General features: G+C 46.9%; 2 protein-coding genes and 1 long non-coding RNA gene across 3 annotated transcripts; 2 read left to right on the forward strand and 1 right to left on the reverse strand.

Annotated features, from left to right (window-relative positions):
- Positions 1–5832: 5832 nt before the first annotated feature.
- Positions 5833–7563, forward strand: LOC116970187 (NACHT, LRR and PYD domains-containing protein 3-like). Its single transcript, XM_033016893.1, has 4 exons — positions 5833–6253; positions 6661–6750; positions 6906–7073; positions 7254–7563. Exons 1-4 carry the CDS (start codon positions 6024–6026, stop codon positions 7339–7341), a joined length of 576 nt encoding a protein of 191 aa, XP_032872784.1. The 5' UTR covers positions 5833–6023; the 3' UTR covers positions 7342–7563.
- A 7121-nt stretch (positions 7564–14684) lies between these two features.
- On the reverse strand, positions 14685–32110 carry LOC116970186. The gene is made up of 3 exons (XR_004411047.1): positions 32078–32110; positions 23250–23253; positions 14685–14697 (listed from the first exon to the last, which is right to left on the reverse strand). It is a non-coding gene; the product is annotated as an uncharacterized LOC116970186 (long non-coding RNA).
- A 20309-nt stretch (positions 32111–52419) lies between these two features.
- Positions 52420–54098, forward strand: LOC116970185 (NACHT, LRR and PYD domains-containing protein 12-like). Its single transcript, XM_033016892.1, has 4 exons — positions 52420–52791; positions 53182–53268; positions 53424–53591; positions 53772–54098. Exons 1-4 carry the CDS (start codon positions 52562–52564, stop codon positions 53857–53859), a joined length of 573 nt encoding a protein of 190 aa, XP_032872783.1. The 5' UTR covers positions 52420–52561; the 3' UTR covers positions 53860–54098.
- Positions 54099–71535: the final 17437 nt, after the last annotated feature.

A 71535-nucleotide genomic window follows, 5' to 3' on the forward strand; every position in this document is an offset into this window, starting at 1 on the left:
GCTCCGTGATAGACCGTGTCCAAAGACTGTAGGCATTTTGAAGATGCATTCATATATAAAACATCGCCATAGTCCAACACAGACATAAACGTTGCAGCAACAAGTCTTTTTTGGCTTCAAAAGAAAAACAAGATTTGTTTCTAAAGTAAAAACCTAATTTTATCTTTAGTTTTTTCATGTTGCTGGATATGAGGTTTAAAAGAGAGAGAATCGTCAATTATAATTCCCAGATATTTATATTGAGGCACAGATTCAATCACAGAGCCCTGCAAAGTGGTGATAGGAGGGAGGTCCGAGGGCTTTGATTTAACTTTAGTGAACAGCATGAGCTTTGTCTTGTCAGCATTTAAAACAAGTTTTAAATCACACAGGTTACGTTGCACAGTGTTAAAAGCAGTTTGGAGCTGACAGAGAGCCTGATTTGGGGTAGACGCAGAGCAATATATCACTGTGTCGTCAGCATAAAAGTGAAAATTTGCGTTCGGAGCTTTATGATCTAGACCATTAATATAAATAGTAAATAAAAGGTCCTAGAACCGATCCCTGTGGCACACCCTTGGATACATTAAGAGAGCTAGAAGTAATACCTTCTGCTCGCACACACTGGGATCTGCCTGATAGATAGTTTTTAAACCAACAGACAGCTTGATCAGACAAACCGATGCTGCATAGTCTTTGTAACAATAAGGCATGATCCACAGTATCGAAAGCCTTTGATAGGTCAACGAAAAGGGCTGCAGTGTTGCTTATTGTCTAAAAATTCAATAAAATCATTTACTACTTTTAAAGCAGCTGTTGACGTACTATATTTTTTCCTAAAACCAGATTGAAATTCAGATAAAATACTGTTAGTTGATAAAAAGTCCTTCAGTTGTTGGTTTACAATGGATTCCAGCACCTTAATTAAAACAGACAGTTTGGAGATGGGCCTATAGTTGTTTAGCACAATGGGTGGGGTCCCCCCCTTTTAACAGTGGGAGAACAAAGGCAGATTTCCAAATAAGGGGAATTTCGTTTGTCTCCAGGGATAGATTAAAAAGATAAGTCAGAGGCAATGCAATAAAATCAGCGGCTAACTTTAGGAAGTAAGGCTCAAGGTTGTCTGGACCTGCCGATTTTTTTGTGTCTAAACATCTCAGGGCCTTATGCACCTCTGAAAGTGTAACAGCGTCAAAAATAAAGGCTTGTCCCTCAAAAAAACAACTACTATCAGAGCAAGCAGAGGAAGCAGAGGAGCCTTGAGCTGTGTTTTGAGAGTTGAAAAGTGAACCAGAGGCAATGAAATGCTCATTAAAACAACCAAGCATGTCAGCCTTTTCATAAATTTGGGTAGAGTCTTTGACAATGCATGGAGGTAGCTCAATAACATTTTTATTTCCAGTTATTGATTTAATGGTTTTCCAGAATTTCAACGGATTGTTTAGGATATTTGAAGTTTCAGTAAGGAAATGATCAGCTTTGGCTTTTCTAATTGCAACTGTGCTTGCATTTCGCAGCTGCCTAAAGAGCAACCAGTCTGATCCAAGACCAGTACTCCTGGCTTTAGACCATGCCACATTGCGCTCATGGAGTAAAATGGATAACTCTGACGTGAACCATGCATTATCCCTGCCCCTTACTCTATACTTCCTAAAAGGAGCGTGCTTGTTAACAATTTCAATAAAACCATCATAAAAGAATTTCCAGGCATTTTCAACATCAGGAATTACATTAATTTTCTCCCAGCCAAAGAGAAACAGGTCATGAAAAAATGCTTGCTCCACAAAATGTGATGTTACCTGGAGTATTGCATACAGTTTTGGTCTCCAAATCTAAGGAAAGACATTCTTGCCATAGAGGGAGTACAGAGAAGGTTCACCAGACTGATTCCTGGGATGGCAGGACTTTCATATGAAGAAAGACTGGATAGACTCGGTTTGTACTCGCTAGAATTTAGAGGATTGAGGGGGGATCTTATAGAAACTTACACAATTCTTAAGGGGTTCGACAGGCTAGATGCAGGAAGATTCTTCTTGATGTTGGGGAAGTCCAGAACAAGGGGCCACACACACAGTTTAAGGATAAGGGGGAAGTCTTTTAGGACCGAGATGAGAAAAACATTTTTTTTCACACACAGAGAGTGGTGAATCTGTGGAATTCTCTGCCACAGAAGGTAGTTGAGGCCATTGGCTATATTTAAGAGGGAGTTAGATGTGGCCCTTGTGGCTAAAGGGATCAGGGGGTATGGAGAGAAGGCAGGTACAGGATACTGAGTTGGATGATCAGCCATGATCATATTGAATGGCGAATGGTGCAGCTGGAAGGGCCGAATGGCCTCTACTCCTGCACCTATTTTCCATGTTTCTATGCAATCAAGGACAGTCAGACTGGTCGGGGAACTGTGAAGGGAGAGGGATGGAGAGAGAGGGAAACAAGGGTCATTTGAAGTTAGAGAAGTCAATATTCATACCGCTGGGGTGTAAGCTCATGTTAACACGTTATTCTGTTTAAACAGGTAAAGACCAGCTCGCCTACATGGACACGGTGGGGCAGGGTTTATCTGAAGTGCCCACTCACCTGAAAGGTAAGTGATGGGATGGGATTCCCATAGCTGCCTCCCTTTCATTCTGAAACTGAATGTCTGTCTTTAGCTGCCTGAGTGAGTGGCAGAGAGAGAGACAGGAGGGGAGGGTGTGCGTGTGTATGTGTATGTGAGTGTGTGTGAGACAGGCAGCCAGGGAGAGGGAGGGACATATAGAGTCACAGGGAGAGAGAGAGACAGAGACAGAGGGGACAGAGAGAGACAGAGACAGAGAGAGAGAGAGACAGAGAGAGGGGACAGAGAGAGAGACTCAGAGAGAGACAGAGGGGACAGAGAGAGAGAGACAGAGACACAGACAGAGGGGGAAACTCCATGAAAAGTCCCATAGCCGCCTTCCTTTCACTCTGAAACTGAATGTCTGTCTTTAATAAATGGTATTGTATTGTCTTTAGCTGCCTGATGAGAATGTGTCACAACTTGGGTGTTGGGCCTTCCTTGCTGGCTCTGGAGGATGGACAGGGAACTATGTGTTAGTGTCACATTCCTCGGTCATTTTGAGTAGTCAGACTCCTCTACGGGGATTCCAGTGGCCAGCTGCTCTCTGTCAGTAGAGTCTGCCATTCTCACCCAGAGAGTTGTGTGAATCTGTGGGATTCCCTGCCTCAGAGGGCGGTGGAGGCCGGTTCTCTGGAGAGAATTCTTTCAAGAGAGAGCTAGATAGGGCCCTTAAAGATAGCGAGAGTCAGGGGATATGGGGAGAAGGCAGGAACGGGGTACTGATTGGGGATGATCAGCCATGATCATAGAAACATAGAAAATAGGTGCAGGAGTAGGCCATTCGGCCCTCCGAGCGTGCACCGCCATTCAATATGATCATGGCTGATCATCCAACTCAGTATCCTGTACCTGCCTTCTCTCCACACCCCCTGATCCATTTTGCCACAAGGGCCACATCTAACTCCCTCTTAATATAGCCAATGAACTGTGGCCTCAACTACCTTCTGTGGCAGAGAATTCCACAGATTCACCACTCTCTGTGTGTGAAAAAAAAGTTTTTCTCATCTCGGCGATAAAAGATTTCCCCCTTATCCTTAAACTGTGTGTGTGGCCACTTGTCCTGGACTTGTAATTGATCCCATCGACTGTTACCATCCGCAATGTTTCCTCCTCTCCTCCCCTCTCCTCCCCTCTCCTCTCGTCTCCTCACCCTCCTCCACCCTCAATTTCCTCCCCTCCTCTCTTATAGAAACATAGAAAATAGGTGCAGGAGGAGGCCATTCGGCCCCTCGAGCCAGCACCACCATTCATTGTGATCATGGCTGATTATCCCCTATCAATAACCCGTGCCTGCCTTCTCCCCATATCCCTTGACTCCACTAGCCCCTACAGCTCTATCTAACTCTCTCTTAAATCCATCCAGTGACTTGGCATCCACTGCCCTCTGTGGCAGGGAATTCCACAAATTCACACAACTCTCTGGGTGGAAAGGTTTCTCCTCATCTCAGTCCCAAATGGCCACAAATTCACAACTCTCTGGGTGGAAAGGTTTCTCCTCATCTCAGTCCCAAATGGCCACAAATTCACAATTCTCTGGGTGGAAAGATTTTTTCTCACCTCTGTCTTAAATGGCCTACCCTTTATTCTAAGACTGTGTGTGGCCCCTGGTTCTGGACTCGCCCAACATTGGGAAATTTTTTCCTGCATCTAGCTTGTCCAGTCCTTTTATAATTTTACATGTTTCTATAAGACCCTCCTACCCTCATCCTTCTAAACTCCAGTGAATACAAGCCTAGTCTTTTCAATCTTTCCTCATAGGACAGTCCCGCCATCCCAGGGATCAATCTCGTGAACCTACGCTGGGCTCCCTCAGTAGCAAGAATGTCCTTCCTCAAATTAGGAGACCAAAAACTGCAGTAGAACCTGCCTGCTCCTAGACTCAATACATGCTGTCTCTATGTCCACAGATGTTCAACGGAAACACAAGGAGACTCTGCGAGCACAGACTGAAACACTGAGTGTGAACACTATCCTGATGAACGAGAAGGTTAAGAATTTCCTGCTGCTTGATCGATACGCTGAGCTCACAATCATCTCCACTGTTCGAGATCGGACACTGATGGAACATGAGCTGCTGGCAAGAGGCCGGGACCATGAGGAATGGCAAGAGAAACATCTCCGGGGAGAACTGGAAAAAATCAGGACTGATCAATTGTTCCACAGTAGCTTTTCCCGGAGTAAATCCCGATCTGGGAGTTCAGCATCAGTAGCGGGAGTCGCGGGGAGTTCAGCATCAGTGTCCGGAGTCGCGGGGATCGGAAAAACAACAATGGTGCAGAAGATTGTTCATGACTGGGCCACAGGGAAAATATTCCAACAATTCCAGTTTGTCTTCAGTTTCAAATTCCGGGATTTGAACATGATCAAACACAGAATAAACCTGAGGGAACTGATTCTGGATCAGTATCCTTACTTTGGGAATATACTGCGGGAGGTCTGGAAGAACCCAGAGGGATTGCTGTTTATATTCGACGGACTGGATGAATTCAAGGGCAGAATCGATTTTGCTGACAGTCGGAGAGACACAGAACCTAAGTACCAGTGTCCAGATCCCGAGTGGTGGTGTGAAGTGTCTGACATTGTGTACAGTTTAATCCAGCACAAGCTGCTCCCAGGGTGTTCACTGCTAGTGACCACCCGCCCCACTGCGTTACATTTACTGGAAAAGGCAGAGATCAGTGTCTGGGCTGAAATCCTGGGATTTGTTGGTAGGGAACGGAAGGAATATTTCACCAGGTATTTTGAAGATCAGACGGTGGCAGCAGCTGTTTTCAAACATGTCAAGGAGAACGAGATCCTGTACACCATGAGCTACAACCCCGCCTACTGCTGGATCCTTGTCCTGACACTGGGCCCCTTCTTCACACAAACACACCGGGACCCGCAGCGAGTTCCCAAGACCATCACACAACTATATTGCTACTTTATTTACAACATCCTGAAAAACCACGGCCGTGAGATTGAGAACCTCCGTGAGGTGTTACTGAGGGTTGGTCAGATGGCCTTCACTGGAGTGGCTGAGAAGAACATTGTGTTCACAGATGGAGATTTGATCAAATACAATCTGCAGCCTTCCCAGTTCCTGTCCGGGTTCCTAATGGAACTTTTGGAGAGGGAGGATTCAGCCCGGAGCGTGGTGTACACCTTCCCACACCTCACCATCCAAGAGTTTGTAGCCGCACTCGCACAATTCCTGACTGTAGGTCGCGGGGATATCACGACACTCCTCATTGAAGCCCATGGCAATTCAGACGGGCGATTTGAAGTATTTCTCCGTTTTGTCGCTGGTCTCTCCTCCACGCGGACAGCTTGGATCCTGGAGGAGTTTCTGGGTAAATTCCCTCATCAAACAATCTGCCGAGTGAGTGACTGGGTGAAGGGGGAGGTTAAACGCCGGGCTAGAAACACAGGGAGTGACGCTGGTAAACGGAGGCTCCTGAACACGATGCACTACCTGTTTGAGTCGCAGAATCCAGCACTGGCTCAGCAGACACTGGGATCCGTGGAAACACTTTCATTCAGTGGACTGGGACTGACCCCGATTGACTGTGCAGTCCTGTCTCATACCATCAGGCTCTGTGATACAATCAAACGCCTCGATCTGGAGAGCTGCCGCATTCAGTGTGAAGGTGTCCAGCGGCTGGGACCGGCTCTGCACAAGTGTCAGGTCTTGAGGTAACTGTCCGTTTGACGCTAACACTGAACTGTAAAATTGTTCCACTATTTTGTTATTCCGTCCGTCCAGCACCCCTTCTATGGGGCCGAGCGGCCGTCACTGTGCACGGGGTGGTTGGGCTCCCCCGGGTCACGGTGATCGACCCCTTCCCCCGGGACACGCCTGTTGCCTGCCCTGCCCTGCCCTGCCGCCGTTCACTGCACGGGGAATGAGAAAAAATCTTGTCCCGGTTGTCGGGGAATGAGAATAAATGGTGAAAGTCACCAAACACCCACATCCACACAGATTTGTTCAATAATGTGCTGAGGTGTTTCCAGAAATATCCCTTTGGGAGAAGTTGTCTATCTCAGCCTCACCGGGCGGGGTTTGTATCCGTTTGTTTCTTACTCTGTCTGTTTGTGTTTAGACTGGGAGGCAACAAAGACCTGGGAGATACCGGAGTGAAACTGGTGTTTGCGGCTCTGAGGAACCCGGACTGTAAAATACAGACACTGTGGTAAGTCCCAGACTGTGAGAGATTGTGTTTACACTCACTGGGTGTGTGACACTGAACATTAATATGATCAGTAATTGTGTCACTGATAAACACTGGGGATTTGCACCGTCTCCTGTCTCTGTGTGTCCCTCACCCTCACTCTCTCTCATCTCCAGGCTGCAACATGTCGGTCTCATAGATTCTGGAGCCGAGGATCTCGTCTCCGCTCTCAGTACAAACACCTCACTGACGAGGCTGAACCTGACAGGCAACTCCCTCACAGACCGATGTGTCCCCGCTCTCCGCAACCTCATACTGACCCTCCCGAGACTGATGTGGATTGGGTGAGTGTTTGTGTTAATGTTTAATGTGATCAAATATCAGGGGATCCATCCATCCAGCCGCGGGCTTCCTTCTCCTGTGATTTTGTTCTGTAAGTGTTGTTGAAATATTAACCCCAGTCCCTGTTATTGACACTGTTGTTTCATCTGTTTATTTCCTCTTTATTCCTCCACATGTTTCAGGCTGAGGGGGAATGAGTTCGGTCGAACCGGGAAGAAGGAACTGAGGTCGCTGCAGGAACCCAGACCTGGACTGACAGTGGACGTGTGAACATCTCGTGGTGTAAACGTCACCGCCCTGGGGACTGGAATATTGTTGGCCGATTCCCCGCACTCCCTCCCCTTTAAACGGCCGCCCTCCCTCCCCTTTAAACCCCGACGCTTCCCGGGCGGTGACGTCAGAGGAGGCCCTGCCCGCTGTCACGTGACCCGGGTACTCAGCGCTGCTGATGCTGATGATGATGCCAGATATCCGGTGCTGCCTGCCTGCCATCCAAACATAGAAAATAGGTGCAGGAGTAGAGGCCATTCGGCCCTTCGAGCCTGCACCGCCATTCAATATGATCATGGCTGATCATCCAACTCAGTATCCCGTACCTGCCTTCTCTCCATACCCCCTGATCCCTTTAGCCACAAGGGCCACATCTAACTCCCTCTTAAATATAGCCAATGAACTGTGGCCTCAAACACCTTCTGTGGCAGAGAATTCCATAGATTCACCACTCTCTGTGTGAAAAATGCTTTCCTCATCTCGGTCCTAAAGGATTTCCCCCTTATCTTTAAACTGTGACCCCTTGTTCTGGATTTCCACAACATCGGGAACAATCTTCCTGCATCTAGCCTGTCCAACCTCTTACGATTCTATAAGATCCCCCCTCAATCTTCTAAATTCTAGCGAGTCCAAGCCGAGTCTATCCAGTCTTTCTTCATATGAATGTCCTGACATCCCAGGAATCAGTCTGGTGAACCTTCTCTGTACTCCCTCTATTGCAAGAATGTCTTTCCTCAGATTAGGAGATCAAAACTGTACGCAATACTCCAGGTGTGGTCTCACCAAGACCCTGTACAACTGCAGTAGAACCTCCCTGCTCCTATACTCACATCCTTTTGCGATGAACACTATGTCATATTATGTTTATTGGTCATTTGAGTAGCTGCTAGTTACTGTAACACCATGCAGATGAATTGTGTGAGTGAGTGGACTTTAATAAACATGTATTGTACCTTGACGTGTATATGACTCGACTCATTACAACGAGGACAGCACAAGAATGGATTCTTAGGCCCACAATATTTGTGCATGAAAACATTTGAGTATCGGCTAAAGTTACACACACATCCATTCCTCTCCCTACCTTGTACTCTTGTTCACTGAAATATCTCTCGTACGCTAGAACGAAGACGACATTCTCCACCGCCTCTTGAGTCGCCGCTTCCAGCCTCTTGCGGTAATGATTTGTCAAATCCAGTAGCTGTGAATCATCACACCTTTCCAGGAGTTCCGTCATCGAAGACATTGGACGAGCTGTGATGAATCAAAATAATGGAATTGTCTGTTTTCCTCCACCGATAGCTGTCACCACCCCACTCTGCTAAACGGCAGACCACATAGAAACATAATAATAATAATAATAATAAATTTTATTTATGGGCGCCTTTCAAGAGTCTCAAGGACACCTTACAAAAATTGAGCAGGTAGAGGAAAAACATGTAAGGGGAATGAAATAAATAGTAGAGACATGACTAGTACACAAAGTAAAGACAGAATTCAATACAAAACACAGCATGAGGCAATTAATGCACAGATGAAAAGGGACGGGGACGTGGGGCTAAGGATAGGCAGAGGTGAAGAGATGGGTCTTGAGGCGGGACTGGAAGATGGGGAGGGACACGGAATTGCGGATCAGTTGGGGGAGGGAGTTCCAGAGCCTGGGATCTGCCCTGGAGAAGGCTCTGTCCACAAAACTGCAGAGGTTGGACTTGTGGATGGAGAGGAGACCGGCTGATGTGGATCTGAGGGACCGTGAGGGTTGGTAGGGGGAGAGGAGGTCAGTGAGATATGTGGGGGCCAGATGGTGGAGGGCTTTGTAGGTGAGGACCAGGATTTTGTAGGTGATCCGGTGGGAGATGAGAAGCCAGTGAAGTTTTTTGAGGACTGGAGTGATGTGATGCCAGGATTTGGTGTGTGTGATGAGTCGGGCGGCTGCGTTCTGGACCAGTTGGAGTCGGTTGATGTAGGTGGAGCTGATGCCAAGGAGAAGTGAGTTGCAATAGTCCAGTCGGGAGGAGATGAAGGCATGGATGAGTCTTTCAGCAGCAGGCGGTGTGAGAGAGGGTCTGAGTTTGGCGATGTTGCGGAGATGAAAGAAGGAGGTTTTAATGACATGGCGGATGTGAGACTCAAGGGAGAGGGTGGAATCAAAGATCACGCCAAGGTTGCGGGCCTGGGGAGATGGGGAGACAGTGGTGCCGTCGATGGTGAGAGTGGGGTTATTGATTTTGCTGAGTGTGGCTTTGGAGCCTATGAGGAGGAATTCTGTCTTATCGCTGTTGAGTTTGAGGAAATTATGTTGCATCCAGGTTTTTATAGCTGACAAACAGGAGTTGATATGGGAGAGGGGGGGGGGGGGGGTTGTGGGGGGATTTGGTGCCAAGGTAAATCTGGGTGTCATTAGCGTAACAGTGGAAGTCCAGATTGAAGTGGCGGAGTATCTGACCAAGGGGGAGGATGTAGATGATGAAGAGGAGGGGGCCGAGTACGGAGCCTTGGGGAACGCCTTGAGTGACTGCGGCTGTAGCAGAGGTGTGGTTGTGGAGAGAGATGAAGTGGGATCTGTTGGAAAGGTAGGAACGGAGCCAGCTGAGTGCAGAGCCTTCAATGCCGAGGTCATAGAATCATAGAATCATAGAAAGTAGGTGCGAGAGTAGACCATCAGGTCCGTCGAGCCCGCACCGCCATTCACTCATGGCTGAACACTAAACAGACACACTTACCCACAAACAGTAGACACAAGACACAGAACACAAGACACTACCCTCCCCTCTATACCGCTATCACCCCTCTCCACCCCAAGAACCGCGTGATCTCCTGGGGTAGGCAAAAAACCGGATAAAAACCCAGGTCCAATTCGGGAAAAAAATCCGGGAAATTCCTCTCCGACCCCAATCCAGGCGATCGACACTTGTCCAGGAGATCACTCAGGTCTACTATACTAACCATACCTAGGTCCATATCCCTGCCCTCTCCCCGTAGCCCCTTATCCCCTTGGCAGCTAAAAAAACATCTATTTTTGACTTAAATAAATTTAACGTTTCTGCTTCCACTGCTCCCTGGGGCAGTGAATTCCACAAACTAACCACCCTCTGGGTGAAGAAGTTCTTCCTCATCTCAGTTTTAAAAGAGCCCCCCCTCACTCTGCAACTATGTCCCCTAGTTCTAGCCTCCCCGATCATTGGGAACATCCTCGGTGCATCCACCCGATCAAGGCCCCTCACGATCTTATACGTTTCAATGAGATCGCCTCTCATTCTTCTAAACTCCAAAGAGTAGAGTCCCAGCTTACTTAACCTTTCCTCATATGTCTATCCCCTCATTGCAGGAATTAATCTTGTAAACCTTCGCTGCACTGCCTCTAGGGCTAGTACATCCTTTCTTAGGTCCTTGAGTCTGGTGAGCAGGATGTTATGGTTCACTGTATCGAAGGCTGCGCTCAGGTCGAGGAGGATGAGGATGTTGAGGGAACCAGTGTCAGCAGAGGTGAGGAGGTCGTTGAGGACTTTGAGGAGAGCAGTTTCTGTGCTATGGAGGGGGCGAAAGCCAGATTGGAGGGGTTCAAGTAGGTTACACGCAAGGAGGTGGGAATGAAGTTGCGACGCAACGATACGCTCCAGGGTTTTTGAAAGGAAGGGGAGGTTTGAGATTGGGCGGTAGTTAATGAGAGAGGAGGGATCAAGACCAGGTTTCTTTAAGATTGGTGTAACGGCAGCAGTTTTGAAAGCGGAGGGGACAATTCCTTGGGACAATGAGGAGTTGAAGAGATTAGTGAGGTAGGGGCAGAGAACGGGGAGGCAGGACTTCAACAGGGGAGTGGGGAGAGGGTCGAGGGAGCAGGTAGTGGGTTTGGAAGAGCTGATGAGTTTGGAGATTTCAATAGGGGTGACCAGGTCAAACTGGGAGAGGAAGCAGTGTGGAGGAGGGGTAAGGAGGTCAGTGGAGATGTTGAAAGAAGGGGCCTTGGTAGGTGGTGGAGTAGATGCTGGGGAGTCGGGTACAGGGGATAAAGATTGATAGATGGTGCTGATTTTATCAGCGAAAAAGTGGAGGAATGAGTTGCAGAGAACCGGAGTAGAGGTAGGGAGAGTGTTGGCTCGAGGCTTGAGGAGGTTGCCCACTGTGGAGAAGAAGGTTCTGTGGTTTAGGCAGGGATCGGTGAATATGGAGGAGAGGTAGGCAGATTTTGCAGCAATGAGGGCATCTTTGTAGTCAGTGAGGTGGAGTTTGTAAGCTTCAAGGTGGACTGTGAGAGATGATTTCTTTATAAGTCGTTCGAGTTGGCGACCAGTCTGTTTCAGTTTACGAAGTGCAGGTGTGTACCAGGGTGAGGATGTGTTGAAAGTTACGGTTCTTGTTTTGAGGGGGGCCAGAGTGTTGAGGGAGGTAGACAAGGTGGAGTTGAGATGGTTTGTGAGATCATCAGGTGAGATGGGGGTTGAGTCCAGGGGGAGAGTGGTGGAGAGCAGGTCAGAGAGATGGTGGGGATTAATGGATTTTAGATTACGGAAGGTGATTTCTCGGAGGAAGCGGGGGCGAGGTGTCGGAGAAGGGATGGTGAACCGTATAAGCTTATGATTAGAGAGGGGGAAGAGGCAAGGATGGAGGTCGAGTACCGGTTGATTTGTGGAGCAGACCAGGTCAAGGATGTGACCTTTGTCATGGGTGGGAAAGGTGACGTGCTGAGAGAGAGAGAAGTTGTCCAGTAAAAAGGCGAATTCAGATGCGAGCTTGCAGGTGGGGGAGTCCATGTGAATATTTAAGTCACCAAGTAGCAGCAGACGTGAGGAGAGGGATGAGGCAAGTGTGAGGAGTTCAGTGAAGTCAGATAGGAAGGAGGGGTTTGGTTTAGGTGGCCGGTAAATGAGGATGACTGTCATGGAGGAAAGGGCTTTGAAGGCGAGGAATTCAAATGATGCTACTGGGGGAAAGGTGAGTTAAGTGATACGAAAATTCTGGTTAAAAATAACAGCGAGGCCACCTCCATGGCGGGAGGGGCGGGGCTTGGAAATGTAATTAAATCCAGGTGGGGATGCTTGATTGAGGGAGAAGAAACATAGAAACATAGAAACATAGAAATTAGGTGCAGGAGTAGGCCATTCGGCCCTTCGAGCCTGCACCGCCATTCAATATGATCATGGCTGATCATCCAACTCAGTATCCCGTACCTGCCTTCTCTCCATACCCTCTGATCCCCTTAGCCACAAGGGCCACATCTAACGCCCTCTTAAATATAGCCAATGAACTGGCCTCGACTACCCTCTGTGGCAGGGAGTTCCAGAGATTCACCACTCTCTGTGTGAAAAAAGTTCTTCTCATCTCGGTTTTAAAGGATTTCCCCTTATCTTAAGCTGTGACCCCTTGTCCTGGACTTCCCCAACATCGGGAGCAATCTTCCTGCATCTAGCCTGTCCAACCCCTTAAGAATTTTGTAAGTTTCTATAAGATCCCCTCTCAATCTCCTAAATTCTAGAGAGTATAAACCAAGGCTATCCAGTCTTTCTTCATAAGACAGTCCTGACATCGCAGGAATCAGTCTGGTGAACCTTCTCTGCACTCCCTCTATGGCAATAATGTCCTTCCTCAGATTTGGAGACCAAAACTGTACACAATACTCCAGGTGTGGTCTCACCAAGACCCTGTACAACTGCAGTAGAACCTCCCTGCTCCTATACTCAAATCCTTTTGCTATAAAAGCTAACATACCATTCGCTTTCTTCACTGCCTGCTGCACCTGCATGCCCACTTTCAATGACCGGTGTACCATGACACCCAGGTCTCGCTGCATCTCCCCTTTTCCTAGTCAGCCACCATTTAGATAATAGTCTGCTTTCCTGTTTTTGCCACCAAAATGGATAACCTCACATTTATCCACATTGAAGACATTGGGTTGTTGCCAGGTCTCAGTGAGCAGAAGGAAGTCCAGAGTGTTGTCAAGGATTAGTTCATGGAGGGCAAGGGCTTTGTTGTTGAGCGACCTGGTGTTGAGGAGAGCAAAGTTGGCATTGTGAGAGGGTGGAGGGATGGGGGCAGGCTGGAGAGATCTGAGGTTGTCCCGGTTGACAGTGCGTGCGGTCAGCTGGGATGGGGGGTGACGCGGGTGAGGGGGGGCAGAGCGTGGTCGTGAGCAGACGGATGGAATGGAATGTCCGAGGTTGAAGCAAACACGCCTGCGCCGAGAGCCTCTGTGGATGTAACGGGGTCGACGCAGAAGTCCAAGCTGTTTAACGACCTGGATGCAGGATGGGATGTGGTTGTTGCAGAAACCAGCCATCTGCAGAGTTGAGTATTTGAGCATGATGGTGAGGGTGCAGAGAGGTGTCCAGCGGTGCAGGTGCAGGTGGAGAGAGTATCCAGCGGTGAGGGAGCAGAGAGGTTGTCCAGCAGAGCGGGTGCAGCGAGGTGTCGAGCAGTGAGGGAGCAAAGAGGTTGACCAGCAATGCAGATGCAGCGAGGTGTCCAGCAATTGAGGGTGCAAATAGGTTGTCCAGCAGAGCAGGTGTAGAGGTAGTCCAGTGATGAGGGTGCAGAGGTAGTCCAGTGATGAGGGTGCAGAGAGTATCCAGCAGTGCAGGTGCAGAGAGGTTGTCCAGCAGTGCAGGTGTAGAGAGGTTGTCCAGCGGTGCGGGTGTAGAGAGGTTGTCCAGCGGTGCGGGTGCAGAGATGGTCCAGCTGGTGCAGGGAGGTGTCCAGCGTCGATGATGCACAGGCACAGGCACAGGTACAGGCAGGTAGGTAACAGTTAACAGGTAGGTAACAGACGGCGGGGGGGGAGGGGACAGCGGGCGGAGAAGCGGCGAACAGTCAACGCCAGCGTCCTCTCCGGGCAGCGTGCAGGGATTCTAGCGGTTCTGGCGGCTAGCTGTATAGGCCGCAGGGGGACGATCGTTCAACGGCCGAAAACGGCCAAAAAAGACCACAGACCACCTCAACTGGAGTGACCCTCCAGTGGTCCCACGACAGGTGGTAGATCAAGATTAAGATCCCCCCTCAATCTTCTAAATTCTAGCGAGTACAAGCCGAGTCTATCCAGTCTTTCTTCCTCTCACCCCCTCCCATCTCCTACCCCCCTCTATCTCCTCTCCCCCACCCCTCTCTCCTCCCCCTCTCCATCTCCCTGCTCCCCTCCCTCCCCCTCCCCACACCTCCCTCCTCACTCCACACTCTTCTCCCCCATCCCCTACCCCATCTCCCTCCTCCCCTCCCTCCGCCCCCTTCCTCCTACCCCTCTGTCCCTATTCCCCCTCCCTCCCCTACCCCATCTCCCACTCCGCCGTCTCCTCTCCCCCCTATCTCATCTCCTCCCCCCCATCTCCTCTCCCCTCCCCCATCTTCTCCCCACCATCTCCTCCTCCCCTTCTTCTCCCCCCATCTCCTCTCCCCCCATCTCCTCCCCCCATCTCCTCTCCCCCATCTCCTCTCCCTCCATCTCCTCTCCCTCCATCTCCTCTCCCTCCATCTCCTCTCCCCCATCTCCTCTCCCCCATCTCCTCTCCCCCCATGTCCTCCCCCCCATGTCCTCTCTCTCCATCTCCTCTCCCTCCATCTCCTCTCCCCCCATCTCCTCCCCTCCATCTCCTCTCCCTCCATCTCCTCTCCCTCCATCTCCTCTCCCTCCATCTCCTCTCCCTCCATCTCCTCTCCCTCCATCTCCTCTCCCTCCATCTCCTCCCCCTCCATCTCCTCCCCCCCATGTCCTCTCCCTCCATCTCCTCTTCCTCCATCTCCTCTCCCTCCATCTCCTCTCCCTCCATCTCCTCTCCCCCCATCTCCCCCCCCATCTCCCCTCCCCCATCTCCTCTCCCCCCATCTCCTCTCCCCCCCATCTCCTCCCCCCCATCTCCTCTCCCCCCATCTCCCCCCCCCTTCTCCTCTCCCCCCATGTCCTCCCCCCCCATGTCCTCTCCCTCCATCTCCTCTCCCTCCATCTCCTCCCCCCCATCTCATCTCCCCCCCATCTCCCCCCCATCTCCTCTCCCTCCATCTCCTCTCCCTCCATCTCCTCCCCCCCATCTCCTCTCCCCCCCATCTCCTCCCCCCTTCTCCCCTCCCTGCCTCTTCTCCCCCTCCACACTCTTCCCCCTCTCTCCCATACCCCCCTGTCCATCTTCCACCACTCTCCCCTACCCTTCTCCTCCCCACCCCTCTCCCTCTCTCCCCCATCTCCTCTCCCCCTCCACACTCTCCCCTCCCCCCACCACCATATTCCCGGACAGACAGACAGACGGACAGAATAATGTGGCCATTAAACAATAATATTTCCTCACCTTCCTCTGGACTTTAAACCTTGTTCCCGCCGCCAACTGTCGACGCCCGTTAAACCCGCGCGGTCCGTGCAGTCGCCGCTCGTTCCCGCCCCGAGCAACTGTCGACGCTGCTCCCCCCCCCCCCCCTCTCCACCCCGGCAGCTGTATAACGCTCGCTCCCCCACCACAACCGGGCGGCACAACTGTATTACACTCGATCCCGGGCGGCCCCATTGTCGATGCTCGATCCACCCCAGCAAATGTATAACGCTCGCTCCCCCACCACAACCGGGCGGCCCGACTGTATTACACTCGATCCCGGGCGGCCCCATTGTCGATGCTCCACCCCCGCAACAGTATAACGCTCGCTCCCCCACCACAACCGGGCGGCACGACTGTGTTACACTCGATCCAGGGCGGCCCAGTCGCTCCACCACCCCCACCCCGGCAACTGTATAACGCTCGCTCCCCCACCACAACCGGGCGGCCCGACTGTATTACACTCGATCCCGGGAGGCCCCATTGTATTACGCCCCTCCACCCCGGCAACTGTATAACGCTCGCTCCCCACCACAACCGGGCGGCCTGACTGTATTACACTCGATCCCGGGCGGCCCAGTCGCTCCACCCTCCCTTCCCCCACCCCGGCAAATATATAACGCTCGCTCTCCCACTACAACCGGGCGGCACAACTGTATTACACTCGATCCCGGGCGGCTCAATCGCTCCACCCCCACCGCGGCAACTGTATAACGCTCGCTCCCCCACTACAACCGGGCGGCCCGACTGCATTACACACGATCCCGGGCGGCCCCAATGTCGATGCTCCTCCACCCCGGCAGCTGTATAACGCTCGCTCCCCCACCACAACCGGGCGGCACAACTGTATTACACTCGATCCCGGGCGGCCCAACTTGGGACTTGCTTTCTCCACAAGTTTTTAATCTCTTGTTTGTTTTGAGAATCTTTTTATTTTTGATGATTGCATTTCATTATTTAATTATTTCCATTTACACCATTTTTTGCAAAAGGTCAATATCAACGCTTTTTTTTTGGACGTTTTTCTTCAATGTTTATTAAGAATTAAATTAAATAATAATAATAATAAATGAATAAATAATGATACTTGGCTTCTGGGTCGAAGCTAGTTGAAGGTGGTTGCCGGAGGTTGCAGGTGGTTGCCGGAGGTTGCAGGTGATTGCAGGAGGTTGCCAGAGGTTGCAGGTGGTTGCCGGAGGTTGCAGGTGGTTGCCGGAGGTTGCAGGTGGTTGCAGGAGGTTGCAGGTGGTTGTAGGTGGTTGCAGGAGGTTGCAGGAGGTTGCAGGAGGTTGCAGGTGGTTGCAGGTGGTTGCAGGTGGTTGCAGGTGGTTGCAGGAGGTTGCAGGAGGTTGCAGGAGGTTGCAGGTGGTTGCAGGAGGTTGTAGGTGGTTGCAGGTGGTTGCAGGAGGTTGCAGGTGGTTGCAGGAGGTTGCAGGTGGTTGCAGGTGGTTGCAGGAGGTTGCAGGAGGTTGCAGGAGGTTGCAGGTGGTTGCAGGAGGTTGCAGGTGGTTGCCGGAGGTTGCAGGTGGTTGCCGGAGGTTGCAGGTATTTGCCAGAGGTTGAAGGTGGTTGCAGGAGGTTGCAGGTGGTTGCCGGAGGTTGCATGTGTCACAGTTACACTTCCATGAAAACATTGTGTTTCAATATTTATTAATATTTATTAAGAATTAAATTAAAAAATATTAATAAATGAATAAATAATGATAATTGGCTTCTGGGAATTGTAAATTGTCGCTAGTATTTAGGACGGAGGGGCCAAAGGGCCTGTTTCCAGGCTGTATCACTGTTGCACTAATGCTAGCAATGTTGCAAAATGTTGAGATTTTAAAACTCAAGTCAGCAATTTATCCCATCAGGTAAAGCATAAAAGGAAGTTTAATTTGACACCTAATTCACTTTCATATCTTCAGTATTAAAAAAGTTATGGCCATTTTCATACTCGCAAATTAGCATCTTGTTCCCTATTGCTTTTAGAAACATAGACATAGAAACATAGACATAGAAACATAGATAATAGGTGCAGGAGTAGAGGCCATTCGGCCCTTCGAGCCTGCACCATTCGCCATTCAATATGATCACGGCTGATCATCCAACAGTATCCTGTACCTGCCTTCTCTCCATACCCCCTGATCCCTTTAGCCACAAGGGCCACATCTAACTTCCTCTTAAATATAGCCAACGAACTGTGGCCTCAACTACCTTCTGTGGCAGAGAATTCCACAGATTCACCACTCTTTGTGTGGGAAAAAAAATGTTTTTCTCATCTCGGTCCTTAAAGATTTCCCCATTCTCCTCTCCGACTCTCCCCTCCCCTCCCCTCTCCTCTCCTCTCCTCCCCTCCTCTCCTTCCCTCTCCCCTCCTCTCCTCTCCTCCCCATCTGTAAGTTTCTATAAGATCCTCCCTCAATCTTCTAAATTCTAGCGAGTAAAAGCCGAGTCTATCCAGTCTTTCTTCATATGAAAGTCCCGCCATCCCAGGAATCAGTCTGGTGAACCTTCTCTGTACTCCCTCTATGGCAAGAATGTATTTCCTCAGATTAAGAGACCAAAACTGTACGCAATACTCCAGGTGTGGTCTCACCAAGACCCTGTACAACTGCAGTAGAACCTCCCTGCTCCTAGACTCAAATCCTCTATGGCAAGAATGTCTTTCCTCAGATTAGGAGACCAAAACTACACACAATACTCCAGGTGTGGTCTCACCAAGACCCTGTACAACTGCAGTAGAACCTCCCTGCTCCTAGACTCAAATCCTCTATGGCAAGAATGTCTTTCCTCAGATTAGGAGACCAAAACTGTACGCAATACTCCAGGTGTGGTCTCACCAAGACCCTGTACAACTGCAGTAGAACCTCCCTGCTCCTACACTCAAATCCTCTATGGCAAGAATGTCTTTCCTCAGATTAGGAGACCAAAACTGTACGCAATACTCCAGGTGTGGTCTCACCAAGACCCTGTACAACTGCAGTAGAACCTCCCTGCTCCTAGACTCAAATCCTCTATGGCAAGAATGTCTTTCCTCAGATTAGGAGACCAAAACTGTACGCAATACTCCAGGTGTGGTCTCACCAAGACCCTGTACAACTGCAGTAGAACCTCCCTGCTCCTAGACTCAAATCCTCTATGGCAAGAATGTCTTTCCTCAGATTAGGAGACCAAAACTGTACGCAATACTCCAGGTGTGGTCTCACCAAGACCCTGTACAACTGCAGTAGAACCTCCCTGCTCCTAGATCATATCCTCTACGGCAAGAATGTCTTTCCTCAGATTAGGAGACCAAAACTGTACGCAATACTCCAGGTGTGGGCTCACCAAGACCCTGTACAACTGCAGTAGAACCTCCCTGCTCCTAGACTCAAATCCTCTATGGCAAGAATGTCTTTCCTCAGATTAGGAGACCAAAACTGTACGCGCTGTTATTTATTATATTTATTAATATTTATACTAATTATATTTATATTTTTCACATTATTTATTATATTTATATTTATTATAATATATATATTGTGATGTATTGTATTTATATATAATATAATACATATATATATATTATTATCTATAGGGAGGTTTCACGGCAGTGGGGTCACGACCCATGACCTGTACTGTTGCTACGTTACGCCAAGTGGAGTACAGGTGATGTACTGCAGGTAGGCACTTACGATTGTTTCCAGCGTAGACGGCGGAGAGCGACGGGGACGAGCTGGGCCACAGTTGCTTTGCTGACCACTGTTGTGATCACACGTGTTTGCCGAGGAGCTATTGTCTTAATAAATACATTCGCAAAACATGGTTGTCATCTTTGCATCCGCCAAAATATCATATTGATATATGACATAATACATATCTATAATATTATAAATGTTATATTATATCATTATATATAATGTTATATTATATCATTATTTATAATATAATACATATTTGTAATATAACATTTTATTTTATATTATTATTATATTATTTATATTTATCTATATTGATATGAAGTATATTTATTAATATTTATATTTATCTATATTGATATGAAGTATATTTATTAATATTTATATTATTTATATTTATCTATATTGATATGAAGTATATTTATTAATATTTATATTATTTATATTTATCTATATTGATATGAATTATATTTATTAATATTTATATTACTTATATTTATATTAATTAATATTTATTTATATTTTCACATTATGTATTATATTTATAATGATATATATATTATGATGTATTATATTTATATTTAATATAATAGATGTATAACATTATTAGTTATAGGTGTCTATTATTATATATTAAGTATTGTTATTATATCATTTTTAGTTTTATATAATTATATAATGATATATGATGATATATAATGATATATTATATTTATACATATAATAATAATAATAATAATAATAATAATAATAATAATAATAATAATAATAATAATAATAATAATAATAATAATAATAATAATAATAATACATTTTATTTATGGGCACCTTTCAAGAGTCTCAAGGACACAAACATTTAGCAGGTAGAGGAAAAACATGTAAGTGGAATTAAATAAATAGTAGAGACATGACTAGTACACAAAGTAAAGACAGAATTCAATACAAAACACAATATGAGGCAATTAATGCACAGATGAAAAGGGAGGGGGACGTGGGGCTAAGGATAGGCAGAGGTGAAGAGATGGGTCTTGAGGCGGGACTGGAAGATGGGGAGGGACACGGAATTGCGGATCAGTTGGGGGAGGGAGTTCCAGAGCCTGGGAGCTGCCCTGGAGAAGGCTCTATCCCCAAAACTGCGGAGGTTGGACTTGTGGATGGAGAGGAGACCGGCTGATGTGGATCTGAGGGACCGTGAGGGTCGGTAGGGGGAGAGGAGGCCAGGGGGAGGGGGGCAGATGGTGGAGGGCTTTGTAGGTGAGGACCAGGATTTTGTAGGTGATCCGGTGGGAGATGGGAAGCCAGTGAAGTTGTTTGAGGACTGGAGTGATGTGATGCCAGGATTTGGTGTGGGTGATGAGTCGGGCGGCTGCGTTCTGGACCAGTTGGAGTCGGTTGATGTAGGTGGAGCTGATGCCAAGGAGATATATATATATACAATATAAAATGTTATAGTCCACTATTATTATATATTAAGTATCGTTATTATGTCATTTTTAGTTTTATATAATCCTGTGCACGGCTGCCCAGCCAGCAGCTGTCTGTCTCTTCATCTTTTATTTTAATTTTAGTTAGTTAAGTGTTTTGTTTGGAGGTCTAGACTTTTTTACGTGGGGGGGAAACTACCTTTCAGGCTCCCTAACTGGTCGGAGAGGCAGCTTTTCTCCGGGCTGCAGCTTCGACCCGTCCTCGCGGCCTACCAGCGGGCCTGGAGCGGCGTTTCCTGTCGGGGGCCGCCCAGAACCACGGCTTTCGGCGGCGGCACAGCGCTGGAGCGCTATCGCGGAGCGGGCGCCGCGCTGGAGCTCCGGTGAGCTGAGACCGCCGGGTAAAACATCGCGGAGCTGCGGGACTGTGGAGCGGCCAGCTGCGGGCGGCGGCGCTGAACTTTACACCGGGAGCCTGGGATCTCGCGATGAGATCGCCAGTTGTGGAGCTCCAACCGGCGCGGCCTTGTCGGCTTCGGAAGCCGCGGCCTCCAGTGCGGAAGCGGCCGTTGCAGGGTTCCCAGGCCGCTGTGGGTGTTCCCCCGACGCCGGAGCAACATCACCCGGCAAGAGCGGCCATGAACATCGGGCCTCCGTGGAGGCAACTGTGGAGGCCTCAATGAGCCCGACTATGGGTGAACTGGGGTTGGGGACTGGACTTTGTGCCTTCCCTCATGGTGGGAGCCATTGTGGGGGGATGTTCTATGTGTTTAAGACTCTCATTGGTATTATGTCTGTATTCCTTCTTTATGTGCTGCAAAATGGCAAAAAGCATTTCACTTCACTTAGGTATGTTGCAAAACGTACCTGAAGCGTCGCTGAAAATCTGTCCCAGCCCGTGTGCGCGATTTTGGCGCCGTTTAGAGGGGGGCGGGTTTAAAACACGATTTTCCCTAGGCTGTTCAAATCGAGGATGTTCAGCCTAGTTAATTATTAACGAAAAATCGCTGGAAGATTCCGTCGCTTGAGCTATTATTACTTTAAAGGGCTTTATCTAATTGTTATAGTAGTTTAAAAATTAACCTCTAAACCCGCGACCGCCGGCATCCGGCCGGATCTCATACAGGGGACAACAGGAGGTAGGCTGTTTATTTTTACATTAAAAAGGGCTTCTTAAGATCCCTTTATACAAAGTTTAATGTTGCGAGTAGCTAATTTGGGCCCATTATATCCCGCAGTATTTTTCTGGGCATTTGAGGGCACAAATCTACCGCAATGTGAACGTTCTAAACCAGCGCGTTCACAGGATCCCACTAGAAAGCTGATTTAAATGGACTTTAATTTACAGCAATTGAACACTAAATTCCTTCCATTTGGCCTATAAATTAATGTAAATGAGATTTAAAAATCATGTTTTATTGTGAATTATTTGTGAATATTATTTGGACACTTAGGCTATTTAAAAATGTTAATCATTTATTAAGAAATGGATAGATGTTTAGATCTAGTAATTGAAGTTTGAAATTAGCTACAATTGGGTAAGATTATTTTATATTTGTTTCAGAATGCTTCAATCTATGATAACTGAACATTTCATTCAGTTCTCTTAATTTTTAAGAAAGTTATGGGCTTTTGACTGTCCAACATCACAGCTTTTTTGTTATGTCCATAGAAAATCAACAGGGAACAAGTTGCTAATTCCCGAGTATGTAAATGGCCATAACGTTTTAAATACTTGAGCTATGAAAGTGAATTAGGTGTCAAATTAAACTTCTTTTTATGCTTTATCTGATGGGATAAATTGCAGACTTGATTTTTAAAATCTCAAAATTTTGTAACATTGCTAGAAGGAGAGAGGAGAGAGGGAAGGAGGAGAAGAGAGTGGGGGAGAGAGAGGGAAGGAGGGGGGAAAGAGCGAAGGAAGAGAGGAGAGGAAGGAGTGATAGAGGGAAGGAGGAGGGGGAGAGGGGGAAGAAGGAGAAGAAGAAGAAGGGGAGAGGAGAGAGGGAAGGAGGAGGGGGAGAGGGGGAAGGGGGAAGCGAGGGATGAAAGTGAAGGTGGATGTGGGGAAGTGAATGAATGAATGGAACGAGCGACCGTTGGTGGAGAATGTTCTGGAATCTTCTGCCCGGCGGGAAACGCGCGACGGCGACGGTTGAGGGGACGTGGATCGGGCGGGAAATAACGCGCAGGCGCGTGAGTGAGCGGGCGCCGACAGTTGGTCCGGGCCGGGAATGTTGTGGAATGTTGTGTGTTGACGTCACTGCGCCTCGCTCACTCGCTCGCTCGCGCCGTTGCCCGGGAGCGGCCGCTGGTGACGACAGCTTGAAGCCGGGAGCGGGAGCGGGAGCGGGAGCGGGAGCGCGCGTGAGCAAAGGGGCGTCGACAGTTGGTCCGGGCCGGGAAGGTTGCGTGTTGACGTCACTGGGCCTCGCTCACTCGCTCGCGCCGTTGCCCGGGGGCCGGGAGCGGCCGTTGGTGACGACAGACAGACGACACATTCAAACCGGGAGCGCGAGCGAGCGCGTTGGACCGACCCCCCTATTCAGAATTAAACTGTCGACAGTTGTTCGGCCCGGGAGCGGGAGCGGGAGCGGGAGCGGGAGCGGCCAATGGTCGACTACAGCAGGACCGTGCGGGTAACGGACATTGACAGGTGTGTGTGTGGATGTGGGGGGTGGAGGAAGCTGACGCCGGGCGGGCGGGGAGACTCGGGGCCGCTGTGGGGAGCGGGGACAGCAGATTGACATCCATCCATCCATCGGTGAGTATTTTGTCCGCCGCTCCCCAGTGGACACCGGCTCCATTGAAGTCAATGGGAGTGAAGCCATAGGCGGCCATCTTAGCTACTGGCAGTCTCCCATTGAAGTCAATGGGGGTGAAGCCATAGGCGGCCATCTTAACTACTATCAGTCTCCCAGGAGCAATGGTCGGCTGCAGGACCGTGCGGGTAACGGACATTGACAGGTGTGAGTGTGGGGGGCGGAGCTGACGCCGGGCGGGAAAGTGCGAGCGTTGACAGTTGGGGTTCGTGAGAGGAAGGTAGAGGGGAGACGGGGTGTGGAGAGGGGAGGGAGGGGGGAGATTGGGGATGGAGAGGGGAATGGGGAGAGGCCGGAGAGAGGGGGAGGAAGGGGGAGAGAGGTAAGGGTGGTGGTAGGGGAGGGAGGGCAGAGAAAAGGGGGGGAGGGGGTGGAGAGGGAGTGGGTAGAGACGGAGTGAAGGGGAGGGAGGGGGAGAAAGAGGGGGGAGAAGGAGGACGGAAGGAGGGGGAGAAAGAGAGAATGGTGTAGAGAGAGGGGGGTTGGGTGTGGAGGGTGAAGTGAAGGTTCTGGTGGGTAAGGATGGGGTGTGAAGAGAGGGTTCAGTAGGGTCGGGATTGGGTGTGTAGCTGAAGAGAGGGTTCAGGAGGGCGAGGATGGGGTTCAGGAGGGTGAAGAGGGTTCAGGATGGTGAGGATTGGGTGTGGAGGATGAAGAGAGGGTTCAAGAGGGTGAGGAGAGGGTTCTGGAGGGTGAGGAGGGTGAGGATGGGGTGTGGAGGGTGAGGAGAGGGTTCAGGAGGGCGAGGATGGGGTGTGGAGGGTGTCGAGAGGGCTCGGCAGGGTGGGGACAGGGTGGGTGGGTGACAGCATGGTGCCAGATGGGGTGACTGTGAAATGTGAGGCCATCCTCGCCAGCAGACAATGAAGCAGCAATGCTGTATTGTGTGAATGTTTTTGTACTATTATACAATGAACATGGTGCCTTGCTACAGCAGCAACAAGAGTATTAGATAACATTTATTGACATAAATAAGGAATAATATTGCATCAAGTTTCATCAGACTGGCGTTGCCGTGTGTAGCGAGACCGATGCTCAGCCTCTGTTCTTTAATGTTTAGATGAATGAGGGGTGACCTGAATGAAATGTCCATAGATTGGATGTATGCCGGGTGGTATGTTATGCTGCATGTAAGAATATAATTGTTCCATTGTACATGTGAGAATTTAACACTCTTGGTTCCTGGTTATTCCCCTGAGTGAAGAGTCCAGATCTAGGGGTCAGAATCTGTGACTGGGGTGGTGGTCGGTGTGTTTCTGGGGTGGCTTGTTTCTGACTCTGAGGAACGGTGGAACAATGCAGGGATGCCCAGCTCCACCCAGTGTAAATGTGCTTGGGGTTCCTGTCTTCATCACTGTGTCTACCAGTGGTACCTCCATCCCCCAGCTACCGTTGGTCATTCGCGGTTTCAATACATTGAGGACAGAGGAAGCCAATTATTTGACCCACAGTGTCTTTGCCTGTTGTGCAAGTGTTCATCGGTCAGATCCCACCTTCTGGTAACCAGTCTTCAAGCACACACTGTAGTGTATACGTTTCTTCACGGGTAATTTTGGCTGAGTTCCAGATCTGTACTGATCCTGTGGTGGGAGAAACGTTTCACCAGGTCTACAATCTTTCAGCTAATTCCTGTATCACCGTGCTACCCTGTATTCGACCGAATTACTCAGGGAAAGTGGTCCTCCCCCTTTCGTCCCTCATCTCATTACTCTATACAGCTCAATTGATGCTCTCGTGAAATTTAGCCTTTCCAATAATTTATCAAACTTCCAAATACAGTTAATAATTTCCAAACTTATTCCAATTAACCACCTAACAGCCGGTGACTTTGCCAATGTTAACCTTTCTTGGAATTAGAAATGTGTGGTAAATGTTTGAGTTGTGTTTACGTGTCGGAACAGCATTTGTTTTATTTGAGCAGTAGTTGTGAGCAGCCAATTCCACCCATGACATGTGACATGTTCTGTTGGTGGAGAGAGTTCACCATTTGGACTCATCGTTATTTTAAAGTAAAGGTGGTGTGCAACCTAAATGGGAACTTGAGGTTGTGTTTTCCAGTTTGAATTTAGACCTGCAGCATCTGTGGGTTTGATATTAGACCTGCAGCATCTGTGGGTTTGATATTAGACCTGCAGCATCTGTGGGTTTGATATTAGACCTGCAGCATCTGTGGGTTTGAGTTTAGACCTGCAGCATCTGTGGGTTTGATATTAGACCTGCAGCATCTGTGGGTTTGAGTTTAGACCTGCAGCATCTGTGGGTTTGAGTTTAGACCTGCAGCATAGGTGGGTTTGATATTAGACCTGCAGCATCTGTGGGTTTGATATTAGACCAGCAGCATCTGTGGGTTTGATATTAGACCTGCAGCATCTGTGGGTTTGATATTAGACCAGCAGCATCTGTGGGTTTGATATTAGACCTGCAGCATCTGTGGGTTTGAGTTTAGACCTGCAGCATCTGTGGGTTTGAGTTTAGACCTGCAGCATCTGTGGGTTTGATATTAGACCTGCAGCATCTGTGGGTTTGATATTAGACCTGCAGCATCTGTGGGTTTGAGTTTAGACCAGCAGCATCTGTGGGTTTGATATTAGACCTGCAGCATCTGTGGGTTTGATATTAGACCAGCAGCATCTGTGGGTTTGATATTAGACCTGCAGCATCTGTGGGTTTGATATTAGACCTGCAGCATCTGTGGGTTTGATATTAGACCTGCAGCATCTGTGGGTTTGAGTTTAGACCTGCAGCATCTGTGGGTTTGATATTAGACCTGCAGCATCTGTGGGTTTGAGTTTAGACCTGCAGCATCTGTGGGTTTGAGTTTAGACCTGCAGCATCTGTGGGTTTGAGTTTAGACCTGCAGCATCTGTGGGTTTGATATTAGACCTGCAGCATCTGTGGGTTTGATATTAGACCTGCAGCATCTGTGGGTTTGTTTAATTTCCTTCCTGCCATGATGACGCAGTGCGCATGTGCACAGGCTGGCAAGTCACCGGATGGGCGTCGCTTCCTTCCTGCCGACCGACCTGTTGCAGCGGCGGGGGAAGAGAGAAGAGAAGAGAAGAGAGGGAGTCCACGGGCTGGGGGAGCGGGAAGAGGAGAGGAGAGGGACTCCACTGTCCAGGCCGCGGTGGGGAGCGGGGCCCACCGCGGTGTCTGAGCGGGCGGGGAGACTCAGGGCCGGGGAGCGAGGACAGCAGATTGACATCCATCCATCCATCCATCCATCGGTGAGTATTTTGTCCGCCGCTCCCCAGTGGACGGCTCTAATCTTGGGGAGAGACTTGGGTTAAATTCCCCTTCCTCAGTCCCCCTGCTGTCTCCTCCCATCCCCCAGCCTTCGGGCTCCTCCTCTTTTTTCCTTTCTTGTCCCTGCCCCCCCCCCCACCCCCGATCAGTCAGAAGAAGGGTTTTGGCCCGAAACGTTGCCTATTTCCTTCGCTCCATAGATGCTGCTGCACCCGCTGAGTTTCTCCAGCATTTTGTGTACCTTTGTATTACACTCGATCCCGGGCGGCCCCATTGTCGATGCTCGCTACACCCCGGCAACTGTATAACGCTCGCTCCCCCACCACAACCGGGCGGCCCGACTGTATTACACTCGATCCCGGGCGGCCCCATTGTCGTGCTCGCTACACCCCGTCAACTGTATAACGCTCGCTCCCCCACCACAACCGGCGGCACGACTGTAATTACCCTCGATCCCGGCGGCCCCATTGTCGATGCTCGCTCCACCCCGGCAACTGTATAACTGCTCGCTCCCCCACCACAACCGGGCGCCCGACTGTATTACACTCGATCCCGGGCGGCCCCATTGTGCGATGCTCGCCACTACCCGGCAACTGGATACGCTCGCTCCCCCACCACACCCGGGCGGCCCCGACTGTATTAACACTCGATCCCGGGCGTGCCACCATTGTCGATCTCCACCCCCCCCCCCCCCCCCCCGGCAACTGTATAATGCTCGCTCCCCCCACCACAACGGGCGGCACGACTGTATTATGCTCGATCCCGGGCGGCCCCATTGTCGATGCTCCACCCCGCGACTGTATAACGCTCGCTCCCCCACCGCAACCGGGCGGCACAACTGTATTACACTCGATCCCGGGCGGCCCAACTTGGGACTTGCTTTCTCCACAAGTTTTTAATCTCTGTTTTGAGAATCTATTTATTTTTGATGATTACATTTCATTATTTCATTATTTCCATTTACACCATTTTTTGCAAAAGGTCAATATCAACGCTTTTCTTTTTTTTTTGGATGTTTTTCTTCAATGTTTATTAAGAATTAAATTAAAAAATAATAATAATAATAAATGAATAAATAATGATAATTGGCTTCTGGGTCGAAGCTAGTTGCAGGTGGTTGCCGGAGGTTGCCAGAGGTTGCAGGAGGTTGTAGGTGGTTGCGTACAGTATTTGGTCTCCTAATTTGAGGAAAGACATTCTTGCCATAGAGGGAGTACAGAGAAGGTTCACCAGACTGATTCCTGGGATGTCAGGACTTTCATATGAAGAAAGACTGGATAGACTCGGCTTGTACTCCCTAGAATTTAGAAGATTGAGGGGGGATCTTATACAAACTTACAAAATTCTTAAGGGGGTGGACAGACTAGATGCAGGAAGATTGTTCCCGATGTTGGGGAAGTCCAGAACAAGGGGTCACAGTTTAATGATAAGGGAGAAATCTTTTAGGACCGAGATGAGGAAAACTTTTTTTCACACAGAGAGTGGTGAATCTCTGGAATTCTCTCCCGCAGAAGGTAGTTGAGGCCAGTTCATTGGCTATATTTAAGAGGAAGTTAGATGTGGCCCTTGTGGCTAAAGGGATCAGGGGGTATGGAGAGAAGACAGGTACAGGATACTGAGTTGGATGATCAGCCATGATCATATTGAATGGCGGTGCAGGCTCGAAGGGCCGAATGGCCTACTCCTGCATCTATTTTCTATGTTTCTATGTTCTATGTTTCTATGCTACATAGACACTGCTTCACCCGCTGAGTTCCTCCAGCATTTTGTCTGCCTTTGATTTTTCCAGCATCTGCAGTTCTTTCTTAAACCTTGTTTGGATGGGATGGTCTCCACATCTCCGCTGCACTGTAATGCTGTGTGTTGGTTCACAAGGCAATGTCTTCCTTCACATTCAATTGTCACCTGATGGTTCTGTTAATATTGTTTATTCCAGAGCTACAGAGTTTGTGATCACCTGTCGACATCATGGCTGAAGGTGGTGACTGGGAAGGTGATTCAGTGGCCTCTACATCAAAGAAACAAAAAGGTTTGTGAGCCTTGTGTGACATATATATGATGCTCTGACAGTGGGTGTAGAGCTGATGCAAGAAATGATGTTCACACGGAAGTGGGAATAGGGAAGGGGCTGAGCGCAGACAGTTCTGGAACCTCTGCAATTTCAGATCATGTCCATGATTTGGGCAAAAACGTAGGTGATCGAGTTAGTAAGTTCAAAAACAATAGAACTCTTTGCAGAATTGTGGATCAAGGGGAAAGCTTTTAAAAGATCCACTAGAATACACATCAGTTGGAAATATGGTCTGAGTTAAGGCAAACAAAGACGGGACTGTTTTATCTGAGTTATGAAGGCTGAGTAGAGGCCTAATAGAAGTATAGAATATAAGGGGCATAGATATAATAATAATAATAATAATAATAATAATACATTTTATTTATGGGCACCTTTCAAGAGTCTCAAGAACACCTTACAAAAATTTAGCAGGTAGAGGAAAAACATGTAAGGGGAAAGACATAAATAGTAGAGACATGACTAGTACACAAAGTAAAGACAGAATTCAATACAAAACACAATATGAGGCAATTAATGCACAGATGAAAAGGGAGGGGGACGTGGGGCTAAGGATAGGCAGAGGTGAAGAGATGGGTCTTGAGGCGGGACTGGAAGATGGTGAGGGACACGGAATTGCGGACCAGTTGGGGAAGGGAGTTCCAGAGCCTGGGAGCTGACCTGGAGAAGGCTCTGCCCCCAAAACTGCGGAGGTTGGACGTGGATGGAGAGGAGACCGGCTGATGTGGATCTGAGGGACCGTGAGGGCTGGTAGGGGGAGAGGAGGTCAGTGAGATATGGGGGGGGGGGCAGATGGTGGAGGGCTTTGTAGGTGAGGACCAGGATTTTGTAGGTGATCCGGTGGGAGATGGGAAGCCAGTGAAGTTGTTTGAGGACTGGAGTGATGTGATGCCAGGATTTGGTGTGGGTGATGAGTCGGGCGGCTGCGTTCTGGTCAGTCTTGTTCCCAGGGTGGGGATGTCTCTGACTGGAGAGAGGAATGTTTAAAGGGGACAGGCTAGACTAGTTTCTCACTCAGAATTTGGTCGGTTCCTGGAAGGTTCTGCATGGGGAGGTGGTGGAAACGCTATTTAGACTGACACATGACTGACACGGTCAGGGAACAGAGTGATCCAGTCCATGACCAGGTAGATGGCATTAGATCAAATTGGCACGATAGTGTTGGTGCAGATATGGGGGATCGATGGGCCAGTTCCCGTGCTGCACTATTCTATGTTCTATGTATCATCTCCAGGGTTGGCATCATTAATCCAAATGATAAAGTCATAGACTCATACAGCAAGGAAATAGGCTCCTCGGCCCAAGTTGCCCCATCTGCACTGGTCCCACTTGCCTGCATTTGGTCCATCTATCTATATTTAAAACTGTGTGTGTGTGTGTGTGTTTCTGCCTGCCTTGTGGGTGCCAGCCTTTGATTCGTTGCTACGCCAACACCAGACGCAGAAACACCGAGATTCTTTTCCCATTTCGGTAGAGATTTCACTTTTCATTCCAAGTATCCACTCCTGATTAAATGTTGTCGTGTTTATTACACATTTTTAATAAAATCCTTCTAGGGACTAACTTTACTGAACGTTTTTCCTTCCAATATTTAATATGTAAATGAATATGCGTGTGTTTATGATTGTGTTTGTAGTTTGTTTGGTTGTTTGTTTGTTTGTCTTTTTGCACAAAGTCCGCGAGCATCGCAACTTTCATTTCACTGCACATCTCGTATGTGTATGTGACCAATAAACTTGACTTGACTTCTCCCACCCCCCACTCACTAATTGAGCATAACAGCTGCTGACGCCCGCCTCTCGCCTCAAAGACGCCATTTAAAAACAGCCGCATGGCTGAGTGCTGGAATGTTATGTTCGGGAACGGCTTGAGTTGGAGGACCACGTCTCCCGTGGGGGCTACGGGTAGGGAACGGGTGCGTTGGGGGAGCAGGAACTTGGTCTAGTACCCTTCTAAACCTTCCTGATCTGTGAACCTGCAGGCAGTAGTTGAAAGGTCAGAGGTAGTGATCGTAGAGGCGATGAATCATCCTCATTGAAGATTCAGATGTGCATTAATGCAGTGTCTGGGGAGAGGCTTTCTGAGAAAGTGAAGAGTATAAGATGGAACATAAAACGTGGCTACTCTTGTGTTTGGTCTCTGTGTAGTCTGCACTGTTGGAGTTATTATGGTCCAAGTTGTGCCTCAGAGTCATAGAGGCACACGGCATGGAACAGGGTTCTTTGGCCCACCTTGGACATGTCAAACAACATGGCCGATCTACTGTAGTCCCACAAGCCTGCGGAAGGCCCATGTCCCTCTAAACCGGTGGCCGATTAGGAAAGGGGGAGATGCAACGAGACCTGGGTGTCATGGTACACCAGTCATTAAAAGTAGGCATGCAGGTGCAGCAGGCAGTGAAGAAGGCGAATGGTATGTTAGCATTCATAGCAAAAGGATTTGAGTATAGGAGCAGGGAGGTTCTACTGCAGTTGTACAGGGTCTTGGTGAGACCACACCTGGAGTATTGCGTACAGTTTTGGTCTCCTAATCTGAGGAAAGACATTCTTGCCAAAGAGGATTTGAGTATAGGAGCAGGGAGGTTCTACTGCAGTTGTACAGGGTCTTGGTGAGACCACACCTGGAGTATTGCGTACAGTTTTGGTCTCCTAATCTGAGGAAAGACATTCTTGCCATAGAGAAGGTTCACAGAGAAGTTTTACCAGACTGATTCCTGGGATGTCAGGACTTTCATATGAAGAAAGACTGGATAGACTCGGCTTGTACTCGCTAGAATTTAGAAGATTGAGGGGGGATCTTATAGAAACTTACAACATTCTTAAGGGGTTGGACCGGCTAGATGCAGGAAGCTTGTTCCCGATGTTGGGGAAGTCCAGAACGAGGGGTCACAGTTTAAGGATAAGGGGGAAATCTTTTAGGACCGAGATGAGGAAAACCTTTTTCAGACAGAGAGTGGTGAATCTGAGGAATTCTCTGCCACAGAAGGTAGTTGAGGCCAGTTCATTGGCTATATTTAAGAGGGAGTTAGATGTGGCCCTTGTGGCTAAAGGGATCAGGGGGTATGGAGAGAAGGCTGGTACAGGATACTGAGTTGGATGATCAGCCATGATCATATTGAATGGCGAATGGTGCAGGCTCGAAGGGTCGAATGGCCTCCTCCTGCACCTATTTTCTATGTTTCTAAACCTATCCTATCCATGTACCGATTCCCGATCAAATTCCCAACCCCACCTGAAACCTGTGTCATTGTTTCTTGATTCTCATCCTCTGGGTTAAAGACTGTGCCTTAATCTATTATATACTAGACTAAGTGGGACCCGTTGGGTCCCATGTTCACACGGGGAGGGCTGATCCCCCGACGCAATATTCCACCTCTCCACCAATTCCAATATTGATGGCCAGTGGGGGGGCTTTCTGGAGTGCTGGTATGGGTTCTTGGGATGGCAGCTCAAACCTTAAAGCCTGATCTGCTGGCAGCTCACTCACTCACGGCTGGTGGACTGGCAGTTGACTCATGACTATTCCTTGAAATTCCATTTCAAGCAGGGTGCAAGGCTACCAAATTCAAATCCATGTTCCTACCACTTCAAACTGGATCCATGGCCACCTAATTCAAGTGCAGTTTCATACCACTTTCAGCAGGGTGCAAGGCCACCTAATTCAAGTGCAGTTTCATACCACTTCAAGCAGGGTCGAAGGCCACCAAATTCAAATGCAGCTTCATACCATTTCATGCAGGGTGAAACCACCATAAAACCATGCAAAACACCAAACTCACAGTTCAGTAGACATTCAGTGTGTTCAGTTGATTCACAGCTCAGACAGTCATGACCTCTCCCTCCCCATCATGCAGAGACTGAGCCACTCCCACACTTCCGGGTTTTATAACCCCTCCCCCTCCCACCGGAGAAGGTGTGGCTTTCAGGGCGTGATTGACAGGAGAAAGAATCTCAACATTTTTTAAACACTAATAACACTTTTATTTTTCATTGATGGGAAGAATTCGCTGCATCTGCTCAGCGGAGGGGGAACTGAGTAAGATGGCCAAAAATCACAACCGTACATGGTAGCATTTTATCTTAAATCAATATACAATGCAAACAGGAAGTGCATTTGCAGTAGTGCCTTTTAACTTCAAGCCAAAACACCCAAGCCACCATTTACAGTAAGTAGTGCCTTTCAACTTCAAGCCAAAGCACCCAAGCCATCATTTGCAGTAAGTAGTGCCTTTTCCTTCAAACAAACCATATTTTTATTTTCAAACCACATTAAGGGTACTCACAATTGTGTAGACATTTGTTCAGTGTTATTCAGAGCTCATAGAGACGTGACCCTTGGCTTCATCCATCTTGCAGGGAGTGAGTGAGGCACAACACCTCCTGGTTTTATAGTCCCCTCCCCCTCCCTCCAGCAGGTGCAGCAGAGAGAATGGTGATTTTTAAACTTCAAGCCAAAGCTCCCAAGCCACCATTTGCAGTGAGTAGTGCCTTTCAACTTTAAACCAAAGCTCCCAAGCCACCTTTTGCAGTAAATAGTTCTTCAACTTCAAGCAAAAGCACCCAAGCCACCATTTGCAGTAAATAGTGCCTTTCAACTTCAACCAAACACCCAAGCCACCATTTGCAGTAAGTAGTGCCTTTCAACTTCAAGCAAAGCACCCAAGCCACCATTTGCAGTAAGTAGTGCCTTTCAACTTCAACCAAAGCACCCAAGCCACCATTTGCAGTAAGTAGTGCCTTTCAACTTCAAGCAAAGCACCCAAGCCACCATTTGCAGTAAGTAGTGCCTTTCAACTTCAGGCCAAAGCCACCAAGCCACCATTTGCAGTAAGTAGTGCCTTTCAACTTCAAGCCAAAGCACCCAAGCCACGATTTGCATTAAGTAGTGCATTTCAACTTCAAGCCAAAGCACCCAAGCCACTATTTGCAGTAAGAAGTGCCTTTCAACTTCAAGCCAAATCACCCAAACAACTATTTGCAGGCAGTGTTTTTTTACTTATAACAAACCATATTTTCATTTTCAAACCACATTAAGGGTACTCACACTTGTGTAGACATTTGTTGAGTGTTATTCAGAGAGACGTGATTTGGCTTCATCCATCTTGCAGAGACTAAGTGAGGCACACGACTTCCTGGTTTTATAGTCCCTCCCCCTCCCTCCAGCAGGGGCTGCAGAGGGAATGGTGAATTTTTTAGAAACATTAATATCTCTCAGATTTTTCATCGATGGGAGTATATATATATATGTAATTAGATCACTGCCTCTTTGTGTGGGGATGAGATCTCTGTGTAGTCTGTAATCTGCATACTGTAAAGAGTTTTACCGCACCCGCCTGGCAAAATAAAGATTGTACTGCATGATCACGGATTTTATTTGCAATCTTGTCTGTTTAAGAACATTGAACCACAACAGCAGGATATGGGGAGGGGACAAATTGGTGCAAAACAGCGGAGGGAGTGGTCGGGGGGGGGGGGGGGGGGGGGGGGGGGGGGGGGGGGGGGGGATAATGCGGGTGTGCAGTTTGGATTGTTACATAAAATTGGAGAATTCACTGTTCATACCATTGGATTGTAGGCTAGCCAAGCGGAATTTGAGATGCTGTTCTGATGAAGCCGAATAAAGTTACAAAAATAAGAAAAAATTAAAATAGGTTTCTGGGCTAGCTTACAGCTTATATTTAGTGACAAATTAGGCTTGCCTCAGGTTGCAGTGTGTGGGATAATAAATACCATAACATTGTCTCCCAATTAAGGAAGTGACAGAGAAAGAAACAGCTAGTCACATCTTTGAAGTAAGATGCCGTAAACCAAATGACCAATGTTTATGGGGGAGGAGGCGATAAAGGAAGAGAGAAACAGCTAGTCACATCTTTGAAGTAAGATGCCGTAAACCAAATGGCCTATGTTTATGAGGGACCAAATGACAGCGAGGAAGCAGCGAAAGAGCTAGGGTGATCTCTGTGAAGATAAAATGACCTAAAACAAATGGCCAATGTTTTTAGTATATCTTGTACCATGTAAACAAAAGGCCTTTGATGTGATGCATTCTGTGGAAACCTTTTCCTGTACCTCTGGCCATGACTAATGTCTGTGGAATGTGCTAAGGGGACAAAAAAACCCTATTTAAGGCAATGTAATTCTGTTGTTCAGGGAAGGGGACCGAGGACAGTCGAGTGTCTACATTGGTCACTTAGCTGGAATTCGCGCTCCCTTCCATCGGCTGATGTTAAGTAAAGTTTTGAACTGGTCTACCAAACAGTTTGTGTGGTGTCTGTTTATTAAGAAGCGATCCTGGTTTAGTAGTTATAAAAGTAACTTTTTCAGTTCCTCCAGTGAGCATGTGTCCAAGGACAGAGAGGTTGCTATGGGAATGGGAAGAGAGTTACAATGGTCGGGAATTAGCGAGACAAAGCACAGACTCGGCGAACAGCACCTCATATTCTGTTTGGGGAGTCTTCATCCTGGGGGCATGAACATCGAATTCTCCCAATTTTGTTAGTCCTTGCTGTCTCCTCCCCTTTATCAGCCCTCCTGCTGTCTCCTCCCATCCCCCAGCCTTCGGGCTCCTCCTCCTTTTTCCTTTCTTGTCCCTGCCCCCCCCCCCCCCCCCCCCCCCCGATCAGTCTGAAGAAGGGTTTCGGCCCGAAACGTTGCCTATTTCCTTCGCTCCATAGATGCTGCTGCACCCGCTCAGTTTCTCCAGCATTTTGTGTACCTTTGTATTACACTCGATCCCGGGCGGCCCCATTGTCGATGCTCGCTACACCCCGGCAACTGTATAACGCTCGCTCCCCCACCACAACCGGGCGGCCCGACTGTATTACACTCGATCCCGGGCGGCCCCATTGTCGATGCTCGCTATACCCCGGCAACTGTATAACGTTCGCTCCCCCACCACAACTGGGCGGCACGATTGTATTACACTCGATCCCAGGCGGCCCCATTGTCGATGCTCCACCCCCCACCCCGGCAACTGTATAACGCTCGCTCCACCACCACAACTGGGCGGCCCCATTGTCGATGCTCCACCCCCCACCCCGGCAACTGTATAACGCACGCTCCCCACCACAACCGGGCCGCCCAACTGTATTACACTCGATCCCGGGCGGCGCCATTGTCGATGCTCCACCCTGGCAAATGTATAACGCTCGCTCCCCCACCACAACCGGGCGGCACAACTGTATTATGCTCGATCCCGGTCGGCCCCATTGTCGATGCTCCACCCTGGCAAATGTATAACGTTCGCTCCCCCACCACAACCGGGCGGCACCACTGTATTACACTCGATCCCGGGCGGCCCAACTTGGGACTTAGTTTCTCCACAAGTTTTTAATCTCTGTTAGTTTTGAGAATCTATTTATTTTTGATGATTACATTTCATTATTTCCATTTACACCATTTTTTGCAAAAGGGCAATATCAACGCTTTTCTTTTTTTTTTGGACGTTTTTCTTCAATGTTTATTAAGAATTAAATTAAAAAATAATAATAATAAATGAATAAATAATGATAATTGGCTTCTGGGTCGAAGCTAGTTGCAGGTGGTTGCCGGAGGTTGCCAGAGGTTGCAGGTGGTTGCCAGGGGTTGCAGGTGGTTGCGTACAGTATTTGGTCTCCTAATTTGAGGAAAGACATTCTTGCCATAGAGGGAGTACAGAGAAGGTTCACCAGACTGATTCCTGGGATGTCAGGACTTTCATATGAAGAAAGACTGGATAGACTCGGTTTGTACTCCCTTGACTTTAGAAGATTGAGGGGGGATCTTATACAAACTTACAAAATTCTTAAGGGGTTGGACAGACTAGATGCAGGAAGATTGTTCCCGATGTTGGGGAAGTCCAGAACAAGGGGTCACAGTTTAATGATAAGGGGGAAATCTTTTAGGACCGAGATGAGGAAAACTTTTTTTCACACAGAGAGTGGTGAATCTCTGGAATTCTCTCCCGCAGAAGGTAGTTGAGGCCAGTTCATTGGCTATATTTAAGAGGGAGTTAGATGTGGCCCTTGTGGCTAAAGGGATCAGGGGGTATGGAGAGAAGACAGGTACAGGATACTGAGTTGGATGATCAGCCATGATCATATTGAATGGCGGTGCAGGCTCGAAGGGCCGAATGGCCTACTCATGCACCTATTTTCTATGTTTCTATATTTCTATGCTACATAGACACTGCTTCACCCGCTGAGTTCCTCCAGCATTTTGTCTGCCTTTGATTTTTCCAGCATCAGCAGTTCTTTCTTAAACCTTGTTTGGATGGGGTGGTCTCCACATCTCCGCTGCACTGTAATGCTGTGTGTTGGTTCACAAGGCAATGTCTTCCTTCACATTCAATTGTCACCTGATGGTTCTGTTAATATTGTTTATTCCAGAGCTACAGAGTTTGTGATCACCTGTCGACATCATGGCTGAAGGTGGTGACTGGGAAGGTGATTCAGTGGCCTCTACAGCAAAGAAACAAAAAGGTTTGTGAGCCTTGTGTGACATATATATGATGCTCTGACAGTGGGTGTAGAGCTGATGCAAGAAATTATGTTCACACGGAAGTGGGAATAGGGAAGGGGCTGAGCGCAGACAGTTCTGGAACCTCTGCAATTTCAGATCATGTCCATTATTTGGGCAAAAACGTAGGTGATCGAGGTAGTAAGTTCAAAAACAATAGAACTCTTTGCAGAATTGTGGATCAAGGGGAAAGCTTTTAACAGATCCACTAGAATACAAATCAGTTGGAAATATGGTCTGAGTTAAGGCAGACAAAGACTGGATTGTTTTATCTGAGTTATAAGCATCTGGATAAACAGGGTCTGATTAGGAACAGTCAACATTGATTTGTGCCTGGAAGGTCATGTTTGACTAATCTTCTTGAATGTTTTGAAGAGGTTACTAGGGAAATTGACGAAGGTAAAGCAGTGGATGTTGTCTATATGGACTTTAGTAAGGCCTTTGACAAGGTTCCTCATGGAAGGTTGGTTAAGAAGGTTCAACTGTTGGGTATAAATGCAGGAGTAGCAAGATGGATTCAACAGTGGCTGAATGGGAGAAGCCAGAGGGTAATGGTGGATGGCTGTTTGTCGGGTTGAAGGCAGGTGACTAGTGGGGTGCCTCAGGGATCTGTGTTGGGTCCTTTGTTGTTTGTCATGTACATCAATGATCTGTATGAAGGTGTGGTAAATTGGATTAGTAAGTATGCAGATGATACCAAGATAGGGGGTGTTGTGGATAATGAAGAGGATTTCCAAAGTCTACAGTCATTTAGGCCATTTGGAAGAATGGGCTGAAAGATGGCAGATGGAGTTTAATGCTGATAAATGTGAGGTGCTACACCTTGGCAGGACAAATCAAAATAGGACGTACATGGTAAATGATAGGGAATTGAAGAATGCAGTTAAACAGAGGGATCTGGGAATAATCGTGCATAGTTCCTTGAAGGTGGAATCTCATATAGATAGGGTGGTAAAGAAAGCTTTTGGTATGCTAGCCTTTATAAATCAGAGCATTGAGTATAGAAGCTGGGATGTAATGTTAAAATTGTACAAGGCATTGGTGAGACCAAATCTGGAGTATGGTGTACAATTTTGGTCGCCCAATTATATGAAGGATGTCAACAAAATAGAGAGAGTACAGAGGAGATTTACTAGAATGTTGCCTGGGTTTCAACAACTAAGTTACAGAGAAAGGTTGAATAAGTTAGGTCTTTATTCTCTGGAGCGCAGAAGGTTAAGGGGGGACTTGATAGAGGTCTTTAAAATGATGAGAGGGATAGACAGAGTTGATGTGGACAAGCTTTTCCCACAGAGTAAGAAGTGCCTTTCAACTTCAAGCCAAATCACCCACCAGCATTTGCAGTAAGTAGTGCCTTGCAACTTCAAGCCAAAGCTCCCAAGCCACCATTTGCAGTAAGTAGTGCCTTTCAACTTCATGCTACCATTTGCAGTAAGTAGTGCCTTTCAACTTCAAGCCAAAGCTCCCAAGCCACCATTTGCAGAAAGTAGTGCCTTTCAGCTTCAAGCCAAAGCACCCACACCACCATTTGCAGTAAGTAGTGCCTTTCAACTTCAAGCCAAATCACCTGCCACCATGTGCTGTAAGTAGTGACTTTCAACTTCAAGCAAAGCACCCGCCACCATTTGCAGTAAGTAGTGCCTTTCAACTTCTTGCCACCATTTGCAGTAAGTAATGCCTTGCAACTTCAAGCTAAAGCACCCAAGCCACCATTTGCAGTAAGTAGTGCCTTTCAACTTCATGCCACTATTTGCAGTAAGAAGTGCCTTTCAACTTCATGCCACTATTTGCAGTAAGAAGTGCCTTTCAACTTAAAGCCAAAGCTCCCAAGCCACCATTTGCAGTAAGTAGTGCCTTTCAACTTCAAGCCAAAGCACCCAAGCCACCTTTAGCAGTAAATAGTGCATTTCAACTTCAAGCCAAAGCACCCAAGCCACTATTTGCAGTAAGAAGTGCCTTTCAACTTCAAGCCAAATCATCCACCACCATTTGCAGTAAGTAGTGCCTTTGAACTTCAAGCCAAAGCACCCAAACAACTATTTGCAGGCAGTGCTTTTTTACTTCAAGCAAACCATATTTTCATTTTCAAACCACATTAAGGGTACTCACACTTGTGTAGAAATTTGTTGAGTGTTATTCAGCGTGTTGTTCAGAGAGACGTGTCTCTTGGCTTCATCCATCTTGCAGAGACTAAGTGAGGCACACGACTTCCTGATTTTATAGTCCCTCCCCCTCCCTCCAGCAGGGGCTGCAGAGGGAATGGTGATTTTTTTTAGAAACATTAATATCTCTCAGATTTTGCATCGATGGGAAAATTCCTCCGCACCCGTAAGGCGGAGGGGGGCTCTGAGCGAGGTGGCTAAAAATGGCGGTGTTCTGTCAGAAATCGCAGCACATTGGGCCAAAAGCGGTCAAGATCAGAGATTTAGTAATATAGATAATAGATAGTGTATCTCTTCCTCTCCTGGTCCTAGTGTATAGACAATAGACAATATACAATACATGCAGGAGGAGGCCCTTCGACAGCACCGCCATTCAATGTGATCATGGCTGATCATCCAAAATCAGTACCTCGTTCCTGCCTTCTCCCCATATCCCCGACTCCGCTATCTTTAAGAGCCCTATCTAGCTCTCTCTAGAGATGAAAAATCCAGGTGTTCGGCAGAAGGATTGAGTGTTGGAGATTGTGAAAATAAAGAAAGGACTATAGGAGGCAGTGTGGAAGTTTAAAAAAAAAAGATTTAAACTTACAAAATGGATTCAGCTGAAACTAAGGCAAGCTTTAGCCTTCTTCTATTAAATTGCAAAGCCAGCAAAATACGATGTCCCCTTTCCAATAACATAAGCGTGATAACAAGCACAGCTTCATGAAGGTACACAAAATTGCTGGGGAAACTCAGCGGGTGCAGCAGCATCTATGGAGCGAAGGAAATAGGCGACGTTTCGGGCCGAAACCCTTCTTCAGACTCTTCAGACTCTGAAGAAGGGTTTCGGCCCGAAACGTCGCCTATTTCCTTCGCTCCATAGATGCTGCTGCACCCGCTGAGTTTCGCCAGAAATTTTGTGTACCTTCGATATTCCAGCATCTGCAGTTCCCTTTTGAACACAGCTTCATGAATGTCTCTTCGATAATATAAACATTAGAGAGATTTAGACTCTTGGCACTAACCTTTGTTCTATAAGATTATAATGTGCGTCATAAGTAGAAAAAACCAAAATGCTTGTTCTGCAGAAATATAGCCTTCTCATATAACCATATATGGCTAACCCTTCCTCTGTCAGAAGAACCTGTCAATCTTAAGAGGCTGTCAATCTTAAGAAGCAAGAAGCTGTACTATGATCTGTAGATAAGGTATTGCTGAATCGTTGGTTATTGGAGTATATATATATATATAATTAGATCACTGCCTCTTTGTGTGGGGATGAGATCTCTGTGTAGTCTGTAATCTGCATACTGTAAAGAGTTTTACCGCACCCGCCTGGCAAAATAAAGATTGTACTGCATGATCACGGATTTTATTTACAATCTTGTCTGTTTAAGAACATTGAACCACAACAGCAGGATATGGGGAGGGGACAAATTGGTGCAAAACAGCGGAGGGAGTGGTCGGGGGGGGGGGGGGTGGGGTGGGGAGGGGGGATAATGCGGGTGTGCAGTTTGGATTGTTACATAAAATTGGAGAATTCACTGTTCATACCATTGGATTGTAGGCTAGCCAAGCGGAATTTGAGATGCTGTTCTGATGAAGCCGAATAAAGTTACAAAAATAAGAAAAAATTAAAATAGGTTTCTGGGCTAGCTTACAGCTTATATTTAGTGACAAATTAGGCTTGCCTCAGGTTGCAGTGTGTGGGATAATAAATACCATAACATTGTCTCCCAAGTGAGGAAGTGACAGAGAAAGAAACAGCTAGTCACATCTTTGAAATAAGATGCCGTGAACCAAATGACCAATGTTTATGGGGGAGGAGGCGATAAAGGAAGAGAGAAACAGCTAGTCACATCTTTGAAGTAAGATGCCGTAAAACAAATGGCCTATGTTTATGAGGGACCAAATGACAGAGAGGAAGCAGCGAAAGAGCTAGGGTGATCTCTGTGAAGATAAAATGACCTAAAACAAATGGCCAATGTTTTTAGTATATCTTGTACCATGTAAACAAAAGGCCTTTGATGTGATGCATTCTGTGGAAACCTTTTCCTGTACCTCTGGCCATGACTAATGTCTGTGGAATGTGCTAAGGGGACAAAAAAACCCTATTTAAGGCAATGTAATTCTGTTGTTCAGGGAAGGGGACCGAGGACAGTCGCGTGTCTACATTGGTCACTTAGCTGGAATTCGCGCTCCCTTCCATCGGCCGATGTTAAGTAAAGTTTTGAACTGGTCTACCAAACAGTTTGTGTGGTGTCTGTTTATTAAGAAGCGATCCTGGTTTAGTAGTTATAAAAGTAACTTTTTCAGTTCCTCCAGTGAGCATGTGTCCAAGGACAGAGAGGTTGCTATGGGAATGGGAAGTGAGTTACAATGGTCGGGAATTGGCGAGACAAAGCACAGACTCGGCGACTGTTTTGCCGAACACTTACGCTTTTTCCGGTTTCTAACCATTTTTACTACTCGCGCAGATTTCTCCCTCCTCCCTTCCCTTTCCACATAGATTAATTCATCACGTTTCACAATTTGCAATGCTTGTTTCACATCTGTCTTTTCATCTCAGGTCTTTCTCCAATTATCAGCCTATCAAAAACACCCCTCACCTGTATCCACCTTACTTACCAGTCTTTGACATGTCCCTCCTCTTGTCCACATTTCTCCCCACTCACGGCCACCACAATCATCCTGAAGAATGGTCTAGACTTGAAACGTCACCTATCCATATTCTCCAGAGATTGAGTTCCTCCAGCACATTGTCTTATTCCGATATTCAGTTATGATCATTCTAATTATGGGGCAGGAACAGTGAGGATGAGGGTTGCTGTTGTAGCGGGAGCCAAGGGGACTGATTCAGATGATGTTTAGTTTCTCTCTTTGTATACACAGTAACGCCTACATTCTCTGAGCTCCTGACACAGTGGAGCGAGTACCAATTGTTCCAGCTGACAAAATTCTATCGGGAGAGACTGAAACAGGCGATTGAAGAAAGGGTTGAAAACCTCGGCTTCATGATGAGATGGCAGGGATGTTTCAGTGGCCAAGAACACGGGGTAAGTGGAAGGAACACGGTGACTTATGTTTCCTGTCACAGAACCGACGGCATTAGGGGGGAAGAGCTGATAGTCAAATCTAAAATGGAGTAGTTCTTCTACAAAAGCATGGTCTAGTAGAACAAAAGAATGGCTCGGTGCCAAATCTGAATGACTTTGTAAATTATATGGGGCACAATATGGAGGACAGGTTGTCTTTTCAATAAAGACATTAAGATGGGATCCTGCAGTAATAACATGTGCTTCTTTAAAGGCCATAAAGAAACCAAGATTGAAAAAATAGCTGACGCTCCATAGATAAGTAATAACTTGTTATTGGATGAGCTTGATTTGGACCCAGCTTTTCCTATATTCTGAAAGTCTACAGAATCTTTCAGTCATGCCATATTCAGACTTGATAGGAGTGTTTTACTGATAAGAAAAATGTATAAATGTGCTAACTTTCCTTTGTTCTGTGAGTGGGAGCCCGAGAAGCACTGAGCAACGTTTGTGCTCATTGTAGATCTTTTCCACTCCCGTCTGACGAATTAAATAAAGATTGCCATGGTTTACCTTTAACAATTTTTGTTGCTATCTGCTTTTGAAGAAACGAACTTTGACACAGTCCGCTCACCTCGCACTGAATAGTGCAATGGAGGCACTGATCTCTGATCAGTTTGTGTCCTGTAGATCTGGTATCAGGAATAAAACCTGTGACCTGGGGATTTCTGAGAATGTTCCATTCTGATCCAGCTGTTCTTCCTACACATGCATCTTAGTACAACGGTCAGGGAGCAGTAAACTTGTAAACCAGAATCAGAAACAATAATACTTCTCAAGTGTCATCAGTTTCATTGGTCACATTTAACTCAGTTCATTAAACCACAAAGGGCATTATGCTCAAGCACAAGGAACAGCAGATGCTGGTTTACAAAAACACACAATGTGCTGCACAAAATAACTCAGTATTTAGAGAAGCTGTCTGACCTGCTAAGACATTAAATTGTTCGCTTATCATTCAATTGACAAATAAAATAAACAAAAGTACATTTAACCATATAACAATGACAGCATGGAAACAGGCCATCTCGGCTCTTCTAGTCCGTGCCGAACACGTATTCTCCCCTAGTCCCATCTACCTGCACTCAGACCATAACCCTCCATTCCTTTCCCGTCCATATAACTATCCAATTTATTTTTAAATGATAAAATCCAACCTGCCTCCACCACCTTCACTGGAAGCTCATTCCACACAGCTACCACTCTCTGAGTAAAGAAGTTCCCCCTCATGTTACGCCTAAACTTCTGTCCTCTAATTCTCAAGTCATGTCCTCTTGTTTGAATCTTCCCTACTCTCAGTGGGAAAAGCTTATCCACGTCAACTCTGTCTATCCCTCTCATCATTTTAAAGACCTCTATCAAGTCCCCCCTTAACCTTCTGTGCTCCAAGGAATAAAGCCCTAACTTGTTCAACCTTTCTCTGTAACTTAGTTGCTGAAACCCAGGCAACATTCTAGTAAATCTCCTCTGTACTCTCTCTATTTTGTTGACATCCTTCCTATAATTGGGCGACCAAAATTGTACCCCATACTCCAGAATTGGCCTCACCAATGCCTTGTACAATTTTAACATTACATCCCAACTTCTATACTCAATGCTCTGATTTATAAAGGCCAGCACACCAAAAGCTTTCTTTACCACCCTATCTAAATGAGATTCCACCTTCAGGGAACTATGCACAGTTATTCCCAGATCCCTCTGTTCAACTGCATTCTTCAATTCCCTACCATTTACCCGGGGCGGCGACTGCGGGTGCTCGGAAGGCCCCGACCACGGGTGAACATCTGGGAAGATCGGAAGGGAGGCTGGCTGGACTATGGTACCTTCCTCACCTTGGTGCCATTGTGTTATGTTGTGTTGTGGACTTTCTGTGTTTGTGCTTTTTTTTAATTCTATTTTATAATATGTTTTATTATTTATTATTTATTATTTATTTATTTTTGATGATACTTGACTGTAAGGAAAATTCATTCCGTTGTCTCTAATTGAGACAATGACAATAAAAAAAAATTTTTTTTTTTGAAAATATTTTTTATTGGAGATAGGTACATAACCTATTTACATCATTACAGTCTTATATTTTTAAATTGATAATATTGTCAATTATTATTACATTGTCTCCAATACCTTTTGCCTTTTTTTTTTTTTTAAACTAGATAGAACTAAAGAGATAGATGAAGTAAAGAAAGAAAAGAAAGAGAAGAAAAACAAAAACAAAAACAAACAAAACAAAACAAAAAAAAAAAAAGGAAAAAGTTAGTTAAAGAAGAATGGAAAAATTTATTAAAATAAAAAAAACTTCATTCGAGATATATTCGTACATTTCGGAGTATAGTATTTCATCTATTCTTTAGCCCGAGTGCTAGTCAGGTTCCTGTGCTGAACTATTCTGACCCTTTAAGTAATCAATAAAAGGAGACCATGTTCCAACGAATAATTCCTGTTTGTCCGACAGGGAAAATCTGATTCTTTCCACGTTTAAGGTCTCCGTCATTTCTATAATCCACATTTTGATTGTGGGGGCCGTAGGGCCTTTCCAAAATTTTAGAATTAATTTTTTTCCTGTTATTAAACTATAATCAATAAAGTTTCTTTGTGTTGTTCTAAGTGTTTGATTTAATTCTAATATTCCGAGTATTATTAATTTTGGATCTGGGTCCAATTGTGTGCTGGTTACTTTAGATATTATACTAAAAATATTTACCCAGAATTTTTTAATTTTTATACAGTTTGCAAACATATGAGATAATGTAGCTTCTAAATGTTGACATTTATCACATATAGGTGAGATATGTTGAAAATGTTTATGTAGTTTTGTTTTTGAATAATGTAACCTATGTATTACTTTAAATTGTATTAGAGAATGTCTGGCGTTTAGTGAACACTGATGTATGTGTTGCAAACTTTCTTCCCAAGTATCTTTCGTTAATACTTGATTTAATTCTTTTTCCCATGTTTGTCTGTGTAAGTCCGTCGAAGGAATGTCACTGTCTAATAAGATATTATATATATAAGATATTAATTTTTCTGTATTAGGATGTTTGTTCCAACATTCATCAAGAATTTCTGAATTTCTAATTCGAAAATTTTGGGAGTTCGATTTTACATAATCTCTAAGTTGAAAATATCTGAAATAATCATTTCCTCGAAGTCCATAAGTCTGTTGCAACTCCTGAAATGTCAGAAAAGTGCCTTCCTTGTAAAGTTGTCCCATATTTTTAATTCCATAATTCTTCCATTGTGTAAAACCCCCGTCCAACCATGAAGGCTTAAACAAAGGATTATTCACAATTGGAAGAAAAAGTGATAAATTATCTAATGTTAATGTCTTTTTTAATTGTTTCCAAATTCGTATAGCACTAAATATTATAGGGTTTTCCCTATAAATGTTTTTGTTTAATTTAGACGTAGCAAATAATATCGAACCGATATCAAAAGGTAAACAATCTTCCTTTTCCATTTTTAACCAGTCTGGTTGATGATCTATTTCTTCCAACCAGAAATTCATATTTTTAATATTAACTGCCCAGAAATAAAACAAAAAATTGGGTAAAACCAAGCCTCCATTTATTTTTGATTTACACAAGTGTCTTTTGTTTATCCTATGATTCTTATAGTCCCAGATAAAATCATTAACAATAGAGTCCAATTTAAAAAAAAAGTTTTTTGCCAGATATATCGGAATTGTCTGAAAAAGGTATAATATTTGTGGTAAAAAAATCATTTTTATGGCATTAATTTTGCCAACCATTGAGATAGGAAGTGTTTTCCAGTATTGAATATTCTTATGTAGTTTGTTCAGTAATGGGGGGAAATTTGCTTTAAATAATGATGTATATATCTTAGTTACATAAATACCTAGATATTTAAATTTTTCATTTACTATTTTAAATGGAAATTGTTGTATTATCTGTTTGTTATGTTCCCTTATTGGCATAATTTCACTTTTATTCCAATTTATTCTGTATCCTGAAAGTGAACCAAATTGGGTTATTAGCTTTAATAAGTTTGGAATACTAATTTCTGGTTTTGTAATGTAAATTAATACATCATCTGCGTATAGAGAAATTTTATTCACTGTGTCCTTTGTGTTATACCCATGTATTTCCGGGTGCCCCCTAACTCTTTCTGCCAGTGGCTCAATAGCAAGCGCAAATAATAATGGAGATAACGGGCATCCTTGTCTACAACCTCTAGATAGACTAAATTTAGATGACAACCTTTGGTTTGTAAATATTCTAGCCGTGGGATTTGTATATAAGAGTTTTATCCATGTACAGAATTTCTCCCCTAGCTGCATATTTTCCATCACCGAAAATAAATAAGACCATTCGACCTGATCAAATGCTTTTTCAGCGTCAAGTGAAATTATTGCTAGATCTTCATTAATAATTCTCTTGGAATATATAATATTAAATAATCTTCTTAGATTATAATATGAGTACCGTTTCTGAATAAAGCCTGTTTGGTCAGGGTGTATTAATTTATTCATCACTGTACTTAATCTATGCGCTAGTATTTTAGTTTAAATTTTCTGATCTGTATTTAAAAGTGCAATTGCTCTGTATGATCCCGGGTCTTCCGGTTCTTTATCAGCTTTAGGAATAAGTGTTATTATAGATTCATTTAAAGTGTCTGGAAGTTTCTGTTGAGTATATATATACTCATACAGTCTTTGTAAACGTGGGCTAAGCAAATCATAAAATTTTTTATAAAATTCGGAACCTAAACCATCTGGTCCTACTGCTTTACCATTTTTTAAAGAGCCAATAGACTCCTCAATATCCTTTATCGTAATCTCCCTTTCTAATAATTCTCTATCGTTTGAATCTAAACCTTTTAAATTACATTTTATTAAAAAATCTGCTATTCCTTCTGATTGTACTACGGTTTTAGTTGAATAAAGGTTATGATAGTATTGGAGAAATCTATCATTTATGTCCTTGGGCATTTTTTAATAATTCTCCTGTCTCTGTTCTAATTTTATGAATTGTTTTTTCCCCTTCCATTTTTCGTAACTGACGTGCTAATAATTTTTGTGGTTTGTCTCCAAATTCAAAATGTAATTGTTTGGTTTTTTGATAAAGTTTTATTACTTGTTCTGAATACATTTTATTTAATTTATATTTCAATACAGCAATTTCATTATGTTTTAAAGTAGATGGCATTCTCGCATTTTCTATATCTAGTTGCTTGATTTCACTTTCCAATGTTTGATGCTTAATCCTGTTCTCTTTATTATAAAATGCTTGAGCAGAAATTAATGTACCTCGAACATACGCTTTAAACGTTTCCCACATAAGAGAAGTAGGTGTGTCAGGGTTGTCATTTACCTCAAAAAAGATTTGAATCTGTTTAATAATATATTCCTGGCATGATCTTTCGTTCAAAATTTGTGGGTTGAATACAATACAATACAATACCATGTACGTCCTATGTTGATTTGTCCTGCCAAGATGTAGCACCTCACACTTATCAGCATTAAACTCCATCTGCCATCTTTCAGCCCACTCTTCCAACTGGCATAAATCTCTCTGTAGACTTTGAAAATCTACTTCATTATCCACAACACCACCTATCTTAGTATCATCTGCATACTTACTAATCCAATTTACCACACCATCATCCAGATCATTGATGTACATGACAAACTAAACTAAAATCTACTAAAATCTTCTACTAAATCTTTTACTAAAACCTACGGTATTAAAAAAATATTCAGCAGGTGTTATTTACGCATCTGTGGGAAGCAAAGCCGAGATAATGTGTAGTGAAAGGTGGGGATGAGCTGCAGGAAATGTACAGGGATGGAATGTCTTTGATCGGGTAAAACTGGGGTAGGTATAGAAATAGAAACGTTATCTGGTCAATTAGTGAATGTGGGCTCAGGGGGTAAGAATGTAGATGAAAGAACATAATAGCTTCAAACTACAGAGCAGGAAGTAATGCAGGTTGGACTGGACACGTCCACGTTAGGCCAAAAGGAATTGGATTAATTTCACATCAATTTCAACACAGCCATCATTGGCCTGAATGGCCTGTTCCCGTGCTGTACTCTGCTGTGTTCTCGGACACTGCCAGGTGTGAAGTGAGTTTCCCCACTGTCAGGACTCTGGGAGTACACAGTTTGTCAGCACCGTGTCATGGGTGTATGAAGAGGCAGACCAATGCCTGGCACTGTGCTCAAAACTAATGGAATACCCCATCACTGAACAGCTAATCCCTCCCCATTAGCATTGTCGCATTCACTTCCCCATATATTCATTGTTGTTCTTCACAGAGCGTCGCTGAGCTGGTGGTAAAGGGAAACCGCAGAGACAGTTCCATACTCTTCCTCAGTCTGGTGATGGAGAAGGGTAACCGTGCCCGGCGGGTGATGTGGGAATCCTTTGTGAAAATGCAGAATGAATTACCAAAGCTGAACAAAATACTGAAAGAAATCCAGGAGCTCGGTACGGTAAATCAACACACTGAACTGAATATCACATTGAAACACTGGAGTTAACAATGTTATTCAAGTCTGGTTTAATGAATGCTCGTTGATTTAAACAGGTCCTGATACAGAAGAATACATGAACATCCTCAGAGGTTTAACTGAATTACCCTCTCATATGGAAGGTGAGTGTTGAAATGTACAGTTCACACCAATGACTTGTTAGAATCGATGTAATACTGAAACTGTTCAGAGCTTTGCAAAATTGGAAATCAGAAGATCAAAGGCTAAGCAATTGTTAGACTGACACGGGGATTCACTATGGATTGCTTCTTTGTGTGTAGATTCAGGTTTAGCTTAGTTTAGTGTATTGTCACATGTACTGAGGTACGGTGAAAAGCTTTTGTTGCGTGTTATCCAGTCAGCAGAAAGACAATACATGATTATAATCGAGCCATTTACAGTATAGATAAACTATGAGGGAATAACGTTTAGTGCAAGGTATAACGAGGAAAGTCCGATCTCGCACCAGGGTCTCTTCCATACCCCGCAACACTGCTCTCTCTCCCCATTCCCGCACTCGCAACAAGGGCAGAGTCCCCCTAGTCCTCACCTTTCACCTCACCAGCCGTCACATACAACAAATCATCCTCCGCCATTTTCGCCACCTCCAACGTGACCCCACCACTCGCCACATCTTCCCATCTCCCCCTATGTCTGCCTTCCGCAAAGACCGCTCCCTCCGCAACTCCCTTATCAATTCTTCCCTTCCCTCCCGTAACACACCCTCCCCGGGCACTTTCCGTTGCAACAGCAAGAAATGCCACACCTGTCCCTTCACCTCCCCCCTCGACTCCATTCAAGGACCCAAGCAGTTGTTCCAGGTGCGTCAAAAGTTCACCTGCATCTCCTCCAACCTCATCTACTGCATCCGCTGCTCTAGATGCCAGCTGATCTACATCGGTGAGACTAAGCGGAGGTTGGGCGATCGTTTCGCCGGACACCTCCGCTCATTCCGCAAGAACCTACCTGAACTCCCGGTGGCTCAGCATTTCAACTCCCCCTCCCATTCCCAATCCGACCTCTCTGTCCTGGGTCTCCTTCATGGCCAGAGTGAGCAACACCGGAAATTGGAGGAACAGCACCTCATATTCCGCCTGGGTAGTCTGCGTCCGGCGGGCGTGAACTTTGAATTCTTCCAATTTTGCTAGCCCTTGCTGTCTCCTCCCCTACCTTAACCCTCGAGCTGTCTCCTCCCATCCCCCCGCCCTCGGGCTCCTCCTCGTCCCTTTTTCCTCCCTTTCTCCCCCGCACTCCCCATCAGTCTGAAGAAGGGTTTCGGCCCGAAACGTCACCTATTTCCTTCGCTCCATAGATGCTGCTGCACCCGCTGAGTTTCTCCAGTATTTTTGTGCACCTCCGATCTAGGATATTCTGAGTGTAACCAAAGAGGTAGATAGTAGTTTCCAGATCATTCCATCTCTGACATACACTGGAACTATTACACTGCAATATTTCAACTCCTCCAGGCGTTCATTGTACCAGGTTTTGCAATGTATCAGGTTGTGGAAGAGATCTGTGAAATCCAGTGCTCACCTGGGGGAGAATGTGTGTGTAGAGATTCCCCACACACTCCTGGATAGAGTCCTGACACACTGTGTAACCCCACACACTCCTGGATAGAGTCCTGACACACTGTGTAACCCCACACACTCCTGGATAGAGTCCTGACACACTGTGTAACCCCACACACTCCTGGATAGAGTCCTGACACACTGTGTAACCCCACACACTCCTGGATAGAGTCCTGACACACTGTGTAACCCCACACACTCCTGGATAGAGTCCTGACACACGGTGTAACCCCACACACTCCTGGATAGAGTCCCTGACACACTGTGTAACCCCACACACTCCTGGATAGAGTCCTGACACACTATGTAATGTTGAGTTTTCAGTTGAGCCATCTAACATTGTGTCCATTATCTGCCTTTTCCCGTGCAAGATGTTCAACGGAAACACAAGGAGACTCTGCGAGTACAGACTGAAACACTGAGTGTGAACACTATCCTGATGAACGAGAAGGTTAAGAATTTCCTGCTGCTTGATCGATACGCTGAGCTCACAATCATCTCCACTGTTCGAGATCGGACACTGGTGGAACATGAGCTGCTGGCAAGAGGCCGGGACCATGAGGAGTGGCAAAAGAAACATCTCCGGGGAGAACTGGAAAAAATCAGGACTGATGAATTGTTCCACAGCAGCTTTTCCCAGAGTAAATCCCGATCTGGGAGTTCAGAATCAGTAGCCGGAGTCCTGGGGAGTTCAGCATCAGTGTCCGGAGTCGCGGGGATCGGAAAAACAACAATGGTACAGAAAATTGTTCATGACTGGGCCACAGGGAAAATATTCCAACAATTCCAGTTTGTCTTCAGTTTCAAATTCCGGGATTTGAACATGATTAAACACAGAATAAACCTGAAGGAACTGATTCTGGATCAGTACCCTTACTTTGGGAATATGCTGGGAGAGGTCTGGAAGAACCCAGAGGGATTGCTGTTTATATTCGACGGTCTGGATGAATTCAAGGGCAGAATCGATTTTGCTGACAGTCGGAGAGACACAGAACCTAAGCACCAGTGTCCAGATCCCGAGTGGTGGTGTGAAGTGTCTGACATTGTGTACAGTTTAATCCAGCACAAGCTGCTCCCACGGTGTTCAGTGCTAGTCACCACCCGCCCCACTGCGTTACATTTACTGGAAAAGGCAGAGATCAGTGTCTGGGCTGAAATCCTGGGATTTGTTGGTGAGGAACGGAAGGAATATTTCACCAGGTATTTTGAAGATCAGGCGGTGGCAGCAGCTGTTTTCAAACACGTGAAGGAGAACGAGATCCTGTACACCATGAGCTACAACCCCGCCTACTGCTGGATCCTTGTCCTGGCACTGGGCCCCTTCTTCAGACAAACACACCGGGACCCGCAGCGAGTTCCCAAGACCATCACACAACTATATTGCTACTTTATTTACAACATCCTGAAAAACCACGGCCGTGAGATTGAGAACCCCCGTGAGGTGTTACTGAAGGTTGGTCAGATGGCCTTCAATGGAGTGGCTGAGAAGAACATTGTGTTCACAGATGTAGATTTGATCAAATACAATCTGCAGCCTTCCAAGTTCCTGTCCGGGTTCCTGATGGAACTTTTGGAGAGAGAGGATTCAACCCGGAGCGTGGTGTACACCTTCCCGCACCTCACCATCCAAGAGTTTGTAGCCGCACTCGCACAATTCCTGACTGTAGATCGCGGGGATATCACGACACTCCTCATTGAAGCCCATGGCAATTCAGACGGGCGATTTGAAGTATTTCTCCGTTTTGTCGCTGGTCTCTCCGCCCCACGGACAGCTTGGATCCTGGAGGAGTTTCTGGGTAAATTCCCTCATCAAACAATCTGCCGAGTGAGTGACTGGGTGAAGGAGGAGGTTAAACGCCGGGCTAGAAACACAGGGAGTGAAGCTGGTAAACGGTGGCTCCTGAACACGATGCACTACCTGTTTGAGTCACAGAATCCTGCACTGGCTCAGCAGACACTGGGATCTGTGGAAACACTTTCATTCCGTGGACTGGGACTGACCCCGATTGACTGTGCGGTCCTGTCTCATGCCATCAGGCTCTGTGATACAATCAAACGCCTCGATCTGAAGAGCTGCCGCATTCAGTGTGAAGGTCTCCAGCGGCTGGGACCGGTTCTGCACAAGTGTCAGGACTTGAGGTAACTGTCCGTTTGACGCTAACACTGAACTGCAAAATTGTTCCACTATTTTGTTATTCCGTCCGTCCAACACCCCTTCTATGGGGCCGAGCGGCTGTCACTGTGCCCGGGGGGGGGGACACCCCTCCTATTTTATCCATCCCTCCCCCAGGTCAACGGTGATCGACCCCTTCCCCCAGGTCGTGCGTGTTGCCTGCCGCCGTTCTCTGCACAGGGAACATTTCTTGGTCGTCGGTCGAGGAATGAGAATAAATGGTGAAAGTCACCAAACACCACATTCACACAGATTTGTTCAATAATGTGCTGAGGTGTTTCCAGAAATATCCCTTTGGGAGAAATTGTCTATCTCAGCCTCGGGGTTTGTTTCTTACTCTGTCTGTTTGTGTTTAGACTGGGACCCAACGACCTGGGAGATTCTGGAGTGAAACTGGTGTCTGCGGCTCTGAGGAACCCGGACTGTAAAATACAGAGACTGTGGTAAGTCCCAGACTGTGAGAGATTGTGTTTACACTCACTGGGTGTCTGACACTGAATATTAATATAATCAGTAATTGTGTCACTGATAAACACTGGGGATTTGCACCGTCTCCTGTCTCTCTGTGTCCCTCACCCTCACTCTCTCTCATCTCCAGGCTGAACAGTGTCAGTCTCACAGATTCTCGAGCCGAGGATCTCGTCTCCGCTCTCAGTACAAACCCCTCACTGACGGAGCTGAACCTGACACGCAACTCCCTCACAGACCGATCTGTCCCCGCTCTCCGCGACCTCATACTGACCCTCCCGAGACTGAAGCTGATCATGTGAGTGTTTGTATTAATGTTTAATGTGATCAAATATCAGGGGATCCATCCATCCATCCGCGGGCTTGTTTCTCCTGTGGATTTGTTCTGTAAGTGTTGTTGAAATATTAACCCTAGTCCCTGTTATTAACACTGTTGTTTCATCTGTTTATTTCCTCTTTATTCCTCCACATGTTTCAGGCTGAGGGGGAATAAGTTCGGTCCAACCGGGGAGAAGGAACTGAGGTCGCTGCAGGAACCCAGACCTGGACTGACAGTGATCGTGTGAACATCTCGTGGTGTAAACGTCACCGCCCTGGGGACCAGAATATTGTTGGCCGATTCCCCGCACTCCCTCCCCTTTAAACGGCCGCCCTCCCTCTCCTTTAAACCCGGACGCTTCCCGGGCGGTGACGTCAGAGGCAGCCCTGCCCGCTGTCACGTGACGCGGGTACTCAGCGCTGCTGATGCTGATGATGATGCCGGATATCCGGTGCTGCCTGCCTGCCATTCAAACATAGAAAATAGGTGCAGGAGTAGAGGCCATTCGGCCCTTCGAGCCTGCACCATTCGCCATTCAATATGATCATTGCTGATCATCCAACTCAGTATCCCGTACCTGCCTTCTCTCCATACCCCCTGATCCCTTTAGCCACAAGGGCCACATCTAACTCCCTCTTAAATATAGCCAATGAACTGTGGCCTCAACTACCTTCTGTGGCAGAGAATTCCAGAGACTCACCACTCTCTGTGTGAAAAATGCTTTCCTCATCTCGATCCTAAAGGATTTCCCCCTTATACTTAAACTGTGACCCCTTGTTCTGGCCTCCCCCTACATCGGGAACAATCTTCCTGCATCTAGCCTGTCCAACCCCTTAAGATTCTATAAGATCCCCCCTCAATCATCTAAATTCTAGTGAGTACAAGTCGAGTCTATCCAGTCTTTCTTCATATGAAAGTCCTGACATCCCAGGAATCAGTCTGGGGAACCTTCTCTGTACTCCCTCTATGGCAAGAATGTCTTTCCTCAGATTAGGAAACCAAAACTGGACGCAATACTCCAGGTGTGGTTTCACCAAGACCATGTACAACTGCAGTACAAACTCCCTGCTCCTATACTCAAATCCTCTATGGCAAGAATGTCTTTCCTCCGATTAGGAGACCAAAACTGTACGCAATACTCCAGGTGTGGTCTCACCAAGACCCTGTACAACTGCAGTAGAACCTCCCTGCTCCTATACTCAAATCCTTTTGCTATGAACACTATGTCATATTATGTTTATTGGTCATTTGAGTAGCTGCTAGTTACTGTAACACCATGCAGATGAATTGTGTGAGTGAGTGGACTATAATAAACATATATTGTAGCTTGACGTGTATATGACTCGACTCATTACAATGAGGACAGCACAACAATGGTCTCTTAGGCCCACAATATTTGTGAATGAAAACATTTGAGTATCGGCTGAAGTTACCCACTCATCCATTCCTCTCCCTACCTTGTACTCTTGTTCGCTGAAATATCTCTCGTACGCTAGAACGAAGACGACATTCTCCACCGCCTCTTGAGTCGCCGCTTCCAGCCTCTTGCGGTAATGATTTGTCAAATCCAGCAGCTGTGAATCATCGCACCTTTCCAGGAGCTCCGTCATCGAAGACATTGGAGGAGCTGTGATGAATCAAAATAATGGAATTATCAAGTTTCTCCACCGATAGCTGTCACCGCCCCACTCTGCTAAACGGCAGACCACATAGACAATAGGTGCAGGAGTAGAGGCCATTCGGCCCTTCGAGCCTGCACAGCATCGCCATTCAATATGATCATGGCTGATCATCCAACTCAGTATCCTGTACCTGCCTTCTCTCCATACCCCCTGATCTCTTTAGCCACAAGGGCCACATCTAACTCCCTCTTAAATATTGCCAACGAACTGTGGCCTCAACTACCTTCTGTGGCAGAGAATTCCACAGATTCACCGCTCTCTGTGTGTGAAAAAAAAATGTTTTTCTCATCTCGGTCCTAAAAGATTTCCCCCTTATCCTTAAACTGTGTGTGTGGCCCCTTGTTCTGGACTTCCCCAACATCGGGAACAATCTTCCTGCATCTAGCCTGTCCAACCCCTTAAGAATTTTGTACGTTTCTATAAGATCCCCCCTCAATCTGCTAAATTCTAGCGAGTACAAGCCGAGTCTATCCAGTCTTTCTTCCTCTCACCCCCTCCCATCTCCTCCCCCCCCTTCTCCGCTCCCCCCTTCTCCTCTCCCCCCCATCTCCTCTCCCCCACCCCTCTCTCCTCCCCCTCCCCCTCTCCATCTCCGATCTCCCTGGTCCTCTCCCTCCCGCTCCCCACACCTCCCTCCTCCCTCCACACTGTTCGCTTCGCCCCCCCCTCCCCTACCCCATCTCCCTCCTCCCCTCCCTCCGCCCCCTTCCCCCTGTCCCTCTTCTCCCTCCCTCCCCTACCCCATCTCCCCCTCCGCCATCTCCTCTCCCCCCCATCTCCTCTCCACCACTTCTCCTCTCCCCCATCACCTCCCACCCTTCTCTCCCCCCCCCATCACCTCTGCCCCCATCTCCTCTCCCCCTCCCCATCCCTCTCTCCCCCACCCCCATCCCTCTCTCTCCCACCCCATCCCCCTCTCTCCCCTACCCCTCCCTCCCTCCACTCTTCACCCTCTCTCCCTCCACTCTCTCCCCCCTCTTCCACCTCTCCCCCTACCCCTCCCTCCACACTCTTCCCCCTATCACCCCCCACCCCATCTCCCTCTCTCCCCTCACACTCTTCCCCCTCTCTCCTCCCACCCTCTCTCCCTCCTCTCTTCCTCCACACTCTTCCCTGGCCCCCCCCTCTCTCCTCCCTGCTCCCCCTCTCGTCCCCTCCCCCTCTCCCCCTCCGCATCCTCTCGCACGCTCCCCCCCCCCCCCCCTCTCTCCCCCCACACTCTTCCCCCTCTCTCCCCTACCCCATCTGCCTCTCCCTCCACACACTTCCCCCTCTCTCCCCCACCTCACTCCCTCTCTACCCCACCCTTCTCTCTCCCCCACCCCTCTCCCTCTGTTTTTTATTTATTCTTTTCGTACACTCTGTCTAACAAATGAACAACTTTGCACCTTGTTAGGTCTTGAAAAATAAATAAAAAGATTTCCATTTAACTCTACCCCCTACTCCTACTATCTCCCCCCCCCACTCTCCCCCCCCCACCCCTCCCTCCACACACTTGCCCCCCCCCTCCCCTACCCCATCTCCCTCTCCCTCCCCTCTCCCTCTCCCCCACCCATCTCACTCTCCCCCACCCCTCTCCCCATCCCATCTCCTCCACCCCCCATCTCCTCTCTTGGTTTCTTGGTCCTCCAAAATATTCCAAATGGAATTTAAACTGGAGGTGGTGCGTCATGGTGGTACCCCATCTCCCCCCACCCCAATCTCCCTCCCTTATCCTTCCCCTCCCCCTTCTCCCCTACACCCATCTCCTCTTCCCATCTCCTCCCCACCCTCCCCCTCCCCACTCTCTCCCCCCTTCTCCTCCCTACCCACCCCCCTTCCCTCTCTCCCCCATCCCCCTTCTCCCCCTCTCTCCACACTCTTCCCCCTCCCTCCCCTACGCCTCTGTCCCTCTTCCACCTCTCCTCCATCCCTCTCCCCTCCCTCCCCCACCCCATCTATCTCTCTGTCCCCCCTTCTCCTCCCCCCCATCTCCTCTCCCCCTCCCTCCACACTCTTCCCCCAAGATTCAAGATACATTTAATTGTCACATGTGCCAGATGGCCCAGTGAAATGAAATTCCCATACAGCCATATAATAAAAATAAACATAAAAGACGCAACACACGATAGAATTTAACATAAAACATCCCCACACACACACAGCAGAATCACAGTTCCCCATTGTGTGGGAAGGCACCAAAGTCAGTCTCTTCCTCCACTGTTCCCCGTGGTCAGGGTCTCCACTTCCCCCACTCCCCCACCCCCCACTCTCCCCTCCCCCATAGAGGAAAAACATGTAAGGGGAATGAAATAAATAGTAGAGACATGACTAGTACACAAAGTAAAGACACACTCTTCCCCCTCTCCCCCATCTCCTCGGCGGTGGCGGCGGCGGCGCAGAACATCGGCTTTGGCGGCAGTGCAGCGCTGGAGCGCTATTGCGGAGCGGGCGATGCCTTTCCTGGGTCGCCGCGCTGGGACTCCGGTATGCTGGGACCGCCGAGGAAAACATCGTGGAGCCGCGGTACTGCGGAGCGGCCAGCTGCGACGTTGAACTTACATCTCGCCGAGATCACCAGTGTGCGGAGCTCCGTCTGGCGTGGTCTGTTGGCTTGGAAGCCGCAGGCTCCGGTGGGAAGGCGGCCGTTCCTGGCACCCCAAGCTGCTGGGGGTTCTCCCGACGCCGGAGTACCATCACCCGGCGAGAACATCGGGCGCCGTGGCGGCGACTGTGGAGGCCTCAATAGGCCCGACTATGGGTGGACAAGAGGATGGGGACTGGACTTTGTGCCTTCCCCCACAGTGGGAATCACTGTGGGGGGATGTTTTGGTGTTGAATTTCTTTACGAATACTGTGTTGTATTTTTATTAGTGTGCTGCATGGACATCAGAATTTCCCCTGAATAAGGGGATTAATAAAGTATTTATCTATCTATCTATCTATCTATCTATCTATCTATCTATCTATCTATCTATCTATCTATCTATCTCCCCACTCTTCCCCCTCTCTCCCCTACCCCATCTCCCCCTCCCTCCACACTCTTCCCCCTCTCTCCTCTACCCCATCTCCCCCTCCCTCCACATCTCTCCCCCTCCCTCCCCACACTTCCCCCTCTCTCCCCCTTCCCCACCCATCTCCCACTCCCTCCACACTCTTCCCCCTCTCTCCTCTACCCCATCTCCCCCTCCCTCCACACTCTTCCCCCTCCCTCCACACTCTTCCCCCTCTCTCCTCTACCCCATCTCCCCTCCCTCCACACTCTTCCCCCTCTCTCCTCTACCCCATCTCCCCCTCCCTCTTCCCCCTCTCTCCCCTACCCCATCTCCCCCTCCCTCCACACTCTTCCCCCTCTCTCCTCTACCCCATCTCCCCCTCCCTCCACACTCTTCCCCCTCTCTCCTCTACCCCATCTCCCCCTCCCTCCACACTCTTCCCCATCTCCTCTACGCCATCTCCCTCCACATCTCTCCCCCCCCCCCCCACTCTCCCACTACACCTACCTCCCTCCACACTCTCCCCCATCTCCTCTCCCCTCCCTAACCCCTCCCACACTCTTCTCCCTCTCTCCCCTACCCCATCTCCCCCTCCCTCCACACTCTTCCCCATCTCCTCTACCCCATCTCCCTCCACACTCACCCTTTCCTCCCCCACCCCTCCCCCTCCACACTCTTCCCCCTCTCCCCCTCTGTTTTTTATTTATTCTTTTCGTACACTCTGTCTGTAACAAATGGACAACTTTGCACCGTTAGGTCTTGAAAACTAAATTAAAAGATTTTGATTTAAAAAAACCTCTACCCCCTCCCTATCTACCCCCCCCCCCACTCTCCCTCTCCACTCTTCCCCCTCTCTCCTACCCCATCTCCCCCTCCCTCCACTCTTCCACCTCTCCCCCCCATCTTCCCTCCATCCACACTCTTCCCCCTCTACCCCTCCCCACTCTCCCCCACCCCTCCACACTCTTCCCCCTCTCCCCCACCCCTCTCCCTCTCTGTTTTTTATTTATTCTTTTCGTACACTCTGTCTGTAACAAATGGACAACTTTGCACCTTGTTATGTCTTGAAAACTAAGTACAAATATTTCAATTTAACTCTCCCCCCCCCCCCCCCCCCCCCCCCCCCCCCCCCCCTCCCCGCCCCCCCCCCCCCCCCCCCACCCCCACTCTCTCCCCACCCGGGACGTCCTCAGCGGCGTGGACACAGAGTCGGTCCCCTCCTACCGGAACCCGCGGCTTCCACAGTCTGTAGGCCGCGCCGGGTGGAGACCCGCTGCTGTAGACGACCCAGGTCTCCACGATGTTGTTCAGCGCCCCCTCCCCCCACCACCATATTCCCGGACAGACAGACAGAAAAATGTGGCCATTAAACAATAATATTTCCTCACCTTCCTCTGGACTTTAAACCTTGTTCCCGCCGCCAACTGTCGACGCCCGTTAAACCCGCGCGGTCCGTGCAGTCGACGCTCGTTTCCGCCCCGAGCAACTGTCGACGCTGCTCCACCCCCCGGGCGGCCCAATTGCTCCACACCCCCCCGGCAACTGTATAACCCTGGCTCCCCCACCACAACCGGGCGGCACGACTGTATTACACTCGATCCTGGGCGGCCCAACTTGGGACTCGGTTTCTCCACAAGTTTTTAATCTCTGTGTGAAATGTTGTTTCTGCAGTCATACACACAAGAAAGAACCAAGACACAACACAATTTACACAAACATCCATTACAGCGCATCTCCTCCTCGCTGTGATGGAAGGCAAAGACTTATCTCTCCCCCGCACTCCCCATTCCCCTCCCGATGTCAGAGTCAAAGTCAAAGCCCCCGGCGGGCGATGGTCATTGTCCCGCGGCCATTTACGCCGCGCCGGGTGATGCAAGGCCACGCTCCGGGTCTTGTTGTTGGAGCCCCCGGCGGGCGCTAGCAAAATTCCGCAGCCATTCCAAGCCGCGCGGGGGGATGATGTAAGGCCCCGCTCCAGGTACTCTTCAACCCCGCAACTCGGGCGGGAGAAGTCGCCATTGTGGAAGCCCCGAAAAGCGGTCTCCCAGCAGGGACCCGCGGGCTCCCGGTGTTCCTGTCCACCAGACCTGCGGTTGGAGCCTCCGAACCCTCGAGGTCGGGTCGCCACCACAGCTCCACCCGCTCCGAACTCGGCCAGCTCCGCGATGGTGAGTAGGTCCGCAGCTCCGCGACTGGAGCCCCAGGTCGTTCCTGCTGGAGGCCGCTCCACGGTGCTCGGCCCCCAACGACAACGGAGACCCGACAGAGAAACGGTCGGGTTCTCCGTGCAGGAGAAAGATTTTTAAAAGTTTCCCCGCCCCCCTCCCCCCTACACACACACACACACACATACACAAAACAAATAATAAAATCTACATTCTAATGAGACACACAATAATAAAAAGACAGACGGACTGCAGAGGCCGCTGCGACGTGAGTCACGCCACCCACTCGCCAATAACCATATAACCATATAACAATTCCGGCACGGAAACACGCCATCTCGACCCTTCTAGTCCGTGCCGAACACGTATTCTCCCCTAGTCCCATCTACCTGCGCTCAGACCATAACCCTCCATTCCTTTCCCGTCCATATAACTATCCAATTTATTTTTAAATGATAAAAATGAACCTGCCTCCACCACCTTCACTGGAAGCTCATTCCACACAGCTACCACTCTCTGAGAAAAGAAGTTCCCCCTCATGTTACCCCTAAACTTCAGTCCCTTAATTCTCAAGTCATGACCCCTTGTTTGAATCTTCCCTACTCTCAGTGGGAAAAGCTTATCCACGTCAACTCTGTCTATCCCTCTCATCATTTTAAAGACCTCTATCAAGTCCCCCCTTAACCTTCTGCGCTCCAGAGAATAAAGCCCTAACTTGTTCAACCTTTCTCTGTAACTTAGTTGCTGAAACCCAGGCAACATTCTAGTAAATCTCCTCTGTACTCTCTCTATTTTGTTGACATCCTTCCTATAATTAGGCGACCAAAATTGTACCCCATACTCCAGAATTGGCCTCACCAATGCCTTGTACAATTTTAACCCAGGCAACATTCTAGTAAATCTCCTCTGTACTCTCTCAATGTGGGAGTCTCTTTGGAGATTTTTATCCTGTGGATAACAGGTTGTTTGGTGAACGATGTATCACCAGGCTGAGGCAGGATGTGACCACAGCTCATGGAATTTCGTGTGAGGCGGAGAGGGAAAGACTGGAGGATAAATAAACCCTGTAACCAGACAAGTTGGGAAAACGGGCAACTTGCTTCATCAATCCGAACCGCACGGACCACTGCGTGATTGAGAACAATCCCGTGTCTTGGAAACAGGGTGTGGAGGGAGGCATAATCTGATCAAACTATGAACTCAGTTAAACACTATCAGACAGAGATGAGCTTTGCCCAGCGTTTATTAATTTACCGTCAGAGCCCATAAAGCTGAGTGGATGCGATCGGAATCAGGAGACCTTACAAGGTCGGGCAGTAGACAAACTTTAACCTGTGGTTTTCGGATAAAACGGCCACTTCACAGTTTTATGGAACTGTTCACTGGGGTTCATATTGAACATTTTATTGTCACATTTGTTATGTGGGAATTATTGTGGACAATTGTGTTTTGTACGGGCAAACGTCACATTCTAGAGATTTGTAACCAGAATATACAAATATATAAGAAGGTACACAAAAATGCTGGAGAAACACAGCGGGTGCAGCAGCATCTATGGAGCGAAGGAAATAGGCGACGCTTCGGGCCGAAACCCTTCTTCAGACCCATACAAATATATAGTTATGAGAGGCATAGTTCAGATAGACTATACAATACAATACAATACCTTTTATTTGTCATTTGAACCTCACATGAGGTTCAAACGAAATTTGGTTTCTGCAGTCATACAAGAAAAGAACCAAGACACACACCCAACACAATTCAAGACAAGGCAAGGCAACTTTATTTATATAGTACATTTCATACACGAGGCAGACTCAAAGTGCTTCACATAAAAACATGTCATACAATAAAATGAAACAATAAAATGAAATAAAATAGAAGAACTAAAAGAAAAGAAAAGCAAAATTAAAAATGCATTATAAAAAGTGTAAAAGTTAAAAGTGCAATGTAGTTAAGATTTAGCTGAAAGCTAAAGTAAACATAAACGTTTTCAGTCTTGTTTTAAAAGTGGTCAAAGTTGAGGCAAGTCTTAAATCTTCAGGAAGTTTATTCCAGCTATTTGTTGCATAGTAACTAAATCCTGCTTTCCCATGTTTTGTATTTACTCTGGGAATCACTAACAGATTGGTTTCAGAAGATCTTAGCAGTCTAGAAGGCTTATATAGTGGAAGCATGTCAGTGATATACTTTGGTCCTAAACCATGTAGTGATTTATAGGTGAGCAGCAGGATTTTAAAATCAATTCTCTGACATACAGGGAGCCAATGTAAGGATTTAAGAATTGGTGTAATGTGTTCAAATTTTCACACAAACATCCATCACAGTGAGTCTCCTCCTCACTGTGATGGAAGGCAAAGTCTTATCTCTCCCCTGCTCTCCATTCCTCACCCGAAGTCGAGGTCAAAGCCCCCGGCGGGCGCTAGCAAGTCTGCGGCCACTCAAAGCCATGCCGGGCGATGTAAGGCCCTGCACCGGGTCTTGATGTTGGAGCCCCCGGCGGGCGCTGGCAAGTCCGCGGCAATTTAAAGCCGCGCCGGGTGTTGTAAGGCCCCGCTCCAGGTCACTCTGAACCCCGCATTTCGAGCGGGAGAAGTCGCCTATGGGGTCGTGCTGGGTGGAATTGTGTGTGTGTGTGTGTGTGTGTGTGGGGGGGGGGGGGGGGGGGGGGGTATGTAAAAGATTATGATGCAGGACTTTGTGGGTAATGACTCCGATAACTTCCGACGTCAGATGCGGAGTAAAATAAGACAGGTGAGGAATTGGGTTGCAGGGTGAAGACCTGAAGCTGTTACAATGACACCCTCTCTGAAGCAGTTATAATTGTTGTGGAGACGTGGTTATTGTCACCATGTGCTGATGGTGTACGTTTTGATCAAACAATGTCTGAAGAAGGGTTTCGGCCCGAAACGTTGCCTATTTCCTTCGCTCCTTAGATGCTGCCTCACCCGCTAAGTTTCTCCAGCATTTTTGTCTGCCTTTGATTTTGCAGCATCTGCAGTTATATAACCATATAACAATGACAGCACGGAAACAGGCCATCTCGGCCCTTCTAGTCCGTGCCGAACACGTATTCTCCCCTAGTCACATCTACCTGCACCCATTGAGGATAAATGGGGATCCTGTGGATAGGATGAACTGTTTTAAATATCTGGGAGTCCACATCTCCGAGGATATGACATGAACATCACAGGACTCAGCACTCGTGAGTAAGGCAATGCAGCGCCTTTACCACCTCAGGCAATTGAGGAAATTCAGAGTGTCTCCGAGGATCCTCCACTGCTTCTACGAAGCGGTGGTGGAAAGCATCTTGTCCGGTAAATATTACCATCTGGTTTGGGAATTGCTCTGCCAAGGACAAGAAGGCTCTGCAGAGAGTAGTGCGTTCGGCTGAACAAACGCACTATGGGAACTTCACTCGCTCCCCTGCAGGAACTATACATCAGGAGGTGCAACTCCAGAGCCAACAATATCATGAGAGACCCCTTCCACCCCTGCAACAGACTGTTCCAGCTGCTACGGTCAGGCAAACGCCTCCGTTGCCATGCGGTGAGAACAGAGAGGTTGAGAAGGAGTTTCTTCCCAGAGGCCATTCGGAATGTAAACGCCTATCTCACCAGGGACTAACTCTACTGAACGTTTTTCCTTCCATTATTTATTATGTAAAAGAATATGTGTGTTATGATTGTGTTTATAGTTTGTTTGGTTGTTTGTCTTTTGCACAAAAGTTCGCGAGCATTGCCACTTTCATTTCACTGCACATCTCGTATGTGTATGTGACAAATAAACTTGACTTGACTTGACTTGACTTGACGGACCACTGCGTGATTGAGAACAATCCCGTGTCTTGGAAACAGGGTGTGGAGGGAGGCATAATCTGATCAAACTGTGAACTCAGTTAAACACTATCAGACAGAGATGAGCTTTGCCCAGCGTTTATTAATTTACCGTCAGACCCCATAAAGCTGAGTGGATGCGATCGGAATCAGAAGACCTTACAAGGTCGGGCAGTAGTCAAACTTTAACCTGTGGTTAACGGATAAAACGGCCACTTCGCAGTTTTATGGAACTGTTCACTGGGGCTCATATTGAACATTTTATTGTCACATTTGTTATGTGGGAATTAACATACGGGCAAACGTCACATTCTAGAGATTTGTAACCAGAATATACAAATATATAAGAAGGTACACAAAAATGCTGGAGAAACTCAGCGGGTGCAGCAGCATCTATGGAGCGAAGGAAATAGGCGACGTTTTGGTCCGAAACCCTTCTTGAGACCCATACAAATATATAGTTATGAGAGGCATAGTTCAGATAGACTATACAATACAATACAATACCGTTTATTTGTCATTTGAACCTCACATGAGGTTCAAACGAAATTTGGTTTCTGCAGCCATACAAGAAAAGAACCAAGACACACACCCAACACAATTCAAGGCAAGGCAACTTTATTTATATAGCACATTTTATACTAGAGGCAGACTCAAAGTGCTTCACATAAAAACATGTCATACAATAAAATGAAATAATAAAATGAAATAAAATAGAAGAACTAAAAGAAAAGAAAAGCAAAATTAAAAATGCATTATAAAAAGTGCAAAAGTTAAAAGTGCAATGTAGTTAAGATTTACCTGAAAGCTAAAGTAAACATAAAAGTTTTCAGTCTTGTTTTAAAAGTGGCCAAAGTTGGGGCAAGTCTTAAAGCTTCAGGAAGTTTATTCCAGCTATTTGTTGCATAGTAACTAAATCCTGCTTTCCCATGTTTTGTATTTTCTCTGGGAATCACTAACAGATTGGTTTCAGAAGATCTTAGCGGTCTAGAAGGCTTATATAGTGGAAGCATGTCAGTGATATAATTTGGTCCTAAACCATGTAGTGATATATAGGTGAGCAGCAGGATTTTAAAATCAATTCTCTGACATACTGGGAGCCAATGTAAGGATTTAAGAATTGGTGTAATGTGTTCAAATTTTGAATTGGTGTAATGTGTTCAAATTTTCACACAAACATCCATCACAGTGAGTCTCCTCCTCACTGTGATGGAAGGCAAAGTCTTATCTCTCCCCTGCTCTCCATTCCTCTCCAAAAGTCGAGGTCAAAGCCCCCGGCGGGCGCTAGCAAACCCGCGGCCACTCAAAGCCACGCCGGGCGATGTAAGGCCCTGCCCCGGGTCTTGATGTTGGAGCCCCCGGCGGGCGCTAGCAAGTCCGCGGCAATTTAAAGCCGCGCCGGGCGTTGTAATGCCCTGCTCCAGGTCACTCTGAACCCTGTAATTCGAGCGGGAGAAGTCGCCTATGGGGTCGTGCTGGGTGGAATTGTGTGTGTGTGTGTGTGGAGGGGGGGGGGGGGTATGTAAAAGATTATGATGCAGAACTTTGTGGGTAATGACTCCGATAACTTCCGACGTCAGATGCGGAGTTAAATAAGACAGGTGAGGAATTGGGTTGCAGGGTGAAGACCTGAAGCTGTTACAATGACACCCTCTCTGAAGCAGTTACAATTGTTGTGGACACGTGGTTATTGTCACCATGTGCTGATGGTGTACGTTTTGATCAAACAATGTCTGAAGAAGGGTTTCGGCCCGAAACGTTGCCTATTTCCTTCGCTCCTTAGATGCTGCCTCGCCCGCTAAGTTTCTCCAGCATCTGCAGTTATATAACCATATAACAATGACAGCATGGAAACAGGCCATCTCGGCCCTTCTAGTCCGTACCGAACACGTATTCTCCCATAGTCCCATCTACCTGCGCTCAGACCATAACCCTCCATTCCTTTCCCGTCCATATAACTATCCAATTTATTTTAAATGATAAAATCGAACCTGCCTCCACCACCTTCACAGGAAGCTCATTCCACACAGCCACCACTCTCTGAGTAAAGATGTTCCCCCTCATGTTACCCCTAACTTCTGTCCCTTAATTCTCAAGTCATGTCCTCTTGCTTGAATCTTCCCTATTCTCAAAAGGAAAAGCTTATCCACATCAACTCTGTCTATCCCTCTCATCATTTTAAAGACCTCTATCAAGTCCCCCCTTAACCTTCTGCGCTCCAGACAATAAAGACCCAACTTGTTCAACCTTTCTCTGTAACTTAGTTGCTGAAACCCAGGCAATATTCTACTAAATCTCCTCTGTAAACTCTCTATTTTGTTGACATCCTTCCTATAATTGGGCGACCAAAATTGTACACCATTCTCCAGAATTGGCCTCACCAATGCCTTGTACCATCTTAACATTACATCCCAACATCCCAACTTGGCATCAGCTCCACCTACATCAACCGACTCCAACAGGTCCAGAACGCAGCCATCCGACTCATCACCCACACCAAATCCTGGCATCACATCACTCCAGTCCTCAAACAACTTCACTGGCTTCCCATCTCCCACCGGATCACCTACAAAATCCTGATCCTCACCTACAAAGCCCTCCACCATCTGCCCCCCCCATATCTCACTGACCTCCTCCCCCCCTACCAACCCTCACGGTCCCTCAGATCCACATCAGCCGGTCTCCTCTCCATCCACAAGTCCAACCTCCGCAGTTTTGGGGACAGAGCCTTCTCCAGGGCAGCTCCCAGGCTCTGGAACTCCCTCCCCCAACTGATCCGCAATTCCGTGTCCTTCACCATGATTTATTCTTCCAGTCCCGCCTCAAGACCCATCTCTTCACCTCTGCCTATCCTTAGCCCCACGTCCCCCTCCCTTTTCATCTGTGCATTAATTGCCTCATATTGAGTTTTGTATTGAATTCTGTCTTTACTTTGTGTACTAGTCATGTCTCTACTATTTATTTCATTCCCCTTACATGCTTTTCCTCTACCTGCTAAATTTTTGTAAGGTGTCCTTGAGACTCTTTACAAAATTAATTAAAATAAAACTGGTACCAAAACCAGAATGGATTATTTTTGGAATATCGGAAGGTAACCCTGAACTAAACGTGTATCAGAAGAATTTACTCAATTATGGGCTAATAATGGGAAAAAAGCTTATACTTAAATTTTGGAAAAATGCGCCCACACCAACAATAAAAATGTGGATATCAGATGTGTTTGAAACACTACATCTGGAAGAGATGAGATTCCTCTTAGCAGGCAAAGCAGACCAATTCCAAAAGACGTGGTGTACGTTTTTGGAACTATTACAAGCTTGAGGTGCAATAGTAATTTTAAAAATAAATAAATAAATAAATAAATAAATGGTACCAGGATCTGGCAACAAAAACAACAACAAAAACAGACTTGGTTGGTAGTTCCCTTTCTGCGGAGTTTAATGTTATAATAGAGCGATTGTCTCTCCTTTCTTTTTCCTTCTTTTCTAGGGTCTACTTTCTTTCTTTCTTTACTTCCTTCTCTAACTTCTTTTCTAATGGGCTTTTTTTTCTCAACACTCTCTTGCACCTTCACGACTCTTGCGCACTTTCCTTACTTTCATTCCAAAAAAATGTATTAAGACATATGTGTTGTGTATTATTGGAACTTACCGTACTTCTAATAAAAATATTTAAAAAAAAAAAAAAAAGAAAGGCGCCCATAAATAAAATGTCTTATTATTATTATTATTAGAGGGAGAAGAGGAGGGAAGAGACAGCAGCCCTAAGACTTTTGCCTCCATCACAGTGAGGAGGTGCTTGGTGAACTCACTGTGGTGGATGTTAATTTGTGTTAAGTGTGTGTTCTGTTGTTTATTATTGTATGTATGGCTGCAGGTAACGACATTTCGTTCAGACCGTAAGGTCTGAATGACAAATAAAGGATCTAATTCTAATTCTAATTCTAAAACAAAGTGTTGGAACTAATTGCTTCACAGAGTCTTTGTATAATTAAGTACCAGCATCACGGATCTGGGTGTGGACCTGTTTGCTGATGAGGCTGAAGACCAACTTGTGTTATACAGTGACCTTTACCCAGGGTGTGTTCACCCACTGCTGGGACCAACAAAACTCACTCACGCGGACTCGCTTGAAGCAGAATCGGGAGCAGAGCGTCAGGTAAGAACACAAACCTTGTGGGGCAACATCGTGGCGTTTTCACAGTAATTCCTGCCACGGCAGTATTTCTATACAGCTGTGAAACAGTCTCTATGTTAGAAACATAGAAACATAGACAATAGGTGCAGGAGTAGAGGCCATTCGGCCCTTCGATCCTGCACCATTCGCCATTCAATATGATCATGGCTGATCATCCAATTCAGTATTCTGTACCTGCATTCTCTCCATACCCCCTGATCCCTTTAGCCACAAGGGCCACATCTAACTCCCTCTTAAATATAGCCAGTGAACTGTGTGGCCTCATCTACCTTCTGTGGCAGAGAATTCCACAGATTCACCACTCTCTGTGTGTGAATTTTTTTTTCTCTTCTCGGTCCTAAAAGATTTCCCCCTTATCCTTAAACTGTGTTTGGCCCCCTTGTTCTGGATTTCCCCAACATCGGGAACAATCTTCCTGCATCTAGCCTGTCCAACCGCTTAAGAATTTTGTATGTTTCTATAAGATCACCCCTCAAGCTTCTAAATTCTAGCGAGTACAAGCCGAGTCTATCCAGTCTTTCTTCATATGAAAGTCAATAGACATACACATACAAGATGTGCAGTGAAATGAAAGTGGCAATGCTAGCATTCGACTTTCTATGTTAGCATTCATAGCTAAAGGATTTGAGTATAAGAGCAGGGAGGTTCTACTGCAGTTGTACAGGGTCTTGGTGAAACCACATCTGGAGTATTGCGTACAGTTTTGGTCTCCTAATCTGAGGAAGGACATTCTTGCCATAGAGGGAGTACAGAGAAGGTTCACCAGACTGATTCCTGGGATGAAAGGACTTTCATATGAAGAAAGACTGGATAGACTCGGCTTATACATGCTAGAATTTAGAAGATTGAGGGGGGATCTTATAGAAACTTACAAAACTCTTATGGGGTTGATGCAGGAAGATTGTTCCCGATGTTGGGGAAGTCCAGAACAAGGGGCCACACACAGTTTAAGGATAAGGGGGAAATCTTTTAGGACCGAGATTAGAAAAACATTTTTTTTCACACACAGAGAGTGGTGAATCTCTGGAATTCTCTGCCACAGAAGGTAGTTGAGGCCACAGTTCATTGGCTATATTTAAGAGGGAGTTAGATGTGGCCCTTGTGGCTAAAGGGAGCAGGGGGTATGGAGAGAAGGCAGGTACAGGATACTGAGTTGGATGATCAGCCATGATCACATTGGATGGCGGTGCAGGCTCGAAGGGCCGAATGGCCTCTACTCCTGCACCTATTGTCTATGTTTCTATGTTTCTATGACAAGATGCTTTCTACAGCCCCAAAGTAGAAACACTGAAGGATCCTCAGAGAGACTCTGAATTTCCTCAGCTGCTTGAGGTGGTAAAGCAATGTGTTGGGACTCTTGGATTGAACGGGTCTTTGTGTAATTCTGTACCAACATCAGGGATCAGGGTGTGGACGTGTTTGCTGATGAGGCTGAAGTCCAGCTTTATCACTGTGTATTGAGCTAAACATTAGTCCAGGTGTGTTCCCTCAATGTTCGGACCTATAAAACTCAATCACTCAGTTTCGCTTGAAGCAGAATCGGGAGGTCAGTGCCAGGTAGGAACAAAAACTCTCTGGGGCAACGGCGTTGTTAGTTGATCGGAAAACCTTCCATAGTAGTATTTTCTGCAGCTGCTCAATTGTGTCTCTAGATTAATGTTTCAATAATGGGTCTTCAAGGAAATGTTACAATGACATCCTCTCTGAAGCAGTTACAATTGTTGTGGAGACGTTATTGTCACCATGTGCTGATGGTGGACGTTTTGATCAAACAATGTCTGAAGAAGGGTTTCGGCCCTAAACGTTGCCTATTTCCTTCGCTCCTTAGATGCTGCCTCACCCGCTAAGTTTCTCCAGCATTTTTGTCTGCCTTTGATTTTGCAGCATCTGCAGTTATATAACCATATAACAATGACAGCACGGAAACAGGCCATTTCTGCCCTTCTAGTCCGTGCCGAACACGTATTCTCCCCTAGTCACATCTACCTGCACTCAGACCATAACCCTCCAATCCTTTCCCGTCCATATAACTATCCAATTTATTTTTAAATGATAAAATCGAACCTGCCTCCACCACCTTCACTGGAAGCTCATTCCACACAGCTACCACTCTCTGAGTAGAGAAGTTCCCCCTCATGTTACCCCTCCCTTAATTCTCAAATCATGTCCTCTTGTTTGAATCTTCCCTACTCTCAGTGGGAAAAGCTTATCCACGTCAACTCTGTCTATCGCTCTCATCATTTTAAAGACCTCTATCAAGTCCCCCCTTAACCTTCTGCGCTCCAAAGAATAAAGACCTAACTTATTCAACCTTTCTCTGTAACTTAGTTGCTGAAACCCAGGCAACATTCTAGTAAATCTCCTCTGTACTCTCTCTATTTAGTTGACACCCTTCCTATAATTGGGCGACCAAAATTGTACACCATACTCCAGATTTGGTCTCACCAATGCCTTGTACAATCTTAACATTATATCCCCACTTCTATACTCAATGCTCTGATTTATAAAGGCCAGCACACCAAAAGCTTTCTTTACCACCCTATCTATATGAGATTCCACCTTCAGGGAACTGTGCACAGTTATTCCCAGATCCCTCTGTTCAAATGCATTCTTCAATTCCCTACCATTTACCATGTACGTCCTATTTTGATTTGTCCTGCCAAGATGTAGCACCTCACACTTATCAGCATTAAACTCTATCTGCCATCTTTCCTTCTTAAATAATGTGTTGGAACTCTTGGTTTGACTGAGTCTTTGTGTAATTCTGTAGCAGCATCAGGGATCAGGGTGTGGACGTGTTTGCTGATGAGGCTGAAGTCCAGCTTTATCACTGTGTATTGAGCTGAACTTTAGTCGAGGTGTGTTCCCTCATTGTTAGGATCTATAAAACTCAATCACTTGGTTTCGCTTGAAGCAGAATCGGGAGGTCAGTGCCAGGTAGGAACAAAAACTCTCTGGGGCAACAGCATTGTGAGTTGATCGGAAAACCTTCCATAGTAGTATTTTCTGCAGCTGCTCAATTGTGTCTCTAGATTAATGTTTCAATAATGGGTCTGCAAGGAAATAGA

The sequence above is a fragment of the Amblyraja radiata genome, unplaced genomic scaffold (assembly GCF_010909765.2).
Source record: "Amblyraja radiata isolate CabotCenter1 unplaced genomic scaffold, sAmbRad1.1.pri scaffold_619_ctg1, whole genome shotgun sequence".
Lineage (NCBI taxonomy): Eukaryota > Metazoa > Chordata > Chondrichthyes > Rajiformes > Rajidae > Amblyraja > Amblyraja radiata.

What these genes read in the sequence shown, in the direction of transcription:
- LOC116970187 (XM_033016893.1), top strand. Translation starts at nt 6,024, where the DNA reads ATGCACTACCTGTTTGAGTCGCAGAATCCAGCACTGGCTCAGCAGACA. An exon ending in TGTAAAATACAGACACTGTG is followed by an intron (nt 6,751 to 6,905) that starts GTAAGTCCCAGA and finishes TCTCATCTCCAG; the next exon opens with GCTGCAACATGTCGGTCTCA. An exon ending in CCGAGACTGATGTGGATTGG is followed by an intron (nt 7,074 to 7,253) that starts GTGAGTGTTTGT and finishes CACATGTTTCAG; the next exon opens with GCTGAGGGGGAATGAGTTCG.
- LOC116970185 (XM_033016892.1), top strand. Translation starts at nt 52,562, where the DNA reads ATGCACTACCTGTTTGAGTCACAGAATCCTGCACTGGCTCAGCAGACA. An exon ending in CACAAGTGTCAGGACTTGAG is followed by an intron (nt 52,792 to 53,181) that starts GTAACTGTCCGT and finishes GTTTGTGTTTAG; the next exon opens with ACTGGGACCCAACGACCTGG. An exon ending in TGTAAAATACAGAGACTGTG is followed by an intron (nt 53,269 to 53,423) that starts GTAAGTCCCAGA and finishes TCTCATCTCCAG; the next exon opens with GCTGAACAGTGTCAGTCTCA.